The sequence below is a fragment of the Panthera leo genome, chromosome A2 (genome assembly GCF_018350215.1).
Source record: "Panthera leo isolate Ple1 chromosome A2, P.leo_Ple1_pat1.1, whole genome shotgun sequence".
Classification (NCBI taxonomy): Eukaryota; Metazoa; Chordata; class Mammalia; order Carnivora; family Felidae; genus Panthera; species Panthera leo.
This window is the reverse complement of record NC_056680.1, coordinates 15804260-15860467: the sequence shown is the minus strand read 5'-3', so window position 1 is coordinate 15860467 and position 56208 is coordinate 15804260. Positions and strand designations below refer to the sequence as shown.

At 49.7% G+C, this 56208-nt stretch overlaps 3 protein-coding genes across 8 annotated transcripts; all 3 read right to left on the bottom strand.

Moving 5' to 3' along the window:
• Positions 1 to 1831: 1831 nt before the first annotated feature.
• Positions 1832 to 3699, bottom strand: CCRL2 (C-C motif chemokine receptor like 2). Of its 4 annotated transcripts, XM_042929107.1 has the most exons (3): positions 3434 to 3699; positions 2222 to 2993; positions 1832 to 2128 (listed from the first exon to the last, which is right to left on the bottom strand). In XM_042929107.1, the coding sequence occupies exons 2-3, from the start codon at positions 2935 to 2937 to the stop codon at positions 1885 to 1887; spliced, it is 960 nt and encodes a 319-aa protein (XP_042785041.1). In that variant the 5' UTR covers positions 2938 to 2993; positions 3434 to 3699; the 3' UTR covers positions 1832 to 1884. The 4 variants fall into 4 exon arrangements, with proteins under 4 accessions (XP_042785041.1, XP_042785038.1, XP_042785039.1 ...); XM_042929104.1 differs by having other exon boundaries at positions 1832 to 2993; positions 3434 to 3697; XM_042929105.1 differs by lacking the exon at positions 3434 to 3699 and adding an exon at positions 3191 to 3421 and having other exon boundaries at positions 1832 to 2993.
• A 23004-nt stretch (positions 3700 to 26703) lies between these two features.
• LOC122214262 (C-C chemokine receptor type 5-like) lies at positions 26704 to 32140 on the bottom strand. 3 transcript variants are annotated; one of them, XM_042929098.1, is made up of 3 exons: positions 31983 to 32140; positions 31022 to 31176; positions 26704 to 28027 (listed from the first exon to the last, which is right to left on the bottom strand). In XM_042929098.1, exons 1-3 carry the CDS (start codon positions 32066 to 32068, stop codon positions 26958 to 26960), a joined length of 1311 nt encoding a protein of 436 aa, XP_042785032.1. In that variant the 5' UTR covers positions 32069 to 32140; the 3' UTR covers positions 26704 to 26957. The 3 variants fall into 3 exon arrangements, with proteins under 3 accessions (XP_042785032.1, XP_042785033.1, XP_042785034.1); XM_042929099.1 differs by lacking the exons at positions 31022 to 31176; positions 31983 to 32140 and adding an exon at positions 29852 to 29905; XM_042929100.1 differs by lacking the exons at positions 31022 to 31176; positions 31983 to 32140 and adding an exon at positions 28941 to 29490.
• A 4251-nt stretch (positions 32141 to 36391) lies between these two features.
• Positions 36392 to 44120, bottom strand: CCR2 (C-C motif chemokine receptor 2). The gene is made up of 3 exons (XM_042929103.1): positions 44055 to 44120; positions 43784 to 43892; positions 36392 to 39800 (listed from the first exon to the last, which is right to left on the bottom strand). The coding sequence occupies exon 3, from the start codon at positions 39787 to 39789 to the stop codon at positions 38668 to 38670; it is 1122 nt and encodes a 373-aa protein (XP_042785037.1). The 5' UTR covers positions 39790 to 39800; positions 43784 to 43892; positions 44055 to 44120; the 3' UTR covers positions 36392 to 38667.
• Between the last annotated feature and the right edge of the window lie 12088 nt (positions 44121 to 56208).

Here is a 56208-nt window from a genome sequence, read left to right as displayed (position 1 = left end):
ACTGACGGCAGTGAGCCCGATGCAGGGCTCGAACTCGCAAACCTCGAGATTGTGACCTGAGCCGAAAGCAAGAGTTGGGCACTCAACCAACTGAGCCATCCAGGTGCCCCTGTTTTGATTTTTAGATTCTACCTATGAGTGAGGTCCTATAACATTTGTGTTGAGTCTGACTTATTTCACTTAGCATAACACTTTCTAGGTCCTTCTCTATCTTTGACTTAACTTTGATAGCACATGGCAAGTATATAAAGTGTCTTGACGTTTCTTGTGATTCAAACATTAGTTGTCAAGTGACTTTACTACAGTGTATGCTTCATATGGAAGTGCTATTTTGCCTCGTAACGTCAGGTTGCGTTTATTAAGAACCATAATGAATTCGGCAAGAGAAATTTAGTTTTCAAAGCCATTCCGTGTTCTATAAAGTAGATACGGACCATCCTTCTTGTTCAGAAAAATTTCCGTCGTGGCCCTGAACGCAATCTGCCACTGCTAAGCCACAAAACTGCTGCGTGGTAGGGTGAGTCACGATATGAAATTTTTATTTCTGAAAAAAAAAAAAAATCCACAGAATTAAGGATAGGTAAGCCCATGGCAGCCAATGAACCTCACTGTTGAGACTGCTGGTTTAATTCACATTGTAAATTCCAATTCTTTCCCACAAAGATCCGGTAGCGAATGACCATTGACTTTACCATTTTTACAGATTTTGTAAATTTGGCCAACTGAGCCTTTTCCTGCTCAACACAGACTTGAACTCCCATCGCTTATAACACGTATTGGCAGATCGCACTTCAGATTGTACTGAATTAGTGTTCTCTCAACTTCCTTGAAAATATTCTTGCCTGTAGTTACTTTGTGCAGGCTATTCACGTAGCAAGAAAACCTAGTGAATTCCACAGATCAGGTCGCTTTTACCTCTTTACCCATAGTTCAGCTGGCCAGTTCTTTTAATTACCTGCAAGAAAATGTGCCTGAACAATTGCTTCTATATGAACAGGTTGCTTCTAATTTGGAATGTGGTCTGGTTTTAAGAGTACATATTTGGGGCGCCTGGGTGGCTCAGTCGGTTAAGCGTCCGACTTCAGCTCAGGTCACGATCTCGCGGTCCGCGAGTTCGAGCCCCGCGTCGGGCTCTGGGCTGATGGCCCAGAGCCTGGAGCCTGCTTCCGATTCTGTGTCTCCCTCTCTCTCTGCCCCTCCCCTGTTCATGCTTTGTCTCTCTCTGTCTCAAAAATAAATAAACGTTAAAAAAAAAAAAAAGAGTACATATTTATTTCATGCGTTTTCTTGCCTGGTGTTTGGAAGTTTGGGGTGCTGGACAAAGCATAGATTCTGCAATGAGTGGCAGTCATATTTGGGTCCCAGCCTTGCCACTTTCTAGCTGTGTGAGCCTAGACCAATTTCTGAGCCTTAGTTTCCTCCTTGGCGAAATGAGATAAATGCCGTCTACACCCACGGACAAGCACTGAGCCGCAGAGGAGCTCACGTTTGCCAAGGGCCTGCCTCGCACGACACCTAAGACAAATTCAGTGCTCCCCACTTGTCTTCTCATATCTTATTTTTAAAAATATTTTTAAGTTTATTTTTTATTTATTTTGAGAGAGAGCGAGGGAGAGAGCACACGGGAGGGGCAGAGAGAGAAGGAGAGAGAGAGGATCCCAGGCAGGTCTGGCACTGGCAGGGCAGAGCCCGATGAGGGGCTTGAACCCACGAACCATGAGCTCATGCCCTGAGCTCAAGAATCTGACGCTTAACCGACTGAGCCACCCAGGCGCCCCTCTTCTCGTATCCTATTTTGTACACAGATGTGTAAAAATAAATACACACACGATGCAGCAATACAAAACCCGATGTTTATTTATCCCGCCGTTGACGGAAGCCTGTTTACACTCTGGTGGAATCGTCATGTTCTTCCACTGACGCGTCTTGTGCGGAGCCCTCCGCGCCCCGAAGCAGACTGTCACCCCGCAGACGGCACAGGCGGCAGAGGTGTCTTCGGAACGTGGTGTCGAGGACCGCGTGGAGCACGGGGTTGACGCAGCAGTGGGTGGCGGCGACGATCCTCACGATCTGAACGCTTCTGTCCAGGTGGTAGTTGCTCTGACAGTCGTGCAGGGAGAAATGTTCTCTGAACGCGGACAGGAAAAGTGCGATATTGTAGGGGCCCCACATCAGAAGGAAAACAACCACTATGGCAAACACGAGCTTGTGAGGGTCATACCTCCTCCCCCTAAAGCTCAGCGTTTTTCGCAAACGTGTGTAGCAAAACGTGAGAGCGCACAGTGGGAAAAGAAGGCCCAGGATGTTCATCTTCAGGGTCAGAAAATGCTTCCAGAAAGTCTCATCAGCTGGCAGGAAGGGAGGGCTGCTAACAAAGCACTCGTATTTCTGGCTCTCCATCTGAGGTTTGTAAAACACGGATTCAGGCAAAATGACCAGCGTGGCCAGGCCCCACGCCAGAACAGTCGAGGCGATGTTCCAGTGCATCGTCCTGGTCCAGGGAAACCTTCTCGTGTTGCAAGACACCAGGTACCTTTGCACGGTCAGAAGGACATTGAAAAGAGCCTCACTGTACAGGCCTATAGAGGAAAATACGACGAGAGTTTTACACACGGGGCTGCCCAGAACCCCCCCATGGGACGCGGTGTAGGCCCAGAGAGGCAAGGAGAGCGAGAAACACAAATTCGAAACTGCCAGGTTTAGGAAATAGACATTTTCCGTGCGCCTGAGTCCTTTGTGCTTCGCCAGGATGAGCACAGTCAAGATATTGCCCAGCAGTCCAGCCAGGAGCACAGGGATGAAGAGCTTGGGGACCACCCCACTCAAGAGAACCTTGGCGTCGTACGGGTGGCACGTTTCTATTTCGTGGTCATTCAGGTCCCCCTCTATGAGGACGTCATAGTTATCCTCCGGGGCCAACGTGTAATTAGCCATCATCAGCCTGCCCTGTGGAGAAGTGAAGGATTATCTTCCCTTCATACAGCTGGGTGGTCCTGCAGGGGGAAAAAAAAATTGGATTAGCATCCACACAGCCATACTTACCCTCTCCCGGTGCTTCCTTGTACCCAGAGTAGGTCTGCATCTCAGGAGACTGAAACCAAACAGAGTGTGCTGACACCCCCGGGGGAATAAAAGGAAGCCTTCCACGTCTTGAGAGAACTTCAGCTCTCCTGGTGGAAACAAGACTTGCCTGTCCGAAGACACCATCTGAGAAAACAGAGCTCTAAAGAGAGCCGAGAACTGTGGTCTAGTTTCCTCGAAGTCGGTCCCGGTCCTAATTTCTACGTGTGCAAAAAGCCTGCTCACCCTGTGAAGGAGCTTCCTGTGACGGGCTAGCTGATGACTGAGTCTTTCTCTCCAAGGAGAGAAACAAAAGGTTTGCAAAAGTGAAACCGTCCCCAAGCACCAACAGGAACGTCACTGGATGACTTACCACTTGACCGAGTTCCAGGGGGGCAGGGCACAGCCTCTTGACCCACCATCCGAGCTGCTGTGGGAATGGCCTGGGGGCAGCTGGGAGACCGGCTTTCTTCTGAGCAGAAGGTCCTGACCTTGAGGGGCAAGAGAAGCCACTTTTAGCCCTTGGTAGGTCTGTGTCTACACCACAAGTGTCCGGTCTCGGGGAGTAACCCAAATAAAGCAGCTCGAAAGCTCCTCCAGACCCCTAGAGTGTTTCTCAAGCCTTTGAGCCAAACCAGGAAGTTGTTTTCTCCTCCCGGTTCCCCCCCGACCCCGCCTTTGATTTCCCTGTGGCCTTTAGACAGGCGTCCGGCTGGCTGCCCTAGATAAGGGAACTGAGTTGTCACTGCTCCCCAGTGATACTAGGTGGGGTGGCAGGAGGGCTCTTCTGAGCAGGTAACAGCCAGCAGCGGAGGAGAAAGGGTCCTGTGGTAGCTCTATGTCCGGACCCCAGGGCCCGGCGCTCCCCTGCAGCGGCTCATCCACAGCAGCAGAAACCACTGGGCATCTAGAACGCTTGGGGAGAACCACAGTGAGTGGCATGTGCTTGGATTCTCCTTGTCATTGTTGAGAGACACTGAGCTGTGGCTGAAGGGGGGGGGGTCCCGAGGGAGAACTTGGGGGACAAAGGAAGCCACGGAGGGGTGTCACTTGGGACAGGGAAGGGCGTTTCTGCCGAGATGCTCAGTACCGGTGGGTGTGGGGCCGCTGTGGGGATTTGAGGAAAACTGACAGTGGGGAAAACCCGGAGTTAGGCAAGCCATGAGGTGCTGACCCTGCTCTGAGAAGATGCCAGGAAGTTCCACAGAAGCAATGCCAAGTCTGGGCTACAGAGGCGGCGAGGGATCGTGCTACCCCCTGACTGAGGCAGGGGTGGGGTGAGAGGTCTGAGGCCAGAGAGGAAGGAGGCCGGGAAGATTCCAGATTTGGGAGAGTGGGAGGAATTAGCGGGCGGGGGGCTGCACGGGGGTGGCTTGGAAGAAAGGTGGATGGAGAGGAGGAACGTGAACCAGTTGGGAAGTCTGTATGAACTTCCTCCGGATCAAGTCCCTGTACCTGTGAGTGACCTAATCTGGGGACCAGACCTACACCGTGGTTTAGCATTCACAGAGTTGGTTAAATGACATCCCTGTCAACGAATGCCAGAAACGTGTCCGAGGTGAGCATTCACTACAGAGCGTGGACCTGTGGAGGTGGAAATAGAAATGAGCACACTATTAAAAGAAAAAGAAAACAAAGATAAAAGAGCTCAGACGAACATGTGGTCGAGCATTAAATTTGCCTCGAAGATGATGTTCCTCTGCATGGAGGGGTTTGGTGCCACTGGGAACCCCTCTGTGAGCACTTCCCAAGCAAGGCTTGCCCCACTCACTCCCCCCCCCCATCCCCCAGGCTTCTGTGAGTGAGTGGGAGTTGCCCACCCCCGGAAGCCTTGCCCCCTGGGCACAGCTCTGGGACCAGCAGACACGCCTGGGCTATTTGGAGCCACACCAGCCCTACGACCCCAGGACCTTGGTGCCTTACTGTCTGATGCTCACTGATCCATCCGGGGTGAGGCAGCAAGTAGTCAAGTCAACTCTGAAACCTAAAAAAGCCCCGTGGATACACACACACACACACACACACACACACACACACACTACATGATTAATGATTATTTCCTCTATTTAAAGGAAAATAGCAGCCAGCAGGACCGCACGTATGTCACAGAATTACTTGAAATTTGAATTTCCCCAGGAAAAACACTAGAAATTCAGGCTCACCCTAACTTCCTGATATTAGTACAGGCTTCGCTTTCAGTATTATTTTCTTTTGGCTTGACTCCCAACATTCTGCTTATTCACACTCAGGCCAGGGAGCTCTTCCCTTTTTTTTTTTTTTTTTTAAATTGAGATATAATAGACATATACCATTGTGTAAGTTGAGGGTGTACAGCGTATTGATTTGATATGTTTATATTGCAAAAGGATTGCCGTTGCAAGGTTAGCCAACACCTCTGTTCCCATCACGCGACCATCATTTCTTCTACTAGGAGTGGGAACAATTCAGATCTACTCTGCCAGCAAGTTCGAGGTTTATTGTACAATTTTGTTGCCTCTAATCACTGTACTGTGTGTTAGATCTCCAAGGCCATGGGATTCCAGAAACTTCTAAATTGGTAGGAAGGAATGGTTTGGAGGTCTGAAGCGGAGGCAAGAGGAGAGTTTCGTTACCATTCCACTGGCTGGAACCATAATAGGGTCTCTTCGCTATTTGTGAAACCTCACCACATTCTGTGGCTTTGGCATGTGGCTCACAAACCTTACTTGAGTTCTTTATCGCTGTCATTTAACCCCGATTTCAGTCTAAGAGAGTAACAAACTAGAACTCTTGTTTTCCTATACACGCAGATCACTCATCTATTCAATTCGTCTTTTCCGCAAATATGTATATGGAGTGCCTGGCGTGTGCCCAGCGCCATCCTGGGTGAACAAGGTGAACATCAATGAACGAGGTAGGCAAACATCCTGAATTTCACGGAGCTTACGTGCTACAGACAAAAGCAGAATACGTAAGTAAATTGTAGGGTAGTGGCAGAGACGTGCTATAGGGAAAAAGCAGGAAAGAGGGTAGCAAGGGCCAGGGGGGTGCAAGAGTTCACATTTTACACAGGATGGTTCAGAGAAAGCTTGGCAACAGGTGTGCACAGGAGTGGCACATGATGGGGCCCGGTAACTAATGCTCGCGATCTCATTTTTCCCTCGTTACTAAGGGACGTTGGAAAGCACATGATTCAGTCGGTTGCAGTCATACCACCTCGAATCTCAGCTCTGAATCTCAGCCTTGGGAGGGAAGGCACCTTCCAAGGGTGTTCCTTCTGGGAACTAAACTGAACTAAAAAATGTAAGCAAGTGTCTTTACTACGGGACTTCTCAGAACTCTTAATACGCTGATAAGTATAGCGATCCTCCCTGAGGAAGAGAGGGTCTGCGGTGTTTCCCAAAGTGGTTTGATCGCGGAACCCCCTTTGATGTTCGCAAACAGGTCCTTACGGGCCAACGGTTCTGTAGAACACAATTTGAGAAGTGTTGCCTTTGACATACACACACTACTGTGTCGTGGGGCGGCCATGGGGACGGGCCTCCGCCACTCTGAAGGGGGTGTAACTGAGGGTCCCTGCTGCCTCACCCTGGAACACATCCTCGCGCGCCCTCCAAAGGCCATGCTTACCGGGGGCTGCTCCGGCCAGTGACCCTTTTAGGGACACCGGAGCAGGCCCAGTCCTGGGAGGTCGGCTCCTCTGACGGTGACTTTGGCCGGTGCTTCCCCTCACCCCCAAGCCTTGACCCTCCTTCTCTCCTTTACTTGAGGCTCAGATCTGCTTTGTGACCTGGGGCTTTCCCAGCTTCTTCCGGCTCCCTACGATCTCTCAGAGACATTTCCTCTAATGCATTTCTTCTATGCCACATCATCCCACCTCGAAGGAGCCAAGCTAACACAACCTCAGAAGGGCGGCATCCGTCTCTAGGGGCTTGAGCCCTTGGCTTGCTGGAGAAGAATAATGCTTTGCAACACTTCTTTCCTCTCTGACCATCTTGCCCACCCCCATCTACCTGTGGCCTGCCAGGCTCGAGCTCTCTGGAACACATGAGACCAGGGATTGCCATCATGGCCCATCCTGCTCAACTCCTCAGGTCATGTGCCTTCTCTGGTTCTCATCACCATCTCCCTCGTGCCCTCTTTGCCTTCAGCTCACTTCTCCGTGCTCCCTTTCCCCCCCACGCTCTTCCTCTGTGCCCTCTGGAACCTGAATTCCGTGATAGACACTCCTGCTGACCTCCTTAACGTATCCCAGAATATTCCTAACGTTTCTCATCCCTTGGGGGTACCCCTTCCCTCTCACACCTATCTTGGGGGTCAGGAGGTGACATCCCTGGCCCCGGTGCAACTTGCCGACCCTTGTTCCCAGGTATGCTTCCGGTCCCCAGTCCTGTAACTGTATCACCATCTGCTCCCCTGCATCCCTGCCACCGCCTGCCTGCCTGCTCCCTCCCCCACCCCACTTTTTAAAAATTAAAGCCATGGATAATGAACTTCGGTCCATTCCAATTTCCTCCATGTCCCTGGCGACTTAACCACCTGTGTTGACCCTCGTCCTGTACCAGCTCGTAACTTCCATTAACTCACGAATTCGACTTCCTTCAGGTCCGTAGACGCTGATTCACCACCGAAGCCTTGCAGCACATTTGCTCACTTTCCTGATTACAGCTTCCACTGCTTTGACCCCCTCCCCCTGTTCACTTTCTGCTCCTGCCCGTGCTCCTTCCTCGAGCCCCCCAGCCTCTGCCCGCGAGCCCCTCGGGTGGTCACATCCCTCCTGTCTCGCTGGGATCCAAGTCTATCACTTAGCCACTCTCTCTGGTCAATACCCGGCCCTCCCTTGAAGCCCTGGCCTTAGATCGACCCTCCCCACCTGCTTCTCCTTTTCACTCCTTCTCTGAGTACGTGAGTCTGAGGGTAGCTGGTTGAAACCACCTAAGCCACAAAGAGAAGACCTATCACTAATTTGTGGTCTCCCATCTCAGCTAGCTTCCAGAAACTTCTCTAGTCTCCCTAGTCACTCTTCTGAGTGTCCCAAATTGTCCCCTTCTCCTATTTTCCATCAGCTGTTCCAAGCACCCGAAACCTCTTCCTGTGCCTTCGAACGCCCACCGCCACCGCCCACACTTACGCTCAGGAGGCGACCCCATCTCTGTTTTTGTCCACCCCCTGGGCTCCGGCTTCAAATGCATGGTGGCATCTCCATTCTTCCCTCCTCCATAGAAAGAGTTGTTCCTCTGATAGTAAAGGTTCATTTCTCCTCCTGCACTCTGATCGCCAGCAGCCGGAATCTATTAGATTCTTCGCGATATTGAAATGCTCTGGTGTCTCCCTTAAAGGTTTTTTTTTTAATGTTTATTTATTTTTGAGACACAGAGAGAGACAGAGCGTGAGCGGGGAAGGGGCAGGGAGAGAGAGAAAGACACAGAATCCGAAGAGGCTCCGGGCTCTGAGCTGTCAGCACAGAGCCCGACGCGGGGCTCGAACTCACGGACCGTGAGATCACGACCTGAGCCGAAGTCAGACACTTAACCGACTGAGCCACCCAGGCGCCCCTGGTGTCTCCCTTAAATAAAGACTGTAAACCCATCTTTCCCAATGTTTACAACAGCAGTGTCAACAATAGCCAAATTATGGAAAGAGCCTAAATGTCCATCGGCTGATGAGTGGATAAAGAAGATGTGGTTTATATCTACAATGGAATACTACTTGGCAATGAGAAAGAATGAAATCATGCTGTTTGCAGCAATGTGGATGTTACTGGAGGGCATTATGCTGAGTGAACTAAGTCGGTCAGAGAAAGACAGGTGTCATGTTTTCACTCATATGTGGATCTTGAGAAACTTAGCAGAAGACCATGGGAGGAGGGAAGGGAAAAAAATAGTTACAATCAGAGAAGGAGGGAGGCAAACCATAAGAGACTCTTGAATACAGAGAACAAACTGAGGGTTGACGGGGAGGGAGGGGTAACTGGGTGATGGGCATCGAGGCGGGCACCTGTTGGGATGAGCACTGGGTGTTGTATGGAAGCGATGAATCATGGGAATCTACCCCCAAAACCAAGAGCACACTGTATATACCGTAGGTTAGCCAACTTGATAATAAATTATATTAAAAAACAAAAATTTAAAATAAAAAAAAAAAACAGAAAAAAAATAAACCCATCCTTAACCCCACACCCCGCTCTAACGACATACCCTCCCTCTTCTTGGGGAGCCTTCATTCGTCGTCCAATCCTACTCTTCCTACATTATCATGGTTCACTCCCCACTCAGTCCCCTCCAGCCTGGCGTCTGTCTCCACCATTCCCCTGAGATCGGCCTCCCCAGGGTCACCAACAGCCTCCCGTGGAGAAATGTCATCCACTGCTCTGTGAAGCTGGGGCAGCTGACGCATCGCGTGCCGGTGAGTGGGAGGTGTCCACTCTCCCCCTACTCGCGATACGGTGGACAACACGTAGGCACCGTTACCTCCTGGGCTGCCCCAGCTGAAGCCACGCTTGGAGTTTCTGAAACCCTCACGCAATCTAAAAAGACATCCGCACAGGCCTTTCCAGTAAAGGTGGCAGAGGGAAGCAGGGTCACGGCCTCTCCCCCCATCGGTACCTTATAAAATGACCACACGACAGCTTCACCAGCAAAAATTCTCAAAATCTGCCAGTAGCAACCGAACACGAAATAAGGTACAACCTTGTTTCAAAACTTTGAGCGGTGGGCATTACAGTTATGCCTAAACCTAATCCTAATACAGGCACAGCATTGAAGAAAAAGGGAAAATCAGTGAATCCTGAGAGTTATCCTAATCCTAACACTCTCCCGTTGGGAGACAAGTGGGTAGAAGGGGAATGTGTATCCCTAGGAAAAGACAGGAAAAACACCTACTGAGTAAAAGCCCTCCTGTTCCAGAAGGGTTTCTTGGGCTTCTCACATTCTGGGGCAGTGTGTTGAGCGAGGGCCAGAGGACACATTGCACAAGAATCACATACACCCTTGTACACACTGAGTGGCTCCTGGTAATGATATTCCGGTTTGTTTTTGTTTTTAGGATCTGGATTCCTTATAAAAATGTTTTTTTGCGGGGGGGGGGGGGGCGGCTCCTGGGAAGCTCGGTCGGTTGAGCGTTTGACTCTTGGTTTTGGCTCGGGTCACGATCTCATGGTTTCTGGGGTTTGAGCCCCACGTCGAGCTCTGCGTTGGCAGCGTGGAGCCTGCTTGGGATTCTCTCTCTCCCTCCGTCTCGGCCCCCTCCCCGCTCACACTGTCTCTGTCTCTCTCAAATAAATAAATACACTTAGGGGAAAAAAAGGTTTAAAAATACTTAAAAACATTTTTTAATGTTTATTTTCGAGAGACAGAGAGAGACAGAGCATGAGTAGGGGAGGGGCAGAGAGAGAGAGAGAGAGAGAAGGAGACACAGAATCTGAGGCAGGCTCCAGGCTCCGAGCTGTCAGCACAGAGCCCGATGCGGGGCTCGAACTCACAAACCGTGAGATCGCGACCTGTGCTGAAGTCAGACGCTCAACCGACTGAGCCACCCAGGCGCCCCTGAAAATACTTTTTTAAAAGTTTATTTATTTGTTTATAAAAGACAGAAAGCACAAGTAGGGGAGGGGGAGAGAGAGAGCAAGAGAGAGAGAATCCCAAGGCTCTGCACTATCAGCTGGAAGCCCGATGTGGGGCTCGAACTCATGATCCGTGGGATCATGACCTGAGCCAAAGCTGGACGTTCAACCAACGGAGCCACCCAGGCGCCCCTATAAAAATACCTTTAATCTACGAGTGACTTATTGAAGACTTTCAGGGTTCTAATCCGAGGGGCCGTTAGGCCTGCCCACTCATGGTGACTCATCTTCTCGTGTGTTTTGTAGTGCCCGTGTGAGTTCCTATTTATTGGGGGTTTCCTGGCCCCGCAGCAACGGTCTGTGGCCCTGCAGTGGAAACAGTCCCCTCTGGAGCACTGTTGCCTTTGTTTCTTCTGGGAGCACGAGGGGGCATCTGTGGCCTGAGCTGAATCTTAGTTTGGGGGTCTCCCATTTTGAGGGTATTATAAAATTGAACTTCATGTTTGCATGAGACACAGCTTTTGGGGTCTCAGAGATGGTCCCTCTACCATTTCGAGTCCAGGCAAAACCAGACGAGCCTCCTTATTGTCCCCGCCTGTGGGTGCATTTCCTCCAACCCCCTCCTCCCCGGCTGCTAGCTTTCTGTGGGGACCTCTCGGCACCGGGTCCCCGTTACTTGTGGCCTGAGGCCTTGCTGTCTGCTCCCGTGTCAGAATGAACGCTCCGTGGCCTTTTTTCAACGTGTGTGCCTTTCGTTTACATCAGACAGTGATCAAAACACTAAATACCCATGGAGCGAAGGCGCAGTGAGTTATTTGTTGAGAGGTGTTATTTGTTCATTTCACAGACATTTCACGTCTGCTGTCTGGGAAATCGCTCCTCTTTGCCCTTCTGTATGGACTCTCCACCGCCTTCCGACCCGCTTTGGGTCCTGGAGGCTCATCTCCTTAACAGCAGGCTCCTCTGCCTTCTGAGTCCAAGGCGGGTTTGGCCAGTGGGGGCTTTGGGCGGGAGGTGAGAGACTGAGGTCAAGGGGTTTAGCTCCCCGGCTCCTTCCCGGTGGGGCTGGTGTGTCCCTTGACCTTGACCTAATGCAGCTCTTGTTACAGAGAGCCCCTCCCCGATCCTTGACTCCTTAATCTTAGCGGTGGGGATGGCGGCCTGTTCTCTCCCTCACCAGGGACTACGCTATGCACTACGCTTTCCCTGCACCGTGGGGAGGAGTCCTCTCACCGATCTTCCTCAGTGGCCTTACTTGAGTGTGCCGTCGGTTTCTTGCCAAGACTCTGCAGGACACATGTCCCGGGTTCCAGGAACTTTGCCAGGCCCCCGGAGAAGGTGGTGAGCAAAGAGTCCCGTCCTCTGCCCTCCCGGCATCGACGTCCTAACGGGAGCCGGTCAGGTGCATAAGTGATTATAATCCGGGGAGTCTCGTGCTGTCCCGGGGGAAGCACACGGGAGCTGGGGAGCCGTCAGCAAGGGTGCCTGGCCCGGTCCAGAGGGACCGGGGAAGGTGTCCGGCTGGAGGGGCCATCTAAGCAGAAAGCCTGGGTGGGAGTTAGCCAGGTGGGGTGGCCATGGCCTCTCCTTGCCTCCCTTCTCCTCCTAACGTCTTCTTTAGTCCCAACCTCAGAGATGGGGCCAGGGGGACACATTTTCTTACTTATCGGCGTCTGGGGCTGAGCTTCTGTGGAAGAGGAAGTTGAAACCAGGAACCAGACCATTTTAGATGCATTTTTTAAGAAGTTTATTTATTTATTTTGAGAGAGAGTGAGCGAGAGCGAGTGAGCACACAGGTAGGGGAGGAACAGAGAGAGAGGGAAAGAGAGAATCCCAGGCAGGCTCTACACTGTCAGCACAGAGCCCCCATGTGGGGCTCGAACTCACGAACCGTGAGATCATGACCTGAGCTGAAATCGAGAGTCAGGCTCTTCATTGACTGAGCCACCCAGACGCCACCTCCCTTTTTAAAAAAATGCATTAAAAAATTTTTGCTTATTTATTTTGAGACAGAGAGACAGAGAGTGCAAGTGGGGGAGGAACAGAGACAGACTATTTTAGATCTAATTCCCGGGAGTCCAGAGCTCAGCGGGACAGCTGCAGGGAGAGAGGCCTTGTTGGGGAGGGCTTCCAGGAGGCATCCCTGTCAGGGAGTAGGCGAGGCAGGACCGGACACAGGGTGAAGCGGACCCCGAAGCCCCAGCTGACCCTGCGAGGGGCTCTGGGCCTGGGATGTCCCCGCAGTGCTGTCCCACGAGGAAGGAAGGAGGCCGGGCCTTCCCAATCACACACCAGACAGCTGCTGGCCTCAGTTGTCTCCAGGAGGGGAAGGTCCCAGTGGCTGAAGGTGGTCCCCGTCCCCAGCAGCCGGGAGGGTGAGTGCACTGACCCTGAAAGGGACATCCGGGCAGAGCCCCATGGCACCCACTGCAGGGGCGGGGTGGGCAGGCCCTGGGTTTCCCACAGATTTCATTTACCCTGCATAACAAGAACCAGAAACTAAGATTTCTGAAACCTCCGTGTCATAAGACCACAAGCCCCCTGTGTGCACAGGAGGGGGAGTCACGTGTCCCGCGAGGGCACAGGGCCCACTCACTCTGCGTGACCATCCTGGTGTAACTCACCCGTTGTTGTCTGAGAGTGAAGAGTCGAAGAGGAACTTGACCTTGCCATCCCCTGCCCCTGGCCCCATCCTCCACCTTTTTCTTTCCTCTTTCTTCTTCCCCACCTACGTGGCCACACTCCTGTTTCCATAGGGTCAGGCGGGTTGGACAGTCACTCGTCTGAGAGCAGCCATATTTAAAATAGATTTTTAAAAATCTCTTTTTGTGAATAGAAGCAAAAGGTAATAAACCAAGGGGCATTCTCCTTTTATTTTATTTTTTAATATTTTATTTATTTTTGGGAGGGAGTGCAAGCGAGGGAAGGGCAGAGAGAGAGAGAGAGAGAGAGAGAGAGAGAGGGAGACAGAGGATCTGAAGCGGGCTCCATGCTGATGGCAGAGACCCTGATGCGGGGCTCGAACTCAAGAACCGTGAGATTAAGACCTGAGCTGAAGCTGGATGCTTAACCGACTGAGCCCCCCAGCGCCCCCCCTTTTTAACAAAATTAAATCATGACAGATTTTATGTGCATAGGACAGTGTTCTCCCTGGTGGTTGTCGGGGGACCCTTGTAGGGCCTAGGCCCCTGTGAGCCCCTGTGGTTGGACTGAAGGTCTGCCGCCTCCCAGCCCAGTGCTCCCCCAGGGACGGGATGGCCCCTGGGTCTCCTATCTCCGCACCAGAGTTCAGAGCCCCCATCACCTTCCTGTCCCAAAGGATTCAGCCACACCCTCTGGAGGAGGTGGTTGAAAGGGACCCCTAACCAGCTGACCGGGACCTTCAAACCACATAGGCTGGTGCTGTCCCTTCTGGAGGGTCTAGAACTTGGGCACAAAGTGCGCGATTTTCCACGGGGAGCGAGGAAATACGATTCGGCGTCATTGGCCGTGAGTCGGCACAGGAAGAGACGAGGCAGGGGCCATCAAGTGATTCTGCCTTTCTGATTGCATCACGGAGTCAGTGGATGTTTTTTCCGCCCTCACCTTGCTTCATATCTCTGCAGCCCTTGCCGCTGCGGACACTTCCTGTCCCTCCCAAGGTGGCCTCCTCTCTGCACGGCCCTGCCTTTCCCGGCATCCCTTCTCCTCTTTGCTGCCCTTCCTCCTCTGGGTTCTGTCTGGAGCCATTTGTCCTCCCCCATGTCCGCTGCCTGTGACTGTGGGTCTCCTCAGCGCATGTGCTCTGCTGGGCCCAAGGCAGCTTCTCCTGACACTGCCCCTGGGTGTCCCCCGGGATTTCTACCTCAACCTGCCCTGAAAATTGCACCTGAAGCCGGCACTTCCCATCTGCCTGGGCTGCAGCCCAGGCCCTGGCCTCCCCCCTCCCTTCCACCCTCAATCCAAGTCCTGATGAGTCCTTGTCCCTGGGAGCTTTTGGATCCATTCGCTTGTCTACACCCAGAGCTTTGTACCTTGGCGGGGGCCTCTGCTGTGTCCCAGAAGGAGCACAGCCAAACCTCTGCCTGGGGTCTCTGACTCCATCCCTGCCTTCCTCTAGTACATTCTCTGCAAGGCGAGGCCAATCAGATGTCTTGAGCACCCTGGCTTCAAACCGCTCCTCCCACCCCCCACCCGGCCACGAGCCGCACTCCTCGGCACCCTGTGTGAGCCTCGGCCTCATTTGCCCTCTGCAGTCCTGTCTCTTCCCGCTTTCTTCTCTCCTTCTGCTCTCACAAAACCATTGACGGTTCCCTGCATTTCCTCTGTGTTTCTCATACACTGTTTCCACTGAAATTTCCTCCCACATATACACACTTGTCCTTGTACTTCCTCCTTGTATGACCACCCCCCACCCACACACACAAGCTGGGTCACTGAGAAAAATGCCTGCCATGGCTATGTTCCAAGGGCACCTTGCCGGGGAGACAGGGGACACACGCTCACAAATGTGGGGTCAGAGGGCATTGTATGCTGCCCCCAGTGGGACTCAATGTGGGTGTGTGGGTTCAGAACAAGGAAAAGTTCGCGGGCGCCTGGGGGGCTCAGTTGGTTAAAGCACCTGACCTTGGCTCAGGTCATGGTCACGTGGTTCGTGGGTTGGAGCCACACATTGGGGTCTGGGCTGACGGCCTGGAGCCTGGACCCTGCTTCGGATTCTGTGTCTCCCTCTCTCTCTCTGCCCCTCCCCTGCTCACATGCGTGCTCTTTCTCTCTCTCAAATATAAATAAACATTAAAAAAAATAAAAAAAAAAGAACAAGGGAAAGTCGGTTGGGCTCTAGACTAGTTTCGTTTGTGCCTCTGTGTACGGGCCTGATGTAAATAACCCTGAGACATTGGGTGGCTCCTTCTTGTTCACAGGCTGCAGCCAGGAAGCCAGTTCTGATAGGGCAGCACTGGGCGGGGTGTGTGTGGGGGGAGGGGTAGAATGATGGGGGGTGGAGGCAGGGTCAGGACAAAGACACCTCCTCGGTGGGGTAGGGGGGGTGCGGAGGGTGCCCCTCCCCTCCCTCCTTCCCTCACTCTCCCTGGGACTGTCCGGTTGGCTCGCTGGCTCCTGGCTCTAGATTCCCTCATTCCTTGATCACAGGACTCAGCCCACGTTGTGCCCTAGCAGCATGGGCAGCTTCTCACTAAACATTAGGTAAATAACTGAATGATTTAAAATGCAAGTCCCGAATTCGTGACCCTTTCCACTGTCATCTGTGAGTTAACTCTGTGCCGGGTGAAGGGGGGAGAGGAGCAAAGACGAGGGGTACCGTGGGGGGTGGGGGCAGTACTTTGAGAGGGGTGAAAGGGCTCGTCTTCCAAAAGCCATAGTCTAGTGTAGTTAACATAAGGTCCCCTAAGAAAGCGATTTCCTAAAGGACGCACACCTCGTAGAAGAGAGGGCTGGTGTCGCAGCTTCGGCTCCCACAGACCGGGGGGTCTGAAAGAACAGAAGCGCTCCTCACGCTCCTGGAGGCTGGAAGTCCAAGATCAAGTTGCCAGGCCATGCGGTGTCCGGTGGGAGCCCACTTCCTGGTTTGCAGATGGCCGTGTTCTCACTTTATCCTCACAGGGGAAGGGCAGAGAGGGGCAGGCTCTCGCGTCCCTTCGTACAAGGGCACCGATCCCGTTTGTGAGGTTCCACCCTCACGACCGAATCGCCTCCCAAAGCTCCCCCCGCAGCACCGTCACATCGGGGGGCGGGATTTCCACATAGGAATTTTGGGGTGTCGCAAACTCTCAGTCTACGACAGCTGGCAAACAATCTGTGCATGAAAACCCATCAAGTCGTCTGGAAAAAGAAAAGGGCAGCTAAAAAATATGGAGTGGAAAACCTTGTTGAGTGTGGGAGAAGCGGGGACTTTATGCCTGCACTAGGGAGGGCTCAGGCTCCCCTAGCAGTGATGGGGACAGCCGGGACACCCCCGGGGTTGATCACAGGAGAGAAGGAATTGCGAGGTGTCTTCTCTTGGGAAAGACGGGGCCCCAGGTGATGGGGTTTCAGGGTGATGGTGGGTTTCGGAGCCGAAGGCCAAGAAGGAATTCTTGAAGACATCTTTGGTGCACGTAGGTGATTTTATTAAAGCACGGGGACAGGACCGTGGGCAGAAAGAGCTGCACCGGGGTTGTGACAGGTAACTGATTACATACCTTCAGGCTAGGAGGGGGTTAGAGACAGCCTAAGGGTCTAAGGAATTTTCGAAGCTGGGGTTTCCAGGACCCTGAGGGCCTCAGTGTTGTTAGGAAAGCGTCATTTATTACCGTTCAGTAAAACCTCAGTCATGAGACCATTCAGATGTATATCAGGGGCCATATGCTTGGAGTATGATTGCCAGCATATATCTTGGGGGAGTTGAGATAAAGGAAGTTTCCAAAGGACTTTTTATATGTTAAAGGAGACTTATAGGATGGGGGGGGGGGGGTCAGGATAATGTGAAGCCAAGATTCCTTTTTGCCCCCAGCAAAGTGTCATCACTGAGGCAGCTGAGCTCCTGGAGGGAGGTCACGCTGGCTGCCTGTTTCAAGGACTCGCCAACGGGCTGCAGGCAGTAAGGGAATTTCATTTTTCATTTGCCTTAGTTTCCCACATCACCATGGCAAGCACTGAAACCCCTTTCCTTGGCTCTTGGGTAGCCGGGAGTGTCCGAGGAAAATCACACAGATTCCCCTCCCCGCTGGGGGCGGGGGCTGTGCTGTTAGCCCGGACTTTGCCCGCAGCTTACCCCAAGGTCCCTCATCACCAGGAAGCTCTGCATTGGGGCATCGCCCCCGGCGGTCTCCAGTCCCCCCTCCGGGGCACTGCCGGCCACTCTGGGGTGCATTCGTGGTCATCGCTTTTAGGAGCAAGAATGTGATTGGCTCGCCTCGGGCAGCACACGGCACACACCTGGACTTTGTGGGACCAGGCATCCGCTCTAATTTGTGACCACTGCAATGACAAGATCACCAGTCCGGGGTGGGGGGGACTCTGACTCCCTGGCTCCACTGGTCAATGTTCACATCACGGAAACGGTGGCCGTGTGCCCTGTATGGGGCACCAGAAGGACTCGCCCCACGCATTGAGGGGCCTCCCCGAGGAGCAAAGCACCTGAAATGATGCTTGGGCACGTAGTCATTTAACTGGAAATACAGAAATAGGGCCAACCCTGGGGGCAGGAGAGAAAATATTATAAAAACGGCATTTAGGGGGCGCCTGGTGGCTCAGTTGGTTAAGCATCTGACTGCGGCTCAGGTCATGATCCCACAGTTGGTGGGTTCGAGCCCCGCATCGGGCTCTGTGCTGACAGCTCGGAGCCTGGAGCCTGCTTCGGATTCTGTGTCTCCCTCTCTCTCTCTGCCCCTCTCCCCACTCTCTCTCAAAAATAAGTAAATAAAATGTAGCTTAGAGAAGACATATGAGTCTCAGAACGGGAAACGGGGAAAGCATCATTTCCACTCTAAAAAAAAATGGCATTTTAAGTTAGTAGGAAAATAATTTAATAAACCATCTTGGGAGGATGGGGTGCCATCCGGGGCAAAAACCTTGGATCCCCGCTTTACTCCACGCTGCAGGATGAATTCCAGGATACAAATTGTAAAAGATGAAGCCATAACAGCTTTAGAAATAAAAACGGGAGAGTTTTGCAATCTCAGCATGGGGAAGGCTTTCCTAACCATGTCATAAAACCCAGAAATCAAAGAAAAAGTTGATAAGTTCCTTTGTGGGGCGCCTCGGTGCCTCCGTCGGGTAAGGTCTGACTCTTGATTTAGGCTCAGGTCATGATCGCACGGTTCGTGGGTTCCAGCCCAACATTGGGCTGTGGTGACGGTGCAGAGCCCGCCTGGGGTTCTCCCTCCCCCTCTCTCTACTCCTCTCTGCTTGCGTGTGTGCGCACGCATGCTCCCTCGCGCGCAAAATAAATAAATAGACATTACGAAAAATAAGTTCACTTGCATGAAAATAAAATCTGCCTGGCAAACCATACGAAATACTAATAGCCAAAATTCACTGGGTGGTTGTCATGTGCCAATTAGCCTATTAACTCATCTCCTCCTTGGAACAATCAGTGAGGTTGGTATCATTATCCCCATTCCACAGACGGGCAAAATGAGGCACGGAGCGCTTAAGAAGTCTGCCCAAGATCGTAAAGTGGAAAAAACCAAGGTGCGGTAAAGAATACTACGAGCATTTGTGATTTGTGGAAACACAGGAGATAAGGGGATAGATGTGATTTTGGTTAGATGCGCAGGAAGTACCTCCCAAAAGATAAGAGACTGGTAATTATTGCCTCCAGGGCAGACGACCTAGCAGGCAGAAGCAGGGGTGGGAAGGAGACGTTCCACTTATTTCCTGTGGTACAAACAAACTGAAAGCAAACACGGAGACAGGGAAACTACAAAACCAGCCCCAGGAACCCAAGGAGGCTGGTGTCTCGGTGTGTAGACAGGTCCTCTCCCCACCCCTCGATGACCACCCCCCCCCAAAGGGCAGCGGGTGCCGGGACAATCAGAGACAAGAACATTCTGTTCAGCATAAGCTATTTAAGGAGGCACGGAACCGAGAGACAATTGTAGCCAGGCTTTCTTTACGGAATGGTCAGAGGACGCACTGACTGTCCGTCTGTCTGTCTCACTCACAAGGCTGTGCCGTTTTAGGCACCTGGATGGTGCCTTGCCCCGTTTTGCCTCTTTTCGCTGGCATAGTTGTGCCTTCTCGTAGCCTCTACCTACGGTGCTTCTATGCAGCTCTCACTCAACCACACAGTGCCTCCACTTACCCCATGGGCAAGCTCCCTTACCCCATGCCCCGTGTCTTGCACAGGCCCTCCACGAATGTTCACTGAATGAATGAATGAATGAATGGGCTGCCCACAGTCAATGCACATGAGAACTGTGTTCCCACCTTGCTGCCTCTGTCGGAATCCCAGAGAGAGGGGGTGGGGAGTTGGCCTGCCTCCCTCATTTCCCAGTTTGCTTAGAGCTGCAGGGCCGACATCCGGCCAGAATTACGTTCTCAGGTTAATCCCCCCCACCCCCCACCCCCACCCAAAGCCTTTCCAAACGCACTACACAAGTTCGGACGTGTTGAACACGACGCCACCAAGTTGGGAGACCCTTTCCATCCATTGCCGTAAATCCACGGTGTTTGAATTCACGCCCGAGAGCCCCCTCGGGTCCGCGGGGGGTTCCATTCCGCTGCAGAAAGTGAGCTGGGTTGCCCACCACGCTGAGGAGCCTTCTTTCAGGGAGCGCAATTCCAATTTGAAGAAGAAATAGCCACTATTAGGAAAGTAGCTAACGGTTCCAAGAACTTCCGCGTGCCAGGCACTGCCTTAAACCAATGTGCGATTTCTCATTAAATCCTCCGTACCAACGTATGAGGTAGTAGGTATTGTTATCGGCCCCATATCACAGATGAGGAAACGGAGGCTAGAAGCATTACAACTTGCCTAGGAATCCCTGATCCCAGAATCCAAGATGTTTCTTGGATACTTACTGTATGCCAGACTTAGCCTTGTCCGTTCATAGATGCATTGAATGTTTTAAAATGAAATGAAAGGAAAAATCCAGTCCCGTAGTCACATTAGGCACATTTTGCACCAGTCTGGAGTCATCTCCGTCGTTACAGAGCGTCCTTCTGGTCAGGGCTGGTCTAGATACTATATACCGATATAACTTTCAGATGTTAATAGACGTGAATAGCATCCAGAATGACAGGAAAGGACTCTGAGGTCCACAGAGGGACTCTGAGTCACCTCCCCAAGCTCCTACAGCCTCAAGGCTGGACCTCAAATCAGTCTGACTTTGAACTCCCCACTCTTTTGTCCACCAGGCTCCACTTTCCACCCTTTGGAAGGAGTGAGATAATCAATCAACAGAGAGTCCCGATTTGATGATCTGTTGGAAAAAAAATCATAATTGTCTGGGGCAGCTGGGTGGCTCAGTCGGTTGAGTGTCTGAGTTTGGCTCAAGTCATGATCTTGTGGTGTGTGAGTTCGAGCCCCCACGCAAGTCTCACTGCTGTCAGACTGTCAGCCCGTTTTGGATCCTCTGGCCCCCTCTCTCTGCCCCTCCCCCACTGATGCTCTTCCAAATAGAAATAAATATTTTTAAAAAATCATAATTTTCTTAAAAGGGGTTTTTGAGGAATATTAGCTAGTGGAAATAAACCAAAGCACAGGAATTCTAGGGTGAATATAGGCCGTTGCTGTTTTGAGGCTGACTTGTTGCTTTCTCTGCAGGATTATCGTCGCCTTACCCAGGGCTCACACAGACTTCCAGAGTTTTCCAGGTCTTCAGGGATAATGCTTTACTGGACACAGTTGAAGGGATGGCTCCCGGAGGGACAAGGAAATGGGGTGGGGAGGGGTGGGGGGAGAACTCTTTTGCCAACATAAGCAATACCAATATTCATTTGTAACACATCGCAAACAGACCTTTTCTACCCGAGAGACTTCTTCTGTCTTGAATTTGAAGCCACCAAGCTCCGCGTGGGCAACAGACACCCCATCTTTATTTACTCTTCACTTGGAAGGGACGGGTTAAAACATAATCCGAAAGCAGATATACGTTTAGATATTTTATGTTGCCAACTAAAGCTAGATGCATATGCTTTAAAGACCAGCTTGTGGGAAGACGCAGTTAATGTTCTGCTGGGACGATCGAGGAGTCGAATCCGGACCCTTCCTGGCCTGTGTGCCACCCACTTCTAGGCCGGCAGGATTCTTCCTCAGACAGCAGCCCGCATCCAGCAGGCTCGGTTTGATGGGCTGTAAGCAGTGGTTTCCGAAGTTGGCTGCGCTTAGAGCTTCCTAGAACTCCGAGCTTCTGCAGACCCATCAAATCGGAGTGCTGCGGGTGGGGCTGGGTATCACTATTTGTCCAACTCCCCCTGGTAACTCCAAGGAGCAGCTAAGATTAAGCCAGCGGCCGTAAGCATGGTCCCCACGAATTCCGGATCCCGCTCTCCCTCATCGACGTGGGTGCCGGCTGTCAGGGGAGTTAGAACGGCTCCCACCTGCTCTCCTCAATGGCGCATCGCTGGCTGGCAGGTGCAATGGGGGGAGCCTGTGAAAACTGAGGCCAGGCCTGTTATGTCACACACCTATTGTGTCAGTGCGTCTGGCACTGGGGGCAGGCTCCGCTCTTCTTCCATAAAGTGAGGGGTCGGGCTGACTGGTCCTCAGCAACCTTCCTGTTTTCAGACGATGCGATACCATTAAGAGGAATCGAAGTGAGGGGAACACAGTAATAGAGAAAGGGAAGTGTGAATAAAGAAGAAATCCACCCACACCGCAACCGTATTGGATCGCTTTGAATACTAGGTACCCGCAGCCATTGCTGGATACACATGGGAGTCACGCGAGACGGGCTCGTGGCATTGGATGGCGAAAAACGCTTTGTCACAAAACAGTTTGTGACTTTGTGGCAAGGCTGTGGGTTCAGGGATCCGCAGAGTTTGGCCCGAGAGAGCTGGGACCTTCAGTTCACCGCAGGCATCGACTTGTGTCCTCCACTGGCGCTCCTTTTCCTGGTCAGTGAGTCAAGCATTATCTACCCTGAGCTGCTGTGGAACCACCTCTCATCCACAACAGGAATGGTAGCAGCAGAGACCAACATGAACCAGCCGAATGTATAACCACCGGAGTCAAGGCTGGCTGCGGGACGCCCTTGTTGGATACCAAGGTGACCACAGGGAGGCAGTATAGCCCAAGATTCTCAATGGCCTGGAAGGCCTTTCCGTTGGTTCATTTGAAAAGACTTTCAAGCGTTTAAAACACGAGTTACCATCGTAAGAAAAAGAAACTCAACCAAGTTCCTGAAACATGACGGAACCACAATGCCACAGAACTTATGATCAAATTAAAGTAGTGACAATATGAAGCCAAAAATAAGTAAGCCTTGGAAAAAACGCTTGTAGAAAAAAACCTAAGGCACGGCGCGCCCGGCTGGCTCAAGTCAGTTGAGCGTCTGACTCATGATTTCAGCTCAAGTCATGATCCCAGGGTCGTGGGATCAAGCCCCAGCGTTGAGCTCTGCACTGGGCATAGAGCCTGCTTAAGATCCTCTCTCCCTCTGCCCCTCCCCATATGTGCTCACTCTCGCTGTCTCTCTATCTAAAAAGAAAAAGAAAAGAAAAGAAAATATGGCACCGTCGCAACATCTATCTACAGAAATATTCAAGTTTGACTGTGTTTCAGGAAAATACCAAGCAAGACTTTCATAGTGAGTTTTACTTAAAAGCAAAAGAACTCTGTTTCCTCCCGGGAGCGGCAGCATCTCAGGGTGTGGGAGCTCTCCACGCCCTCAGGTTAAGCAGGGGGGTGCGAACAAGCTATGAAGGAGAGCAGTCTGGTAGTTCACGGCCACGCCCCTTGCTCACATCTCCACATCTCCCGTGCCTTCATCAGAAAGTCAACAATGAAACTCCGATGTTCCTGTTGAGGAGTCTGTCCTTCCCTTGGATAGGAAAGCAGTGACCTGATTTAATCACAACAGTGGCGAGACTGGTAGCCTTTTAGCTGGAGGTATTTGGAACCTTGGGATGCACGTGTGAATGGAATCCTAATGTCTGAATTTGCACATTTTCCCTCCTCGCTCCGGGCGTTCACTTTACTTGGACTTTATCCGTGGCCCATACGTAACTCCCTCCATGACAGACACCCCTGGGCCGGGGAGCAGGTGTCTTCACCCAGGATGTGATGAGTGGAGTCAGAACCTGAACGTCACGATGAGTTCAAGCCTGTTTGTCAATCTAAGGACTGGGGCAGAGGAGGGGTGGGCCCAGGAGGGCCCACAAAGTGAGGGGCGTGGGGTGGATGGAACTGTGCCCCGGACCCTTCCTCTACTCCGACTCAGTCCCCTCCTTCCCTTCCTTGGGTCACGCCTCCTGTTGAAGGAGGTGGAAGGCAGTCTTTCCGGTTGTTAAGGAAAAGCTGTCCTAAAACTGGCTCCAGCTGCCCTTGCCGTCTGCTCATTCCCCGGATGTCCAAGTGGGACCGTGACCTACCTGGTCTCAAGACCAGCCTGCCCCAGGCTGTAAATGCCACCTGGACCAGTCGCCTCTTCCCGGAGCACCTGTTCTCTCTGGGGATAAGAGACACGTGCACAGAAAGCCAAACGTCAAGGACAAATCCATGGTCATCACTGAAATTACAGGCAAGTTTTTAGAAGGGATTTGAAATGAAAGAAAAGCGACCTTTATAGCAGCCAGGTCCTCGCGTGTCATGTGTCTGCAGTTTGGGATTACAGAGCAAGGACCAGACTGTGACATCGTATGTCTTCTTCATTTTCTTGTTGTAATTTTTTTTTTTTTGAGTTTAGTTATTTTAAGAGAGAGAGAGAGAGCATGCACATGTGCACATGTGAGCAGGGGAGGGGCAGAGAGAGAGAAGAGAGAGAGAGAGAGAGAGAGAGAATCCCCAGCAGGCTCCGCACCATCAGCACAGGACCCGACTCAGGGCTTGAACCCATGAACCACGAGATCATAACCTGAGCCAAAATCAAGGGTCAGATACTTAACCGACTGAGCCACCCAGGAGCCACTAGGCCTTCCTCATTTTCAAACATAGACAACTGGCGTGGGCTTACACATACATCGATTTTCTTTTTTTCTTTTTTAAATGTGTCAATTCTTTTGCTCCAGTAGTAGAATTAGATTAGAAACTGGAAAGTTTTCAGTGTCTGTTGCTCAGAAATGCCACCCTTAAAGGCAGCATCTTCAGACAAAGTATTCTGGCAATTTGACCCAGGAAGGGGGGCAACTTTTAAAAAATATTTCAAGAGGAGTATAGCTCTCTGTGCGTGTATGTACGGAGTTTTCCAAAACAGTGACTTAACAAAATCCTTTCCCGGTTTTGTTTTGCTTTGTTTGTTTGTTTGTTTGTTTTTTAAATTTTTTTTTCAACGTTTTTTATTTATTTTTGGGACAGAGAGAGACAGAGCATGAACAGGGGAGGGGCAGAGAGAGAGGGAGACACAGAATCGGAAACAGGCTCCAGGCTCCGAGCCATCAGCCCAGAGCCCGACGCGGGGCTCGAACTCACGGACCGCGAGATCGTGACCTGGTTGAAGTTGGACGCTCAACCGACTGCGCCACCCAGGCGCCCCTGTTTTTTAAATTTTTAAAAATGTTTATTGAATTTTGAGAGAGAGACTGAGCAGGAGTGGGGGAGGGGCAGAGAGAGAGAGAAGGAGACACAGAATCCGGAAGCAGGCTCCAGGCTTTGAGCTGCCAGCACAGAGCCCGGTGTGGGGCTCAAACCCACGAACTGCGAGATCATGACCTGAGCCGAAGTTGGACACTTAACCGACGGAGCCACCCAGGCGCCCGGCTTTCGCAGTTTTGAACGCTATTCTCTAAATGTGCGCTTGACGGAAAGAATAGGAATCAAGTCAGTTATTTTACAGGGCGATTTTTTTACTGGGCAAGGGTTTTCTTCCAAGCGATTTGTAACTTTCTATATACATGAGCCATATCACATCATACATGATACATATACTACACCCAAAGATATCAGAGTGCCTTTGAGTTGACCCAGAGGCTAGGTCATAGGATACTTGTGCCCTTGAAACGACCTCGAGAGCACTTCCGGTTGCTCCCCGTCGACACCCGCGCTCTCAAGGTCATATTTCAGAGCTGAGAAACATCAGTAGCACCTCTTACTATTCAGATACCTTCATCCTGTGAGGGGGTCTCACTGCTTTGATGTTGCCTCACCTAATCTCTCCCAAACGGTCTTAGCTCCTCCCGGGTTCCGAACCATCTCGGGCAGGTACAAAAAAGTACAAGGAGCAACGGCCAAACACGAAATCATGACCCTCTCTTTGAGAGGAAAAGATCCCTTAGTGTTCGGGGGTGTGTCGGGAGAAGGCGTCTGGAAGGAGAGTCTCAAGCCACCACACTCAGCCTGAAACACCGAGTTCCGTAAAATGGTGCTTCTCAGAGCTGAGTCTGCTGGAGGCGGCCTGTTTCCAAATGAATCTGTCCCTTCTCCCCTCTGCCCACTGCGAGTTAACTCCGGAAGACAACGCTTAGGGAGGCAGTGGTGTGTCCTGGGCGGGCAGAAACTTAGTCATCCCGGCTTCCCTCCCCCCCTCTGGGGCTTCTTTGCTTAATGCTTATAAAAGTCCTGGATGTTCATTAACTACACAGTCGGCCCCTGGATGTCATAGCTGACGTAAACGTGTTCCCAGGCCTCAGACTCCCCGCATTTCCTAAACCTAGTGTTTCCAAGCTCCCTGGAGACGCCCCCTGGTTGGAGCTGGGTTGGGAAGGACAATTCCAAAGGCAGGAGCGGCCACCGCTAGGGAGCCCAGGTTCTGTCTACGGAAGGCTGTGTTCAAGCTGGCAAAACCAGAGGCTTCCTCTTCCACCGGCCCCTCCTGGTTTCGATGCAAGCCTTGGCCCCTTTCCATGCCTGAGGTTTCCTTAAGGGCATCTCCAGTCCTCATGCGTGAAGCCTAGAGGTTCCCTCTGCCTCCCCACGGCCCCTCACCTCCAACCCCAATCCACCCCAAGTTCTGTTGACTCTCACCCTGCATGCTGCGAGGGTGTCACCATCCCTGGTGCCTGGACCTACATGGAAAGCCTCCTTGCCTCACCCGACCTAAAGGCTCACCTTTCTAGGCCATCGTTCGGCCGCGCAACGAGCTTTCGGCGACAGTGGCCGGGGATCCCCCCCCCCCCCCCCCGCTCTGCTCTGGTTTTGACAAGCGGTGCTGTGCACGCTCCCTATGGTCCGGGCTCGCCTTGCCTTTCCCCAGCCAGTGCCGACCCCCCACCGCAGAGCCGCCCCGCGCATGTGCGGGGCCTGCAGGCCTGGAGTTAACCTTCTTCCCCTCTCCCCTTCTCCCTGAAGAAGCCTTCGCAGCTCTCACCCGGTCCTGATCGCCCGTGGAACTTACCAACCACACCCTGGAGGGGAGATCGCTCTTGGAAGAGCTCGTTTCTTAACAGATCACCCACAAGCACCTGCTTTCAGCGCACTTACAACCTGCACCTGTTGCCTCGAGCAGATCAGAAACCGTACAATATGCATCTTGATTGGTTTTGTTATTCCTGTCTGGGTCACCAAACTCAAGAATTAGCAGTTCTCGGGATTTTTTTTTTTATAACGAAATTTTTGCAGCAAAGGAAGAGTTTGCCAATAAGTTGTTGTGTGTGGAGGGGAGGTGAGGGGGTTTGCTATGTCATCAACATATATTGATTCGGCTTTCCAGACATGACGGGCTTAAATGGTGGGATAGATGCCAGGTGCACGGATGACTCTTAGGCCCTCTATGACAGTAACTTCCCTTTTAAAAGGGTCACTCCCGCCCCTAGGCTGTGTACAAACACCTGGTCCAGGTCACAAGCCGACAGAGATTTCCTGCTCTCCGGTGGATCGGGTGTAAACGGAGCTCGCTCTGTCGGGGGCCTTTCCCCGGAAGACAGGACAATGTTTGCAGAAGCGCCTGGCGATGTGCTTTTGGAAAAACACCAAGAGGTGGCTTCTGAACTTCTCCCCGATGAAGGCGTAGATGATGGGGTTGATGCAACAGTGCGTCATTCCCAGGGTCTCCGTCACCTGCATGGCTTGGTCCAGTCTGTTGGAGCTACTGCAGTTATTGAGGCCAAAGGATTCCGGGAAGGTGCTCAGCAGGAGGACGATGTTGTTGGGGGCCCAGAAGAGAAAGTAACCGATCATGATCACGAAAATGAGCTTCACGGCCCTGTGCTTCTTCTTCTCGTTCCGACACCGGAACAGGGTCCTGAGGATGGCGGAGTAGCAGATGATCATGACGAGCAGGGGCAGGACCAGGCCCAAGATGGTCATCTTCAGTGTCTGGAAGTTCTTCCAGAAATGATACTGATTGGATGGAAAATGAGGGCTGCACGTAAAACGAGAACCCTCTTTTTGGGATCTGCTGAAGATACACCCCGGCAGAGAGGCGACCACGGCCACCGTCCAGGTGACCGCGCTTGTCACCGCCCCAAAGGTGACCGTCCTGGCCTTTAAAGCGAACACAGCGTGGACGATAGCCAGGTACCTATCGACGGTCAGGAGGATGATGAAGAAGTTTCCGCCAAAGTAACCGACGTGATAGAGCCCGGTGACCGTCTTACACATCACATCCCCGAAGACCCACCCGTTGGCGGCATAGTGGGCCCAGAAGGGGAGGGTGAAAAGGAAGAGCAGGTCGGAGATGGCCAGGTTGAGCAGGTAGACGTCAGTCATGCCCGTCAGCTTTTTGCAGTTGATGAGGATGAGGACGACCAGCAGGTTGCCCACGAAGCCGCAAATGAACACGAGTGAGTAGAGCGGAGGCAGGAGCCTGGCTGCGATTTGCCTCACGTCGGTTTTCTGGCAGGGCTCCGACAGCTCATATTCAATGTCATAGTAGGGGCTCGTTGCTTGGTAATCCATTTTGCTCGACGCTGTGAATAAAGAAAAAGTGATCGTCTATGATACCCCAGAATGTACTTGGTGGTGGTCCGCCATGGGTGCAAACCATCTTATCCATGAACAGGCTTTTCAACATTGGTACATAGGTTTCTACATTTAACGGAGCTCCCTTGTTTGGCCGAAAGAAAGAAAGAAAGAAAGAAAGAAAGAAAGAAAGAAAGAAAGGAAGGAAAGGAAAGGAAAAAGAAAGAACTTTTTCAGGAAAAGGAAGGATCGCTATCACCTCTGCTCACTGGACAGAGACCGTGACTCTTGGGGGGGGGGGTCGGTTCACAAAAGCATCGTCTGACCCAATAAAACCTGGCGCTCTGTAGCCACGTGGGACGAATGAAGCTTAACAACGTCAAGAAACTGACTCAGGCGCTGTCTAACACTGTCTTACCGTCTCTGCTGCAGCTGCCTTCCCTGGGGTGAGCTTATACAGAGCGTCCCCCGGAGTGTGTGTTGCTAACCATGGACGGTTCCCAAGGGCACCCTGTGGGCCAACAACTTCACACCCATTCATTCAGTTAATCCTCACGGTCACCCTATGAGTCAGGTCATGTTATCGTCCCCATTTTGCAGATTAGAACTCAAGGCACAGAGAGGATGAGTAACTTGCCCAACCACACACAGCTAGAAAGCAGCTGATTTTGAAGGCAGGCAGCCTGCACTCTCATCCAGCAGCTACCTAGTCTCTCGCTTCTTGGTGAGGGAAGTGGAGTGTGGTATCGTCAGCCTGGCACCTCGATGCGGTCCGGATGAAACGGGCCGCTGCCCAAGTCCCCCGAGAGGGTCATAGCAGCCAGTAGCCAGCTATAAAGTCCAGGCTGCCATTCTCACGTGTAGTCTCAAGTTCATGTTTACAGTTCCCGAATTGCTATGATTAAGAGCTCCCGCACATACCCAAGCAATCCAGGTAGAAAACATCTCAGGTGCCACCATGCATATTCTGGGTTTGCTCAGCCCCTCCATGACCCGCTGGCTAGCCTGGTCTATTTTGGTTCCACTTCCTGGTAGAAGTTTCTTTAACAAATCCTCGTGGGTTTCATGCTTCCTGTCCCTCGGGTTAGGTAGCAAGGAGACACATACAGAAAATTTCACCTTAAATTCTGAGCCAGAGCAAGAACCATACATTAAAGGACACGAAATGCGCTGTAGAGCTGGTATAGTAAAGGGAAAGTTTATTCGATATTTGTAGTCCAATATGAACTCGGACAATTTTTACCCTTCCCTCTTTTCTGAGAAAAACAAACAAACGAAAAACTGGACTTAGATACAACTCGTCTTGGACATACATTCACAGGGCATCCTGCCTGGTCAGTTTCAGTTCTTACCAGAAGATCATTCTGCCAAGAATTTGGCCAAGAATCATCTGTCTGAAAAGATTTCTTTTGAAAGGTGAAGTTTCTTCCTTCCTTCCTTCCTTCCTTCCTTCCTTCCTTCCTTCCTTCCTTCCTTCTTTTCTTTCTTTTTCCTTCCTTCCCCTTTCTTTCTTTCTTTCTTTCTTTCTTTCTTTCTTTCTTTCTTTCTTTCTCTCTTTCTTTCTTTCTTTCTTTCTTTCTTTCTTTCTTTCTTTCAAATATTGCTCCCTTTACAACAATCTTTCATTCACAATCATGTTTTGTATCTTCGATGTTATCACAGTCTGAAACTGATTCTAAATTCTAACTCTTTTTTCCTCTCGAAGATTATGTTTTAAGATAGCTCTATGAGCATCTGGTGTGTGTCCAGTCTTCTAGGGTTTCCTGTAAAGCTTTTTACTCATCACAGAAGCCGAGCTAACTAACAGACAGAGTGGCTGAGGGATGACTTACCAGGAGGGTTCTTGTAGGGGAACGGATGTCTCAGCTGCTCTGGCTAGCTGAGTTGTGCAAATCAAACATATAGGCAGCATAAAAGTAGGAAATGCATGGTTTCTACTGAAAGGGGAAGGCGGAGTTTTAATGAATAAGTACATTTCAGGGCCAAAAAAAAAAAAAAAAAATCAAACAGTTCTTCTTCTTCTTTCCTTTTCTTTTTAATTGAACTTAAAATAGGTCAGAGACTAGATTTCTGGCCTGAAAGTTTATTTGTGGGCTTCCCTGACGACACTATTTTCTTTTGTTTTCTGCTCATGCAACTACACAGAGTCTATTAGAAAATAGAAGGACTGAGGGATATTAGCGCTAGAAAAACATTCACATTTATCGGGTCAAACCTCCTCATTCTGCCCAAAGAAATTGCTGCTTCAGAGGCCAATGATTTATTTGTATAAGACCACAGGGCTTATCAATGGTGAGGCTGAACAGTTGAGATTCTGATTCTCTTAAGACTTGCCTGCAATGAAAGCCACGGAAACCAACTTGAAATTGATAGGGGATGCTTCACGTGAAGCCCATGGTCCCCTTTAGCCACTGTCCCCCCCCATCCCCTGCGCCCAGCCCAGCCCACACCCATACCTCAGGCCCCAGTACTATTTTTCTCTGCAGACAAAAACAATTGGTCAGAGCACAAGCGGGGAGGGGCAGAGAGAGAAGGAGACACAGAATCCGAAGCAGGCTCCAGGCTCTGAGCTATCAGCTCAGAGCCTGACGCGGGGCTTGAACTCATGAACTGCGAGATCATGACCTGAGCTGAAGTCGGACGCTTAACCGACTGAGGCACCCAGGTGCCCCTAAAGGGCTTTAACTGTAGGCTGTCATGTGAGCAAAACACATTGCCCATCTTCCTTGGGGTCGGATATATCGTGGGGCACGTCGTTACGAATTTCCTCTACCCGGTCGCTATTTTGCAGCCCTCCAAACCGGCTGGTGTTCGTGAGCACCTGCACCATGCCAGATACACAGGCAGCAGAGATCCTCTCTCCAAACAAAGTCTATCTGTAGTGATGAGAAATTTCCCACATAAAGTGAGCAGGAACTGACCAAAGAATAGGGTCAGGTTCAGGATTCTAGGACAATACCACCTGTAGGCACATGGAGCTTTCTTCGTGGTTGGTTACTTACCTAAAAACCTCAACTGTTGATGGCAGAGCTGAAAACACCGAGGGGGAGCCAGCCTGAGCCTCAAGAGCGCCCTCTGGGGTCTTCCGTTTTTGTCCACGACAGAATCAGAAGCGTTGGCTTGTGTGGTCTGAGAAAAGGCGGAGGAGACCCCAAACCTGGGGGGCGCAGCATAATGCAGGGCTAAGCAGGTGGCCTCCGCTGCCAGCCTGCCTGAGCTTGAAGCCCGGCCCAACCCTCAGCTTTCTCTTCTGTGGGATGGGCTGAATAATGGGTTGCCTCATGGGTTTGTGGGGAGGGGCTCATGAGGCACCCGCATCCAGAATTTGGCACATAATATACACTCGATAAACATCAACCCCCTAGCTACTCATTCCGTGATCCTTTCCTAGGGAGAGTTTATTTTGTAAACGGTTAACAAAATTGGTTCCCTGGGGTCCTTGTCTAGAGGAGGGTAGTATCAGCAAACTGGAAGCTGAAAGAGAGAAGTTAATGACTGGCAGTTGGAGAACAGGAGGAAATGATGGCTGGGGGGAGGCAGAAAAGCTACAGAAATAGCCCAGCAGCAACCAACCACCCATCCAGGGCGTACGCTTGTGTTACAACAGAGCCCAGCACTGGTCATCATAACCGGGAGAGCAAATCGGGAACAAAATCTCCGAGTTCATCCCGTGCGCGTAACTCAAGAGGGAACGCGTAGGACCTGGACCCTGCAGACCTGCTCCAGGGTTACGTCCCGGCATCAGCCTTTAACTACTTGCCTCTGAACAAGTTTCTGAAACTCCTCCAAGCCTTGGTTTTCGTATCCTTAAACACGGGGCAACACACGCACACACACACACACACACACACACACACCAACCAACCCAACACACAAATCTATTCGATAGGTCTGTGGTCAAGATCAAAGGATATAACAAGGGCAGAGTGTTTCCCAGATATCAGCCCTCTGTGGGCTACTTACGTGTGCTGTATACTTTGCAAAAATGTGGGTTCACAAAACGGGTAGCAAATGAATGGATATACAATTTCGCAGAAAACGGGGAGCATAGTTTTGGGTCTTCTGAGACCAGCTTTGTCTTCGCTGGTGCTGTGTGGACGCGTGGAGCTCTCAGATGCTGCCGAACGATGTTACATTTCTGCATGTGCCCGTGGCTGGCTTTCATTTTCACCACCAGGGCTGGGGCTTTGCCCTGTGTTCTGCGTGTCCAGCGTCAGGGCGGCTGAGGATGTGACTGCAGGCTTGCCCCCAGGGGGCAGTGTGGAGCAAGTTTGGAGTCCCAGACTGCGCTGCCTTTAGCAAGAGATTCCCCTCTGCCCTTCCACTTCCTCATCTGTCAAGTGATGCCCTCGATCCCCGATCCCCGGGGGTTCCGAAGGCAGCTCCCCCCTTCGGTACTCTAGATGACCGTGTGGCCATGCCGGTTTGGACAACACGCACTGGAGGGGAAGCGGGGTGATGATGCATATATGGGCTGAGACAAGGAGGCACAGCTTAGTAGGTGTCTTGTTTATGCCTCTCGGGTTTCTGGGTCCAGGGGTGGATTCTGGCCATCTCTCAGAATGGAGTTCATCCCAGGGAGTCACAAGCAAGTGAGGACCCCTGGGCACTTCTGCAGTGTAGAACCAAGGGAACATTTCAGTCTGTCTAATGTATGAAGTTAGGGTAAACAGAACAACGGAAAGTAAGGGAAAAAATCAGACATAGGCTTACGATCTCAAAAGAGTCCTTTTTTTTTTTTTTAATGTTCATTTTTGACACAGACAGAGGTCACGTGGAGAGGTGGCAGAGAGAGAGGGGGCCACAGAATCCAAAGCAGGCTCCAGGCTCTGAGATGTCAGCACAGAGCCCCATGCGGGGCTTGAACTCACGAACCCTGAGATCCTGACCTGACTCAGAGCCAGATGGTTAGCTAACTGAGCCACCCAGGTGCCCCTCAACACAATCCTTTTAAACATGGGATGTGTCTCAATCCAGACTTTTTCCCACGTATACCTTTTGGTTCATTTTCCCACACATATACCAGTTGTACATGCTTCTCTCTCTGTTTTCTTTCTTTCTCTTCTCTTCTTTTCTTTTTTCTTTTTTTGCTAGAGATCACAGTATAGGCCTTTCATCGGGTTATTAAAAAAAAACGCTCCCTCTATGTGACTCTTCCATTGTTATTTTTATGGTGGATTTATTTATTTATTAATTACTCGTTTGTTTTTATGGCAGTATAATTTAGATGCAGCAAAGTGTACCGATCCTAGGTGCACAGCTTGGGGAAGTTTTGATATGCACACGCCCACATAACCACCTTCCCCCTCGCCGATCGAGGTGATAGGGAATTGTCCCATCGCCCCAGAAGGTCGCCTTGCGCCGTGCCCAGAGGTAAGGGCCACTCTGACTTCTGTCACCGGGGATCCTCATGTGCCTCTCCTTTAAGTCCATATAAGTGGAATCGTAGACGCTACCCTCTGTCACGTCTGGCTTCTCTTGTTCGACGGAATGCCATAACCAGACTCGCCAGAGCCTTGCTGTCAGACGTTCCGGCTCCTTCCGTCGGCCCGCACTACAACAGCCCGTTTCCAGTGTCTGCTGTCAGTGCTCTGTGACTCCCACCAAGGAGGACACTCCCAGTGTCCCCAAAGCCACCTTCCCTAAGAAATCCAGAGAATCCCCGTGGTCCTCAAAGAAACAGGAAGAATCCCTCCTTACTGACATTTTGTCACCTGTGTGCCTTAGCAACGATGCCTTAGCAATGGCCCGTGGCTCCCAGCACCGCTTCACCTTCTGCCTCAGACACACGACGCGGTGAGTGGGGCTGGGGGTCATCACGCTGTCCTCTCTAGCCTAACGTCTCTGTGGTCCAGGCCCTTCCCGGGATGGCGGGGGCGGGGGGGGGGGGGGGTGGCGGTGAATGCAGAGCAATGCACCGATTAAGGGCTGTGAGAGGCCCAGGGTGACTTTGGCGGATCGGATGACACCTGAACCTCTGTGTTGAGGTCTACGCAAAACAGGATATCATGTAGGACTTTTCCTGTTGCCCTAGAACAGGCGGTTGCAGCCTGAGGCTGAGGGCAGGGAGGTGTTACCTACCCTCCAGTTCTAAGGAAACCACTGACGCCCGGGTTACCCGTCTCCCTCGGGGGCTCGCAACTGTGCCCCCAGTTGTCGTGTCAACTCCTCCCACCCCAGTCCTATGAGGAGACACATCTGGGCAGGAAAGGCTTGTAGAAAAGGGTGGGATTGGTGGGGAGGTGAGAGGGGGGCTCCTGTCCTCAAAGCCAAGGGTGTGTGGGGGTCTGAGAGAATCGTGCGAGGAATGGGGGGCCAGCACCTCCTTTCTGGGTGGGGCATCCCCCGGGCAGCCGGCCAGCCGGGCAGGTGAGGAGGGGACTGGAGAGCCGAGGTGGGACACAGGGCAGTGAGGCAGCAAGGAGGGCTCGAGGATGTGAGACGCCCCTGGGTCAAGTTCCAAACATAGTGCCGAAGTGACCACGTCCAAAGAGTTCGCCGACTGCAATCACTCACCGTACCCAGGGCCAGCCCTCCCCCGATTCACGGGAGGTCCGCTCACCAGCCTGGATGCCTCTTCCCTCACGACAAGCTGCTTCTTGGTGACCTCTGGTGGCCTTTGTGCTGCTGGCTAATCTTCCCTGAAGCTTCCCTGAAGCCCTGGCAAATCTTCCATTTGTTAGGGAAACCCGGATAATGAGAAAAAGGCAAAGTGGAAGGAGGGGGTCCGGGTGGCTCACTCCCAGGAGGCGGCAGGGCCAGCTGCTTTGAGCGTCGCGCATCGCGGATGACAGCAGGGGGGAGGAGGGGCTCTGCCAAGCCCCCATCTCCACCAGAAGTCTTAAGACACCCATCCCTGGGAATGATGATCTTCCCTGACGTCTGCTTGACTCAAACCGCCCACTCAAGTGTTCTCCTCGGGATAAAGACAGGGTTTCCGCTTCTAGAATGGAGAGGGTTGACAGCTTTTACGTGGCACTTTCCCTGGTGGCACTAAAATCCCACTGTAGCTATTACCGCTATGATGTAGGGCTTTCATCGAGTTAGCTACCCTCTCCTCTGGGCTCTCGGATGATTTCACATCGACCTCTATCTCCGTACTCTGCACTGTGCCTGCTGATTTGCAAACACTCCATCCTCCACCCCTCCACGCCCCCACCCCCCACCCCGCGTCTCTGCACTTGGAGGTCTGAGTACGTGGGAATTGACACATCGTCCTTATGGACCTGCCCCAGACCGGCGCGTGACGGATCCCCAGGCATGCTTGTCACCCTGAATTCCAGGATGGAACCACAAACAGATACTTTTCCAAATTTTATTTAGAAAGCCACCATGTACCGTATGTACTAATTCGCTTTTGTGCTTCTTGGCAAACAGCCCCCGCGGCCCGGTGGCTTCAAACAGCGAGCACGGACCGCTTGCTCCTGTGACGCGTGGCTGCCGTGTGCCTGGGCTCTGGCCGTGTTCTCTGTGTCTTCCTGCTGGCTCGCCACAGTGCCTGGTGTGGCCCGGGACGCACCTTCCGGTGGCTGAGCAGGGGGAGTCAGGGGCTCGGCCCAACCACTCTACCCCTCTGTGTGGCTGAAGCAGATGTCCCTCCCCTCACTCTTCGGCGGCCGAGCCTCCTGGGGAGGGGAGGGGGGGACACCTGCAGGGCACACTGTCAGTCACACGGTGAGGACGAGAATGTGTAATCGCACAGGGGAAGGAGTGAAAAGTGAAAAATAAGACAATCTAAGGTTTATCATTATTATTATTGTGGTTAGAACACTTCACACGCCTTCTACCCCCCCTGCCAGATTTTTAAGTGTATCATACATCATTCTATCTACAGGGAGAATGTTGGAAAGCAGATGTTTGGAATTTGACACCTTGTATAACTGAAATTTGGGACACTTTGGTAGACGTATAGAGAAAATGCGTCATATACATGCAGTAGAATATTCCTCAACCTTACAGAGAAGGATGTCCTGCCTTGTGCGGCAACATGGGTGAACCTTGGGGACGTTATGCTGGGTGAAAGAAGCCAGTCGTAGGAGGATGAATGTTCCACGATTCTCCTTCTACGGGGTGTCTAAAATGGTCGGAATCGTGGATGGGGTGGTTGCTAGAGGCTGGGGAGAGGAGAAAATGGGGGGTCGCTAATCAGATTTTTAAAAAAATTTTTTTAAATGTTTATTTATTTTTGAGAGAGAGAGAGAGAAAGAGAGTGAGCAGGGGAGGGGCAGAGAGAGAGAGGGAGACACAGAATCAGAAGCAGGCTCCAGGCTCCGTGCTGTCAGCCCAGAGACCTATGGGGGGGGGGGGGGGCAAACACGAATCTTGAAATCATGACCTGAGTCAAATTCAGACACTTAGCCAACTGAGCCAACCAGACGCCCCCCCCCCAGATATATATATATTTTTAAAAAACAATATAGTGCGAGCATTGATTCATTTTCCAAATCATAGCTTTAAAAACCCCAATATTTCCATCTCATCACCAAAACAAAATTTCATGCATTCATTCAGATGATACAAATACCTGAAGGCGAAGCAGGCACTCCCCTCTCCAAACACACGCGCTTCCTTCCGGAGCCTTCTCTGGCTGTGAAGCAGGCAAGTAGAAACAGAGCAACTTCCAGCTCCCGGGTTGCCAGGTTCCAGAAGCCCCGTGTTTCCTGCTTGCACCAGATCCGAAATGCACTGGGTACCTGCATGGCTATTTTTCACTTGGCTCCGCCGAGATAAAAGTCTTTGCTTCCTTAAGTGACCCAACGCCCCTCCTTTACAAATTGGGTTTCAACGTTCGATTAGGGCTCCGTGCGATATAGGAGCTCCCAATCCAAACCGGACAGTCTGAGCCTCAATAAGGATACCTACAAAGCACCGAAGCATCCAAACAGCATCAAACCCCTGACGTCCTGGGCTGCGCGAGGACACAAAAGAGATGTGTGGCAGTGAGTCCGGGAGAATAAAGACACAGCTGGGAAGGCAGTTGTGGAGTAGGTGCTGTGATCCCCATGATACTAGTTAGACACCAATCACTAGGCAGCCCGTGGATCACAGACCCGACTCCCCGATCGACACTATTTATGCTGCACTGGTAGTGTTCCCAGCAGCCCGCGCTCCGACATTTTAAGCTCAAAGCCAGATTTCGGTGACTAATACGGTATTTTCAGACTTGACCTAAGAGCAACTCTTCAAATGACGCTTTGCCCCATTTACAAGTTGTAGTTTTAGGTTTACTTCTATTTTTACTCGAGGGTGATGATGACGACGATGAGTTTTATTTATTTTTTTTACGTATCTGAACTCTACGCCTGTATCCAAAAATGAGGCGCTGGAAGGTAGTTTGCAAAAACGCTTTTCCCCAGCCCTTCTAGAGTCTTCCACCCTGCCTGGTGGGTTAGACCCTGACGTTCACAGGCCGCCTGTGACGTCCAAGGCAGGGCCTCTGCCACGTCTGCCAGGCCCCTTCTCTGTCCCGGCGACACACCCCGGGGCCCACACCTGTCGCTCCCTATCTCGCGGGCCCACTGAGGAGTTCTGGGTGCACCGTTTTCTACTCCCCACGGCTAACTCTCCTGGGGGCCGGGCAATCCTCTGGGCACCAGTGATGCGATGAGGCCTAGGGGAGGGCGGCAGAAGGGGCTAGGGCAGCAGGAAGCAGGGACAGGCAGCAAGATCCAAAGACATGAGGCCTCTATGGGTTCTGATGCCTCTTTCCTGGCCTTCCTGCTCTCCGATTCTGGAAAACACTGCTGGGGCAGTGGCCTCACACACCCTCCTGAGCTCCTGATGCAGGAACTAAGCCTTCACTCCTTCCTATCATCACTACCTGCTCCCCCCTCCCCCACCGCCCGCCTTTCCCTGGTTACGACCCGACGAGGGCTCTTATTTTTTCATCTCATTATAGATTACGTGTATTTTATTAACCAAGAACGTTCTTACATTTTTACATCGGGGGAGGTGGCACGTGAGACGCGTGTGAACAACGGGGCATGGGGTTTGCTAGATTTCAGGTGTAGGGTGCGTGGTTATCGCAGATAAATCACAAGGAAGCAAAAATGTGTCCCGTGCTTGCACCGGAGAGGATGATTGGACCCAAAGTAAGCTCTCCGAGAGTTGTTATGGTTCCCAGGCTCTGGGACCCGGGGGTGGGGGTGGGGGGGCTTCCAGGCGGGGCTGGGGACAGTGCTGCTGAAACCTTCCTCCTCACCCAGGCTCAGCCATGCCCGCAGCTCCCTCCTCCTGGCACGGCCGGGACCCCACACGCCATCCCCCTGTGCCTGCTCAGCCCCCTCCCTGCCTCCAGCTGGGCCCCTGACCAGAGAGAGAGCACTGCGGGGCGAGTGAGGCGCAGGTGAAGGCTGGGAGAGGGGCATAGGCATTCTCCAGATGTGGCGTTTCCCAGGAACTGGGGAGGAGCTCTTTGGAGAGTCACGGTCTGCACCCGCAGTTGTTCTGGAACATTCCATGAGCGCCCGTTGGCCGCACAGGGAGGGACGAAGTCTGTCTTGGTGCGTCTGATCCTGAGCTTCCCGTGGGCACTTGCCTGAGAGGCTCACGGGCCTCCCTTCTCCAATGGACCCCCGAAGCCTTTTATCACATGCAGTTTTCCGTCCCCCCCCCCACCCTTGACGGTCGGAGGCAAACTGTTACTCGTTTACAAGCCCGCGGACACCTCCTGCTCGCCTGTGGAAGGCGTGTATGTGGAACTCACTCGATCCGCGGTCTCCCCGTAGAAGACCGGGCACTGTTTGCAGAGATGCTTGGCGATGTGCTTTCGGAAGAACAGGGACAGATGCCTTCTGAACTTCTCCCCGACGAAGGCGTAGATGATGGGGTTGATGCAACAGTGGGTCATTCCCAGGGTCTCCGTCACCTGCATGGCTTGGTCCAGCTGACTGGTGCTCTGGCAGTCACTCACGTTAAAGGATTCCGGGAAGGTGCTCAGCAGGAGGACGATGTTGTTGGGGGCCCAGAAGAGAAAGTAAACGATCATGATCACGAAAATGAGCTTCACGGCCCTGTGCTTCTTCTTCTCGTTCCGACACCGGAACAGGGTCCTGAGGATGGCGGAGTAGCAGATGATCATGACGAGCAGGGGCAGGACCAGGCCCAAGACGCTCCTCGTGACCGCGTGGAAAGTCTTCCATCCTGGTGAGAAAGAAGGGCGGCAGGAGTAAAAAGAGTCTTCCCACTGCAATTTGTTAAAGACGCACCCCGGCAGAGAGGCGACCACGGCCGCCGCCCAGGTGACCGCGCTTGTCACCGCCCCAAAGGTGACCGTCCTGGCCTTTAAAGCGAACACAGCGTGGACGATAGCCAGGTACCTATCGACGGTCAGGAGGATGATGAAGAAGTTTCCGCCAAAGTAACCGACGTGATAGAGCCCGGTGACCGTCTTACACATCACATCCCCGAAGACCCACCCGTTGGCGGCATAGTGGGCCCAGAAGGGGAGGGTGAAAAGGAAGAGCAGGTCGGAGATGGCCAGGTTGAGCAGGTAGACGTCAGTCATGCCCCTCAGCTTTTTGCAGTTGATCAGGATGAGGACGACCAGTAGGTTGCCCACGAAGCCGGAAATGAACACGAGTGAGTAGAGCGGAGGCAGGAGCCGGACCGCGTTCTGCCTCACGTCGGTTTTCTGGCACGGTGCGCTGTAATCATAGTCGTAATTGGTGGTGGGCTCCTCGTTGCCCCCCTGGTTGCTGGTGGTGAACAGAGACTGGGGTGTGGACAGCATGGGGTAGCTGAACAGGGCAAGCGTGTCGTTGTCGCCCATCTTCCTCCGCCCTGTAATCAGAGGACGAAATGATCACACACCGCGTATCGGCCGCCGTCCCCGATATTAAAAATGTCCCCGCTCCCCTTCAGCCCCGGGCCCAGCGTTCGCCTTCCTTGCACGGCCATCTCCTTGAAAGCTCGCACGCGCCCGTCGATCACTTCCCTTTACTCCTTCCAGCAGATACCGCTTGTCGACCCTCCGGCCGTTTCTCAACACCCCGGGCCTTCCCAGAAAGCCCGACTCTTATTACAAAGTTCCCCTCGCTGCATACTTGCTTTTTTTCCTACCTCCTCTGCCGGGCCGCGCAGGCCCGTGACCCACTCCTGGATGGCACTGTGGAAGGGGACCCTGCCAGGGGTCCCTGGTAATGCTCTCCTCTGACGGGAGAGAAGCAGCAGAAGCCCTGGCCCCCCTGGCCCCTTCTGCCTCTGCAGCTTGTCTTGTGAGGGCCTGGTGCTTGGGACCCTGAACAAAAGACTCAGAGGATGGAGCAAAACGAGGCAGAATCCCAGCATCACCAAGTCGTAAGCCCTGGCCTTGAACAGCCCATCCTCTGAAAAAAATAAATAAAGCCTTGTTTGTAAGCTACGGTGCGTTCCATGTTATGTGGCTGGAAAGCCGAGAGCTTTCTCGCTGACACCCCTGTCCACCCTCTGCCTCCGTCACCCTGCCAAAGCTTCTCCTGCAAGATTGCAGTGACAATCCCACTGCTCAATGCCTGGCTCTCCTTCAGCTTTATCCTCGTTGAGCATCGGACCCGTCTGTTAGGTTCTTCCATTTAAAACTCATTTTGGGGGCTCCTGGGGGGCTCAGCCGGTTGAGCATCTTACTGTTGACTTCAGCTCAGGTCGTGATCTCGGTTTGTGAGGTCGAGCCCCGCCTCGAGCTCTGTGCTGATGGCACAGAGCCTGCTTGGGATTCTCTCTCTCTCTCTCTCTCTCTCCCTGCCCCTCCCTCCCTCTCTCAAAATTACTAAACATTTGGGAAAAAAACACAAACTCGCCTGGCTTCCGGGAGGTTAGTGCCTGTCTCGCACCTTCTTATTCATTTTCTTCTTTGGTGTCTCCTTCCCCCGTCTACACTGCGAGAATCCCCGGGCACGATCCTTGGCTGCCGCCTCGTTACCCATTCTCTTTATTCTCACCCCAAAGTTCTTGCTGACTCGTGTGGTGTAATTACAAGGTTTTAGGCCCCCCGAATGCCAATGCGCTGGCTTCTGGTCTCAACTTTCAACCCCTACCTCTCAGAGTTGAGTTTCCTACTGCCTCCTGCATGTAAGAACTCACTCATTTGACCAGCATTTATTGAGCACCTACTGTGAGCCATGCTGCATTCTAGGTAGTGGAGATACAGCAGTGAGCAAAGTGGGCATCACACAGGTACCTCACATTCAACCCACCCCGAACCCAACACCCCCGGAAGCGTCCTTCAGCTGGTGGGCTCCTTATCTTGGCTACTATCCTTGACTGTCCAGGAAGCGGGAGTGGGCATTGTCCCGGGTCCCTCGTCTTCAGAAGCCTGGGAGCAGGCCTCAGGAACCAACAGACCCAGGTTCAAATCCTGCCTCCAACGACTTACGAGTTGTGGTATTTGGGGCTAACTACTTCCTCAATTCGCAGTTTCTTAATGTATAAAACGCTAGCTCTGCTGAGTGGCCGCAGAGGTGAGCGAAGAGGAGGACCGAGCGCAGCGCCCGGAGCAGGGACGGGCTCTGTGCGACCTCTGTCGCGTCTAGTGACCTTCACCTCGTAAACACCGCCGGGTCTGGCCCCCCTGCCAGCCCCTACCGCCTGGCCTCGGACGCTGCTCGCCTCATCGTTGCCGTCGTCTCGCCTTGCACGCGGCTTGCTCCTGACCACGCTCCGTTTCCACCTGTCTTGCCCAGCACCGCGCTGGGAGATCGGGCGCTCCTCTGCTGAAAACCGCCAGCAGCCCCACGATTTGTATGTGGCGGGACCTCAAAGGCAATGTCCTAGCCTAGAGTCGTGAACTCCCAGCCATCCGCCAGCTGCTCCGATTCCCCTTCTCTGTGAAGCCAAACCCGCCTCCCCTCTCAATCACTCGAGAGCGTCTCATAAAACCGTGCTTGCCTCTCGACAGGCCCTTATCACACCATCTTCCATCGTGTGCTCCCTGAGGTCCAGCTCATGTTCCTGTCCCCAGCTCTTAGGGTAGCCTCTGGCTACAGGAGGCAGCGTGAAAGTCTTTATACTGAGTCTGACATCTAACATCAATAGTCTCAAGAAAGTCGATTCTTTTTCCTGGTAGTGGCTGGGAATTGGTTTTTCTCTTTGTGCACGCCCTTATTCTTCAGTTTCTCTTGTGATCGATACTTCTCCTAGGTTTTGCATTTCACCAAGCCAGATTCTTGGAAATCTGCAGCAACTAAATAAAACCTTTAATCCAGCTTGGGAAGAAAAACAACGTATCCACCACAAGGAGGACACCTGGGATCGTTAAACTGAGGGCTCCTGGAGCTCCAGGTGCTGTGCTACGTGCTTTGCCCGCGTTAATTAATTTACTCTTGGCAATAATTTTGTGAGCACGTGTTCACACATCTTTACAGTGCAGAAATTCGAAATTTGGGCACGGATGAGTTAAACGACTTCCCCAGATTCACAGGACAAGTGATAGCTGAACTGGATGTTGAACGCGGGGCTCTTCAGTTACAAAAAGACCCCAGGAGCTTCTATTCCCAGGCTGGGAGCGCAGAGACGGATGCAGAACCGGTAACAATTTTCTAGGTATCCTTGCATGCCTTGAATAGAACTTCTATGGCATTTGGATTTAAAGCCCACACACTCACCCACACGAGCATGCCCCACTCATGCGCGTACGCATGCACACACACACACACACACACACACACACACACACTTTACTAGAAAATAAACACCATGAGGGCTTAGGGATTCGCCTTGCAAAGACAGATCTTGGTGCCCCAGAGCCTGAGCTGGCACCCAGAGGCTGCTGAAGAAATACCATTTCGGTAAATGAATGACAGAAAACTAGCAGGCTGCAAGCTACCGAGAAACGCGATGCCCCACTGTGGACTAGCCTCCCAGGTAATGCAGCGGGAGACTTGATAGGGGGGTCCTTGCACACAGCCCCTTAACTGCAACACACCCTCTGGGCTATTCTGTAACCAACCACAGGGTTAGCCTCCTCATCTGGGTAGGAAAGTGTGCAGTAGACCCATGGTTCTCAAAGGCTGGGCTTCAGCAGCACACAGGAAATCTGTAGTCAGAAATGCACAACCCAGACCCTCTGGTGGTTCAGAACGGGGGTTGGTGGGGGGAGAGGATGGAGCGCGAGGAAGTCGGTTGCTCTGACCGCTTCCACCTTGCCTCCCCTCCGCTTTGTTTACCTGCACTGGCTTCTCAACTACCAGCCGCCTCTTCCCACACTGCTTCTCCCCAGTCACTCCAACACACCTAGCTCCTAGCACAGCAGACACTTAGCAAGGTGCCGCTTTCAAGTGGCAAGACACATCCTGAATCAGTAAAAAGCCGCCTCTCAGAAAAAGAGGTTCCTCACTTCAGCCTCCGTGGCTGTCCTGAATTGAGGCAAGGGGCCCATTGTGGTTCAGGGCCTGGACCATCACATATATGGAATATGGGGGCGGGTAGTATTTGGGATAGAAAGTTCCAGTTCTTTCAAGCCCTTGGAGGCTGGGGAGGGCAGAGTGAGGGGCAGTAGCCTGAGCATCCTTACTCTCCTGTCTTCTTCAGCGTGCTGTCCTCTCACCTGAGCCCCGTTTGGGGGGGGGGGGTCTCAGCCTACTCTGAACTTGTTCACTGCTATCAGAGCCTCTCCAATGATCCTGGTGCATACACCACCCTCCACCCTTTCCTCCATGAAGACGATCCCCCAGGAGCCTGGGCTATGCAGCCCTCAGGGTGCTCCCATCCCTACATCTCCAGCATCGGGATGCTTTCAGCCTGTGACTCATAAAATAATGGAAAAAAAAAAAAAAGCACCCACAACTCACCAGTGGATGGCTTCTCCCAAGTGGCCCTGGAGCGTCAGGCTTCCCAGCAACTGAACCAAAGAGAGCTGGAGGTAGAAACTTGGTGTGCAGAAGAAGGAAATAATGTTTCCTGCAAAAAAGAAGGCGGAGATACACGGGCAAGTAAGGTTAAAAATTTTAAGAAAAAAAAAACAAAACCCACACACAACAGTGATACAGTTCTTCTTTTCCAGCCAGGAACTCTATACCCTAGGTTGAGGACTTCAGAGTAATATTAATTTTGAAATCTTACTTATGCAACCTTGAGTATGAGTCAAGCACGCCCTGTACATCTGCTCCTGTGTCTAACGACTCTGGGGTTATCTTGTGGGTCTCTCTATCTGGAAATCTTCCTCCTCTCTTCTGCCGGTGATAATTTGCATGAAATGAGCACAACAGAACTTCATTCTTCCGAGGATAAATGCCAACAGGGGGGCTGTGGGTGATGGTGGAGACAATATAAAGAGTTTCGTGTGACCATCCACAATGGATTTGGGATCAGATTGGAAATTTTATCTAGGTACAGATTTTTAATGAAAAGGGAATGCAAAATTGTCTCTTGTATTAGAGATGTCCTTAGCAAGAAGGGCCTCAATTAGTGTAGGTTCCACTCTCCAGAAAGAAGTTTTTATAAAAGAAAACACCACTGAGAGTCTGGGAAGAGAGTAGCATGGAAAGCACTAGAAATCTCTCTCCCTATCCAGGCAACAATTGTACCGACAGAATCTGTCTGACCTAACTATTCCAGAACTCTGGAGTCTACTGAAGGCCCTGCAATGGTCAGGGGAAGGCTTGGATGATCAATTGCAGTTAACTTTGGTCATTTTTAGCTCTTGGCACAGTAGCAGCTATCCGTGCCCCACCCACTCCCCTTGGCACATATGCATAAAGATGTAATTCTGTGACACTAGCCACCAAATGGGGTGAGGACAGAGCCGTAAAAGAGCGGGGTTTTGTGTGTTGTTGATGTCGAACTGGTATAAATTTAAACTAGAATGAGGGCACCTGGGTGGCTCAGTCGGTTAAGCGTCCGACTTCGGCTCAGGTCATGATCTCGCGGTTCGTGAGTTCAAGCCCTGCGTCGGGCTCTGTGCTGACAGTTCAGAGCCTGGAGCCTGCTTCGGATTCTGTGTCTCCCTCTCTCTCTGCCCCTCCCCTGCTCATGCTCTGTCTCTCTTTGTCTCTCAATAATAAATAAATGTTAAAAAAAATTTTAAACTAGAATGTTATAACCTTGGGATATTATATGTGATCTCTGTGGTAACCACAAAGAAAATAGCTTTAGAACATACATGAAAAGAAATACAAGGGAATTTAAATATTTTGCTACAAAGAAATCAACCAAATACAAAATAAGACAGTAGGGTAGGAAAAAAGGGACAAAAAAAACTGTAAGTGTGCACATAGGAAAAAATGCCAAAATGACAGAACTAAGTCCTTCCTTATCAGTAATTACTTTAAATGTAAATGGATTAAATTCTCCAATCAAAAGATAGAGAGATGGTAGAACGAATAACAAAACAAAACAAAACCTGATCTAACTATATGTTGTCAACATGAGACTCGTTTTTGGTCTAAACACACAAATATATTGAAAGTGAAAGGATGGAGAAAAATATTAACTAAAAGATATTAAACAAAAGAGAGCAGGGATGACTATACCAATGTCAGACAAAATAGCTTTTATTTATTATAATAATAATAATTATTATCATTATTATTATTATTTTAAGCAGGCTTCACACTCAGCACAGAGCCCAACGTGGGACTCAAACTCACGACCCTGAGATCAAGACCTGAGATGAGATCAAGAGTCAGACCCTTAACCGAGCCACCCAGGAGGCCCTGACAAAATAGACTTTACATCAAAAAAAGCTTACAGAAGATAAAGACAGATGTTGTATATTACAGGGTTCAGTACAGTCAGAAGACATAACAATTATGAGTATCTATACCTAATGACAGGTCATCAAAATATATGAAGCAAAAACTGACAGGACTGAAGGGAGAAAAAGATAGTTGCACAATAATAGTTGGAGATTTCAATACCCTGTTCTTGATAATGAATAGAACAGCCAGATGGAAGATAAGTAAGAAAGCACAGGACTTGAACACACAATAAGCCGACTGGATCTAACAGACAGACATACATGGAGTACTCTATCCAAGAATAATAGCATTATGTATTCTTCTCAAAGGCACTTGGGACATTTTTTTCAGGAGAAGCTGTATTGAAACTAGACAGAGAACTTGTAAAACTCAACAACTAAACAGCAACTCAATTCAAAACTGGGCAAAGGACTTGAATAGACATTTCTTCAAAGAAGATATACCAATGGCCAGGAAGCACGTGCTATGCTCAATACCACTGATCATCAGGGAAATAGAAATCAAAGCTACAATGAGACACCACTTCACAGCCATCAGGATGGCCACTATCCAAACAACAGAAAATAACAAGTGTTGGGGAGGGTGTGGACAGACAGAAACCTTTGCTTACTATTATGGGGATGTAAAAATGGTACCGCTGTTGTAGGAAACGGTGTGGTGGTTCCCCCAAAATGTAAAAGTAGAATTACTATGTGATCTGACAATTCCACTTCTGGTTATGTACTCAAAAGAACTGAAAGCAGGGTCTTGAAGAGATATTTATATGCCCATGTTGATAGACATATTATTCACGAGAGCTTCAACGTGGATGAATGGACGAGCAAAATGCGGCATACGCATACTATGGCATATTATTCGGTCTTCAAAAAGAAGAAAATCCTGACATAGCCTACACCACGGAAGAACCTTGAAGACATTATGCCGAGTGAAATAAGCCAGTCACAAAAAAGACCAGGTGAGTCCACTTACATGAGACATGAGATACTTAGTCAAAACCGTCGAGACAGAGAGTAGGACGGTGGGTGCCAGGGGCTTGGGTGAGGGATGAATGGGGAGCTCATGTTTCATGGGTACAGAGTTTTGGTTTTACGAAATGAAACGAGTTCTGGGGATGGTTGATGGTGACGGCTGCACAACGTCACAAGCGTGTTTAACGCCACTGAACTATACACTCAATAGCGGTTAAAATCGTAAGAGTTTATGTGACGCAAACATAAGGTGTTACATTTGTTTTGTCACAATAACAAAAGAAAAGACAAAGAGACATCGTAAGAGTTTATGTGACGCAAACATAAGGTGTTATGTTTGTTTTGTCACAATAAAAAAAGAAAAGACAAAGAGACATCGTAAGAGTTGATGTGACGCAAACATAATGTGTTACGTTTGTTTTGTCACAATAAAAAAAGAAAAGACAAAGACAGGGCGAATTCTGCGATTTAGGCAATTGTGCTGAGGAATATTCCTCAGGTCCCAGAGGGAACATTGGGTCACCTGAGTTGGCTCCACACACTTTCTGGAATTCAGCAGATCTGAGGTCAGGATCTTACGCTGGTGCCTTGGCGAATCTCTAAGCTTTGACTTCTCCAACTATAAACTAGGAATAACAAGGCCTCTGGGGTCGGTGGGGCTTCAATGGATACAAAGCAACTAGTATAGTGTCTGGTATGAAGTAGGCACTCAACAGAATAGTGGCTAACGACAACAATAAAACACTCCGTGAAATCTGGGGGGCCCTTCCGGATTTCCATTTGTTGTAACCATGTATCCTGCATACGACCTGGTTTTTGTGCGAAGAAAGAAGGGCCTCAGGTCTTTCCTTAGAAGACAGCTCCTGGCTTGGTCAGGAACATGAAAAGTTCTCCACTTGGTCCCTAATGTGGTCTCTGAGCGGGGGTCAGAAGGGTCTTTCTGAGATTTCAATGGTAAAACAGATCGTACTCATCCGGTGATGCTGGGTCTGTGCCCACTTTATGGAATGCCCTCACTGGGGCCTCTTGCTGCTGGTTCCTTTGAGTCAGTCTGCGATGGGGAAGGTCAAGACCCCAGAATTTTGCCCTTGTTGATTTCTGACTTCGCACTAGACATCACCGACTCCAGCCTTGCTTTATAAATAGAGAGAGGCAGAGAGGTAGGGGGGTGGCAGAGCCAGAATCTGAATCTTTGTCTTATGTCTAGCACAGAGAACGGAAGGCACATTCAGACGACAATTTGAAGACACAGCGTAAGGCTGAGCGAACGTATGGAAGGGTGGGCAGTGTGAAGAGAACCAATAGGTGGCGAGAAGTCCAAAGACTAGTGGGAACTCTTACCCTATGCTTGAAGGGCCAAACGAATAAATATCGCCCAATCCCCGTTGCGAGTTGACAGCTGCTGCTAGAACTTCCACAGGGCAGAAGGAGAGCAGGAACAGAAGTCCTCTGACCTCCTGCCAGTGCCTGAACCCGACAAGAAGAGGGAGAAGCTGGAGTCCAGCTGACGTAGCCAACAGGTGTCAGCTTCCTGGTAAATCAGACTGGATCTGGGGGAGCATGGTTAATAATCACTCAGCTATTAAGTCAATTAAGTCAAACTTCTTTTTTTTTTTGTCACTAGGTTCTCACTTGGTCCATGCGGATAGTCAGAAAATTGGGAGTTGGGATAAGTACACCTTAGAATTCTTTATACACATGGAGAGAGTTAGAGCGATGATTTTCCAGCAGTTTGAGAGCCTCACGTCTACCCGTTGGCACTGGGTTCATGGGCTCTGAAATGCTCAGTGTGGAAGAGGGGGTATGGCCTTTTAAGCAGACTTGCAGGAAAGTGTGTCGCCAGCCTCTTGTCTCAAGGTGACCTGAGGCAGGGATGAGGGGACTCTTAGTTCTGCAAACCAATGAAATAAAAATAGGTCATGTTCCCTGAGTGAAGAAAGAAGAACCAGATCCACATCGGCCAAGGTTAAGATTCTTGTGGACTGTTCTCTGAAGGCCTGCACCTGAGTTAGGGATTAGACCATCGAAGCTGAACGTTAGATTTGTTCTAAGAACCTCTCTTCCCTTGCATGGATGGCAATATTCAGTTCAATGAAAACATGGGGAAAAGTGTGGCTGGATCAGTTGACACCCTTAGGAGATAAATTCTTGCCCTTTTTTCAACACAGATGTTTTGGTTGATTGTGGTTTCTACGGTTTGCATGCTTCCTGTGACCTACTAAAATAGATCAGTGAGTTCTAGGATTTTACATGTTCAGTATGGGTTAAAAACAGTGATCTCGACCAATGTGATACCCATGGAAAAAGCACCGTTATACATTCCTACATGCTCTGCTCATATTTCTAGGGTAAAAATAGCACAAATGATTTCCACTGCTTTTGACTCAAGTCACAAAGTAACATGACAGCAAGAAAGCCTGGAAACTGCAAATGGCTTTTGGAAAGCCACAGTGTCAGGTAAGAGAAGCCAGGCACGAATGTTTCCCTCCTCCTTTTCCAAGTTCACCACCATTTCCAAGTGAACCAAGAATAGACAAGGGTATGTGATGAAAAGAAAGAAAGAGAGAAAGAAGGAAAGAAAGAGGGAAAGAGAAAGAAAGAAAGAAAGAAAGAAAGAAAGAAAGAAAGGAAGGAAGGAAGAAAGAAAAAGAAAAAGAAAGAAAGACATCATAAAAAAGTGTAAAGGTAGCAGATTGGATGTTTTCCATACCTTAAGGCCAAATAAACTTTGGAAAATAGAAGTGAAGTCAAAATCTTTAGTACATCCAGCTGCTGAAAAGCCCTCTCAAGTGACTTAAGAGGATGTCATTTGAACCTGAGGTAGGGAGGAAGGGAGATAATCTTGTATTCTACAGCCCAGTGTTTTAAACTACTCTGCGACTAGACTCAGATCTTGGTCTCGGAGGTGGCCTGCTCTGGGGAGAAAGCTATGGCTGAGGATGGGTCAGGACACAGTACTTGGAAGGCATTTTTAGAGACCCCAGGACATTGCAACAGTGTGGGATGGGTGCTCGTTCTGGGAAACCAGAAGCTAGAATTCACTGTCGCCGCCATCACCTGCCCTCCCCCCAAGGCGTGGTGAGTAAGAGGAGGATGGGTGAATACCTACAGGATGAGGTTTCATACATGGCAGTAGAAGCCATAACTACTCCTCTCCCACCTCTGACAGCTACCATTTGAGTGTGGTTTCTGAGGTGTCCCAGGGAGGGGCATGATGTTGTAGCCATCCGAAAACAGCTCACATAGTGCTCTTTGCAGGTGCTGGTGGCATGAGAAGAAACCCGCAAATCTGGATGTGGCAGAGATTCTGATTGGAGGACGTGACTGAGGCCTCCCTCTGGATGGGCAGTGGGTGATGGAAGATAGAAAGACCCTTCCCAAGTATGGCTAGTTGAAGATGTGCCCAACCGCTGCTGGCTTTATAAGAACCATAAATAACACTTGGTGGTGAGGAAAGAACAAGTGTGGAGAGGACAACTCATTTGTAATGCAGTGCAGGTATACATCCATATAAAGATATAGTATGTGTTATATATATAATATATTATATATCTATTTAAAGTAATGCATGCTTAAAGCAAATGTTAGTTCTTTGAAAAGATAACAAAGTTGACAAAACCCTAGCTGTACGAAGAAAAAAAGAAAACACATAAATAACTAAAATCAGATGAAAGTGGGGATATTACTTGTGAATTTATAGAAATAAAAAAGATGGTAAGAGAATATCATATACGATGTCTATTAAGTAACACGGACAAATGAAATGAAACGGAAAAATCCCTAGAAAAACATAAACTGCCAAAAACTGCCTCAAGAACAAATAGAAAATCTGAAAAGATCTGTATAAAATAAAGAGATTAAACCAGAAATCAAAAATCTCCCAACAGATAAATGCCCAGGACTGAGTGGCTTCATTGGTGAGTTTTACCAAACCTTTAAAGAAAAACTAACATCAGTCTTTCTCAAACTGTTCCTAAAAATAGAAAAAGGGGGATATTTCCTAATTCATTCTATGAAATCAGAATTGACGTGCTGGCAAAACCAGACAAAGACACCACAAGAAAACTGCAGACCAATATCCTTTTTGGATGTAGATGTGAATATATTTTTTCTTCACTCTGTTAATATCAGGTATGATATTGGTTGATTTTCCTATGTTGAATCACCCTTGCTTTCTTTGGATAAATTCTATATGGTCATGGAGTATAATTCTTTTAATGTGCCATTAGATTCAGCTTGCCAGTATTTTGCTGAGAGTTTTGCCTCTTTGCAAAAAAACAACCTTGGAGGATTCCAGCTTCCCGATTTCAAAATGTACTACAAAGCTACATTAACTGGCATAAGGATAGACCTATAGATCAGTGGAATGTAATTGAGAGCCCAGAAATAGACTCCTACGTCTATTGATTTTCAGCAAGGTTGCCAAGACCACCTACTGGAGAAAGAACATTCTCTTCAACAAATGGTGCTGAGACAACTGAATATCCACATGCGAGAGAATGGAGTTGGATCCCTTCCTCACATCATATATAAAAATGAACTCAAAGTGGATCAATGATGTAAATATAAGAGCCAAAACAATATAATTCTTAGACGAAAATATAGAAGTGAATCTTTATGACCTCTGATTTTGAACGAATTCTTAGATACGACACCAAGAACATGAGTGGCAACAACCAAATAGGTAAATTGGACTTCAACAATGATGAAGCATGCAGCCTTCCTGAGATTCTCTCTCTCTCTCTCTCTCTCTGTCTCTTTCTCTCTCTTTCTCTCCCTCTGTCCCTCTCCCCTGCTTGCTGATGACACACACTCTCTCTCTAAAAAAAAAAAAGTAGTATTTTAACTGACCTCAAAAATATGGAGGGTGAATAAGAGTTGACCAAAGAGATTTCATCATAATGGTGATATTGATGATGATGATGGCAATGGAAGACATTATTAAATGCTTATAGGCACTGTTCTAGTGCTCTCTGTCTAGTGGCCGCATTTAATCCTTATGACAACCCTCTGAGCTCAATGCTATTATTATACTCAATGTTCAGGAGAAAAACTGAGGCAATGAATTTAAGAATCTCTCCTTAAGTCAACTCAGCACTGGGATTCAAGTCCAAGCGGTGTGCCTCAACACCCCTGCTCTTTTTTTTTTAAGTTTATTTATTTATTGGGGCATCTGGGTGGCTCAGTCAATTAAGCACCCGACTTCAGCTCAGGTCATGATCTCACGATTCATGGGTTCGAGCCCTGAATCGGGGTCTGTGCTGACAGCTTCTTCAGATTCTGTCTCCCTCTCTCTCTGCTCCTCCCCCGCTCTCTCTCTGTCTCTCTCTCTCAAAAATAAACAAAAGTTTATTTATTTACTTTTTGAGAGAGAGAGAGAGAGCAGGGGAGGGACAGAGAGAGAGGGAGACAGAGAATCCCAAGCAGGCTCTGCACTGTCATTGCAGAGCCTGATGGGGGGCTTGAACTCACGAATGGTGAGATCATGAACTGAGCCGAAATCAAGAGTTGGACGCTTAACTGACTGAGCCACCCAGGTGCCCCTTAATACCCCTGCTGTTAACCACTGTGTGAAGACTCCAGGTAGAGGGACCTATACAAGTGAAGGCCAGGAAGCAGAAAACAGCCAGTTAAAAAAAATTACATGTTGCATTTTTGTTTTCAAAATGGAAAATTTAAATATACAGAAAAATTTTTTAGCTTATTTATTTATTTTTGAGAGAGACAGAGAGGGCAAGTAGGGGAAAGACACAGAGAGAGAGAGAGAGAGAGAATCCCAAGAGGCTCCGCACTGTCATCGCAGTGCCTGATATGGGGTTTGAACTCTCGAACCGTGAGATCATGACCTGAGCCGAGATCAAGAGTCAGATACTGAACCGACTGAGCCACCCAGGTGCCTCAAAATATACAGAAGTATTTTTTAAGATGACAGAGTGGCTGTGAACCTACTGCCCCACATTTCACAAATCTTATTTTGCTTTATTCTGTTCTGAAAAGGTAAAAATTTAGAGCTACAACTGAAATTACCTTGTATACCTGCCCCTAGTCCTCATTTGTCTTTCTCTCCCTTTCTCCTCTCGGTTAACAACACTGTTCTGAGTCGTGTGCATATCGTTCTCATGCATGATTTACTTCTTTTTACTATGGATACAAGGGTTGTTTTAAAGCTTAAGAAATACTGCTTGCATCATCTGCACCCTTATGATTTTTAAGATTTCTCTTACTAGTATAATTGCCTTTTGGGGGAAAATTAGTAAAAGTAGGAGCACTAGATCAAAGAATATGTCCCCGTAAATGTTTACGCATGAAAGAGAAGCCTAGTAATCAGACCGTGTTTGGAATGGTCCCAGCGCGGGGAAAGGTTATACAGGTGCACAACATAGTTACTGGACAGCTTATATGTCCTACGGGGCTCACCACACGTGCAGCTGCCATCTGTCACCGTACAACGCCGTGACAATATCATTGCCTACATTCCCTATGCTGTGCCTTTTCTTCCCTCGACTTACTCATGCCATGACCGGAAGCCTGCATCTCCCACTGCCCTGCCCTGCCCCCATCTTGCCCATCCCCCACCCCTCCCCGCTGGCAATTATCAGCTTGTTCTCTGTATTTATAGGTCTCTTTCTGCTTTTTGTTTGCTTATTCATTTGTGTGTTTTTTTCTTTAGCTTCCACATATAAGCGAAACCATATGGTATCTATCTTTCTCATCAGACTTGAATATATTTGCCTGTCTGATGGTTAGCAGCATTTGACTGTGGTTTTAATTTTTTTTTTTTAAGTTTTATTTTTCAAATTTGTGAGGGAGACAGAGACAGAGCCCGAGCAGGGGAGGGGCAGAGAGATGGAGACAGAATCAGAGGCGGGCTCCAGGCTCTGAGCTGTCAGCACAGAGCCCGACGGGGGCTCGAACTCAGGAGCCGTGAGATCATGACCTGAGCCACCCAGGGGGCCCCTTGACTGTGGTTTTAATTTGCATTGCCTGATTACTAATGAAGTTTGTTGGAGCTGTTTATAAATTCTGGACACTAATCTTTGTTTAAGAAATACTGTTGGCAAATATATTCTCACTGTGATTTATTTTAACTTTATTCCTGGATTTCTTTTGATGGACCCAATTTTTTTTTTTTTTGAGAGAGAGAGAGCGAATGCAAATGGGGGAGACAGTCAGAGGGAGAGAGAGAGGGAGAGAGAGAGAGAGAATCTTAATCTTAAGCACAACCCTGGGATCATGACCTGAGCCGAAATCAAGAGTCAGACGCTTAACCAACGAGCCACCCAGGCACCCCAGAAACTTTCCTTTTAATTCAACTTAGTAAAATATTTCTTGACGACTAGTGTTTTCTATATCTTATTTAAAGAATCCCTCTCTATCTTACAGTCATGAAGATTGTGTTCTAAACACATTAAATGTTTGCTTGTCGTACTTAGGCACCTGATTCATCTAGAATTTATTTTTGTGCGTAGAGTGAGGTAAGGGTCTATTTTTTTCTAAATGCTAACTAATTGTGTCATTATTGAGTAGTTTATCCTTTCCCTGATTTTTAACAGTTTTATTGAGATATTACGCACAAACCACAAAACTCACCAATCGAAAATGTAAAATTCACTTTTTTTTTTTTTTTTTTTTAGTATACTCACAGAGTTGTCCAGCTATCACCACAAGCTAATTTTAAAATATTTTCATCATCCCAAAAAGAAACCCTGGAGTCATTATCCATCACTCTCCATTATCTCTCCCACTCCCTGTCTCTTCACCCCGCCAGCACCAGGAAAACCCTCATCTACCTTCTGTCTGTGTTGATTTGTCTATTCTGGACACTTCACAGAAATGCAATCATACAATATATGGTCTTCCATGAGTGGCCTTCTTTCACTTGGCACAATTTTTCCACACTTCATCCATGTTGTAGCGTGTATCAGAACTTTACTCCTTTTATGGCCAAATCATATTTTATAGACATACCACATTTTATTTATCCACTCATTAGTTGATGGATATTTGGTTTGTTTCCATTTTGGGGCTATTATATTTATTCATTGCTACTATAATATTGCTAATGTTATAATTAATATAATGTCATATATTATTTGAACTACATTATATTTTATAATATCAGAGTATCATTAATATAACATTGTAGATTATATTGTTTATATTATACTCGCATAATGTTCTATTTGATGCACTAATATATTATTAATATATAATTATAATAATGTGCAATATATCTTAATATATGAATTTATATTATATATATAATATTGTCCAATATAATATATTACATTGATATAGTGTACTATTGCTAATATACACTTTTGTATACTAGTTGTTTTTTTTTTTTATGTAGAATATTGCCAAGGTGATCTGGCAGAAAAGCTTTTTTTTAAATTTTTACTTTTAATTTTATTTTTTAAATTTACATCCAAATTAGTTAGCATATAGTGCAACAATGATTTCAGGAGTAGATTTCTTAATGCCCCTTACCCATTTAGCCCATCCCCCCTCCCACAACCCCTCCCGTCACCCTCAGTTGGTTCTCCATATTTATGAGTCTCTCCTGTTTTGTCCCCCTCCCTGTTTTTGTATTATTTTTGTTTCCCTTCCCTTATGTTCATCTGTTGTGTCCCTTAAAGTCCTCATATGAGTGAAGTCATATGATTTTTGTCTTTCTCTGACTAATTTCACTCAGCATAATACCCTCCAGTTCCATCCACGTAGTTGCAAATGGCAAGATTTCATTATTTTTTTTGATTGCCGAGTAATACTCCACTGTATATATATACCACATCTTCTTTATCCATTCATCCATCGATGGACATTTGGGTTCTTTCCATACTTTGGCTATTGGTGAAAGTGCTGCTATAAACACGGGGGTGCATGTGTCCCTTCGAAACAGCACACCTGTATCCCTTGGATAAATGCCTAGTAGTGCAATTGCTGGGTCGTAGGGTAGTTCTATTTTTAGTTTTTTGAGGAACCACCATACTGTTTTCCAGAGTGGCTGCACCAGCTTGCATTCCCAGGTATACTAGTTTTTATGCGGATATAGGACTTCATTTCTCTTGGATGTATACCTAGAAGTGAATCGCTGGCTCCAACAGTACCCAAGGCTTCACTTATTGAGGAACTACCACACTGTTTGTCAAAGCACCTGCTATACAATTTATATTCCTATCAGCAATGTATGAGGGTTGTAATTTCTCCACATCCTTGCCAACAGCAGTTGTTATCTGTGTTTTTAATTATAAACATCTGGGTAAATGTGAGTTGGGATCTCATTGTGGTTTCGACTTGCATTTCCCTAAGAGATAATGATGTTGAACATCTTTTCATGTGTTTATCGGCCCTTTTTGCATATTCTTTGGAGCCTGATCCATGCGTGCCTGTTCGCATCGTTTTTTAAGTTGGGCTACTTATCTTTTTGGTATTTGGTTGTAGGCATTCTTTAGGTATTCTGGGTACATGTCTCTTACTAGGTATATTATATCCAAATATTTTCTCCCATTCTGTGGGTTTCTTGAAAGCAAGTCTTTTTGCTTTCTT

Bases quoted from the DNA above. Each gene is read 5' to 3' on its own strand.
- CCRL2 (XM_042929104.1), bottom strand. From the start codon at position 2,937: ATGATGGCTAATTACACGTTGGCCCCGGAGGATAACTATGACGTCCTC.
- LOC122214262 (XM_042929098.1), bottom strand. From the start codon at position 32,068: ATGCTCCCCGTTTTCTGCGAAATTGTATATCCATTCATTTGCTACCCG. The intron at 31,177-31,982 runs GTAAGTAGCCCA...TGCGCCCCCCAG, and splicing joins TTGCAAAGTATACAGCACAC to GTTTGGGGTCTCCTCCGCCT. The intron at 28,028-31,021 runs GTAAGTAACCAA...CTTTATTCACAG, and splicing joins TCAACAGTTGAGGTTTTTAG to CGTCGAGCAAAATGGATTAC.
- CCR2 (XM_042929103.1), bottom strand. From the start codon at position 39,789: ATGGGCGACAACGACACGCTTGCCCTGTTCAGCTACCCCATGCTGTCC.